The sequence below is a fragment of the Macrobrachium nipponense genome, chromosome 13 (genome assembly GCF_015104395.2).
Source record: "Macrobrachium nipponense isolate FS-2020 chromosome 13, ASM1510439v2, whole genome shotgun sequence".
Taxonomy (NCBI): Eukaryota; Metazoa; Arthropoda; class Malacostraca; order Decapoda; family Palaemonidae; genus Macrobrachium; species Macrobrachium nipponense.
In genome coordinates this window covers 78103765-78175853 of record NC_087206.1, presented here as the reverse complement: position 1 = coordinate 78175853, position 72089 = coordinate 78103765, and the positions used below count along the sequence as shown (strand labels likewise).

Genomic DNA, 72089 nt, shown 5'->3' with positions numbered 1-72089 from the left:
TGGCTTACACTTTGTTATTTATCACTTGGTTTCTTCCTTTTTGCTTACTCCTGCTAATCTAAAAGCTCTTTAAAATAACGATCCAAGGAAGACTGTTCTGCCTACTTTTCACAATGTTCTGAAACGACTCTGGCAAACGTCATTGAACTGCGCAAGCATACGACCTGTGTGAGCCTTTTCAGGGTGTTTTTTTTTTTTTTCTTTAAACGATTGCACTTTATGAAAAGCGGCAATCTCCCACAAGGCCAGCGCCTAGTGTTCATTAACGGCTGCCTGTCTTGATAATTATCTACTAATTGTTGCACCTCATGACTCTGTTGGCCCTGGTGTCCATCAAAACCCTGTTCAACCAAATGCTCTCTCTGCAACTGATTTGGGTACTGAATGTTCGGCTGCTGACCTTCAAACATAACTGAAGTGCCTGATTATACTGGTATGCATGTTGTAAATGATTGGTCAACACCCCTCTGTTCAGCAGGGAGTGGAGATTCTACCACCTTGCAAAGTTTCCAGTTATCCCATGAGAGAGACCTTGATCACATTTCCATGAGATCTTGGCATTATCCCAGAGAGATCTTGGTCACTTAATCCCAGGAGAGAGATGGTCAATCTATATATGTCGTCACTCAAGAGGTGCTCTTCTTTTTTCCATTTTCAGTGAATTTTTCCATTTTTCAGTTAAAAGAAATGAGAAATTTTTTTTAAAATACACGACACAAACACCATCACAGTCGAGGCACGCCACCACGTACATAGATGGATGCTGGCCAATAGGAGAGAAGGATCTCATGGCCACGACTAGCATCAGGAACCAATGGGAGAGAGCAGAAGGATGGTGGCGAGTCTTACTAAGTTGGTGGTGGGCGAGTTTCAAAATTGTTATCGGTGGTTCGGCGAATTGCGAACTTTACAGAAACCTTTCGTATCTTGAAAACTTTTCGTATGTAGAGCCGTTAAATTTTCATATTGGCTTTCGTATCTCAAGTTTTTCGTAAGTTGAGCCTTTCTATCTCAAGGTACCACTGTATACAGAACAGTCTTTCAAACAGGAGTATATTAGTGACAGTTGTAATTGGTAACTGAACTTTGTAACAGGCATTTAACTGGTGGTTAAGGAGGGTGAGTGAGGTAATACACCTTTTCTTACTAAGTACTGAATAACCCAATGGTTCCTGTGTCAGTTATTAGACCAAACATTAAATCAAAATCAATACCAACGAGTGTCTGACTCCGAGAAAACAGGTGAGACAAAAAGTAGATGGTGAGCGAGTTTCGAGATTCCACAGAACTCAAAGATCGTGAAGGGCTTTGTTGTTTGACAGACGCAAATCTCTGAGCCCAAAAGCCGTCAACAACATATTTGCGTATTCTTTAATAGTTGTGACTGCCAGCTTATCCCATTCTTCAGACGGAAATGGAAGAGGGTAATCTTATTCTGTCAACATCTCGATAGTCTGAACGTTGTCAGACTCAGAGCGGAGAGGTTATAGGTACCTTTCGAGTTAGAGTAGACCGACTCTCGGAAAAGGTCCTTGGAAAGTGAACTAGGAAGGATGTGACCTCTGTGAATCCAGGATCCTGAAGGCCAACATGGGGCGATCAGCGTCATTGTCGCTCCCTGTGACGTCATAAATCCTCATTACATTTCCTAAGCGATTGAAAAAAGTGGGAAAAGAGACTAAAACATCCATCCCCGTTTAATATCATAGGATGGCGTTTTAATGGTACCGATCCCGGATCGAGAAAAAGGGAGCAGAGAAGAAGAAGCCTCTTCGTCCTCAACATATCGAAGAGAAGAATGAAAGGGCGTCCCTAAAGTCTACACAACTCTCAACTTACTTCTAAAGAAAGATTCCACTCGGAATCAAAAGTTGCTGCCGTCGATCGAGACGATTCGTACGGACTTTTGCAATACTGTAACGAACCTCTAGAGGATCGTTACATTCTACGCCTGTTGTTATAATAGGCTCTTTCTCGTAAAACTCGAGCAGGGACCGAGAGAAGATACTTCTTAAGATATGAGAGAGCTGTGGAATATCAGAGTTGATGTGGACCACTGGTTTCCAAAAACTCGTTTCGAGGACTGGAGGACGACCGAATTGCATTTACTTCTTTCAGATTAAGATCCAGGACATCTGAAACACTATCCAGATGTCCAGCACCTTCTTTCTATCATGACGCACTGAGAGATGTTCAGAATAATTCCTAGATCTTGAATAATATTTCAGTTTCCGGTAGGAAAAAACTGTGGTCTGAATTGCAGTCTATTCGGGGAAACAAACTTCTTCAGGAAGGAAATGGTCCCCAGCAAGCTCATCCATTCCCTCCCCGAGTATGCTTACTTTCCTATAAGGCTGCGCTTTGCCTAAGCAGGAGAGAGCATATAAAAGTGCAATGTTGCGGTAGACTCGTAGTTCTATACCGTGCGGTAACGAGCACCGAAAGGATTAAGAGATAACTCTGTTGAACATAGTAAGGCAAAACGAATGCAACGTTTATTCATTCACGTAAGAAAATCCCCTCAATCTTAGGCTAAAGTCCGTGATTGTAGGACAGAGATACAGTTAGTCAGTCAATCCCGCAGGAGAGACGTAACCGCCAGCACAGAGATACGGTTAGTCAGTCAATCCCGCAGGAGAGAGAGACGTAACCTACAGCGCATGACAGCGCACGATCTGTTACTGGCTCATTTGGAACTTGGACAGTCAGACACAGCAGCAGCCAGCAGCTTACGAACGTCGTCTCTTAACTTTATGTCTGGGTTGCCAGCTACCCTATTCTACGAAGAAATAGGTCCGTTATTTTTGAGCAAAAAGAGACTCTCAAGCTGGTATATTTAAGCGAAACAGAAAACGCTAAATATATAGATGCGTTTGTGTCGTCAGAACACTACCATACAACGGTAAATAAAAGATAAATCGGAAACTCCTGAAAGGCTGCAGGAGTAACGATTAAATGTCCTTAAAATAATAGACAATAGACCCTCTCGGTTGCCATCCGAAGAGGTAACTACAGCAAGCGTGTATGACTTGAACCAACCAGTAGTAAAATAACGCAAGGCAAAATATTTTATTATGTCACAATAAAGTTTGTTCATACTCACCTGGCAGACATATATATAGCTGAATTCGGAAATACAGCTACATACATATCTGACAGGCAAGTTTCATGAACAAAACTTATAGAATCGAAGCAGACAGCTCAAGCTTCTTATGTTATTGGACATAAGCGTTCATTGACGTAGTCTACAAGTCTATTTCTTGTACGGGTCTGCGAATGACGAATGAGAGCTCTTCCGAATCTTGTCAATAAGAGCTTATTCGCTTACGCAATATCAAGTAAAGAGATGTTTGTCAATGAGAACTAACCCATTTACGGGACAAAGAGATATTTTGTCAATGAGGGGATACCCACTTACTTGACAAAACGATAGTATATTGTCAATGGGGGAAAGTCACTGAATTGACAAAACGTAATCCAGGAAGTCGAGCATTTTATTTTTCCGATTCCCGTCTCAAACGAGAAAGGGGCAAGAATCCTGTTAAGAGACAGGCTTACGGCAGGTAGAACGACGATGTTCAATTCGGCAGCGTAGTCCCGACTAGAAACTAACAAAATCTATCATCTGAAAAACCCTTTCAGATGGGCTAAAAAGCTTGCAAAATATACTGGGAAGAGGAAAGAAACTCTCCAACCAGCTTCCTCTCCCGTATCACAAACTAATGCCTGCTAAAGCTTAAAATTTATTGGCAGTGTGGCAAAGGAAGTCCTGTCTTGCGCTTTCCTGAAGAGCGTCCTTTGATGAATGCCTTTGCAAGAATCCTACTGAACGTCGCCGAGACGTCGAGCCTTTACATAACCCGTAACTGCCTTATCGCAAAAGTCTTGACTGCGGTAGAGAAAACGAGATCTTCCTTGAGCTTTCCTTAACTCCATCCACCTTGGCGAAAAGCAATATATTGACAGAGACCTCTTGAATTCACGAAACCCGAGGTCTCTTGCTGGGTTTCGAAGACGAAGTTGTCTGTTCACTTTAAGCTTCACCATTCTTGAGGCTCAAATCTTAAACAAGAGCTTGAAGTTGAAGAGTTCAACAGAAACGTTCAGCCAGGAGACAAACCTGGTGTGCGCTGGCGCGCGCTCGGCGTCCATTTGCGAGGACGCTCGGCGTCCACTGGCGAGGACGCTCGGCGTCCACTGGCCAGCGCCGCCTGGCGTCCATCCGAGCGTCCCGTTCAAGTCCGAGCGTCAAAAGAAGCGTGCAGAAAAGCGTCACACTCCTGACAGGCGTCAAAACAAGCGAGAGAAACTGCCTTCTTTTTCATATTTCTCGGTGGAAAAGACGTACACGTGATCAGGCGACGTTCGCCTTCTTACTTCTCACTGAAACGCATAACGAGAGTGAGGGGACGTGAAGCGTCCTCTTCTATAAAGCTTCTATTTAGAGGGCGCGAGTCCTTCGAGATTCGTGCACGTGCACGATCTTCCGCAGCCTGGGAAACGTCAACAGGTCCTACCAAAGGGGACGCCAGATTGATGTGGGTTCCCCGTAACCCTCCTTCGGCTTTTCGACATGCCCTCTCCCTGGTCCTGGGAGTCCGACAGAGGTCCAGGCTAGAGGCGTTATGGGGCGGATCTGACGTTCCCTCCTGACGAGAGAGAGGACCGTGTAGCGTCCTCTTCTCTAAAGCTTCTTAGAGGGCGCGAGTCCTTCCGAGAGCTCCAACCCTTGCGCGGGGAGGACGCCTCAGAGGACGAGAAGCAATCCTTCAGGATTCGTGCACGTGCACGAACTTTGGCAGTCTGGGGATTTTCATCAGAAACTGCCGAAGGCACGCCAGATCGGTGGGGGTTCCTCGTAACCCTCCTTCGGCTTTCGACATGCCCTCTCCCTGTGGTCCTGGGAGTCCGACAGAGGTCTAGACCTAGAGGCGTTATAAGGCCGATCTGACGCACCCTCCACTACACAAGGGGCACTGTCACTGCACTTAGCCACTTCACTATTGCTCTCTAAAGCAAGCACTTTCGATTCTAAGTTACGAATCGAAAGAGTATAAGAGAAAAGGGCAATAACCTCTACAGACACTGTTTTAGGGCCCGAAGGCAACATTACAGGGTTAGGAGTAACAATAACAGAAGTAGCACTCTTCACAACAATGAAGGAGAGCGATCACCTCTCGCAGACATATTCATAACCCGTAGGCCATACTATAGGTTAGGCAAAATAAAGTCTACAGGAAGGTTAGCAGGTCACTACCCTGACTTTGTTTACTGATTAATTGCGTACATACGAATCATACTTTTTCCTTACGGAATTAGACATGTTTACTGATTAATTGCGTACATACGAATCATACGTCTTTTACTTACGGAATTAGACAAAGTCTCACACTCCTTACATGACAAATCTCAACAAAGAAGCAAGACCCAAACCCCTCGTGCATACCAAGTGCGGATCTACCGAAGCTTTCGGTAGCCACACCCTATCTTTGCAGACAACCCCCTCTGAAACTAGCCTAACTAGATTCAGATATCTTATGCAAAAATGAATCAAATTCAAATCAATTTAAGATAGCGTATGCCTAGCCACAAATCCAAGTAAATAAATCAAAAGACAATTAGGATACTTAGCGGCAATGAAGTTTCCAAAATCCTAAGACGGAGGTACTGAAAACAGGTGTTTTCAGCACCGGCGACAGAAAAATTATGAATAGAAAATGGGAATGGTTCCTGATACCCGCCTCCCAGCGGCGGGAATGGGTACTAACCACTGGCCGACCACTGAGTGTGTCGGAAGTTTTTTTAAATTCTGTCGGACTTCAGAAAATACAGCTATATATATCTGACAGGTAAGTTTCATGAACAAAATATAAAATATAGGGTAACATATAAAAAATTTAAAAATTTACACAGGATAAGTTTCAGCTCCCTGCCCCAGCACCGAATCCGCCGATACGAAAGGACCCAAGGCGAAGCATTTATCATATGTATTTTTACATCACGTAGGTAGTGGTTTGCGAAAACCGATTGGCATCTCCTAAAAGTCGCCTCCTCAAGTTCCGCACAGACATTTTTTCTGAATGCAAGAGAAGTTGCGATGGCTCTCACTCGTGCTTTCACTTTCAGTAGTCTAAAATGTTCTTCCTTACAGGCAACACGTTGCCTCTGTAATAAGGCTTCTCAGAAAAAAGGAAAAGAGCATTCTTCGACATGGGCCGAGTGGGGTCCTTTACAGAGCACCAAAGCACATCTTGATTAGCCTTAAGTTGTTCCTTCCTCTTAAGGAAATACTTCATAATTCTCATAGGGCAAAGAGTTCTTTCAGGCTCTTCCCCTACTAGAAAAGATAAACTACGAACTTCAAAGCTCCTGGCCAAGGCCGTGATGGGTTTTCATTCTTTGCAAGGAAATTTGGAAGAAACGAACACACCATAGAATCTTCCTTAAACCTACATTGCCCTCGATAGCTTGGAGCTCACTCACTCTCTTAGCTGTAGCTAGGGCCAAAAGGAAGATAGCCTTCTTCGTCAGATCCTTGAAAGAGGCTAAGCCAGGAGGTTCGAATCTAGACGATCCAAGGAATTGTGTAGAACTACGTCTAGATTCCAGTTCGGTACTACATGGAGGACGCTTAATGGTTTCAAATGATCTAATAAGATCATGCAGGTCCTTATCATCGGATATATTTTAAGCCTCTATGCGAAAATACCGCCGCCAACAATACTGCGGTATCCCTTAATAGTTGACACAACCAGATGACATTCTTCTTTGAGGAAAATAAGGAAATCCGCAATTTGGGTCACAGAGGTACTGGAAGAGGAAATGTTCTTCCTCTTGCACCAACGTCTGAAGACATCCCACTTTGACTGGTATACACGCAAGGTGGAAGGTCTCCTCGCTCTTGCGATTGCTTTAGCAGCTGTTGCTGAGAAAAGCCTTTCGCTCTGACCAAACTTTGGACAGTCTGAAGCCAGTCAGACTGAGAGCGAGGAGATTTTTGTGTACCTGTCGAAGTGGGGTTGTTCTGAGTAGATCGCTCCTTAGCGGGAGCGATCTCGGAAGGTCCACCAACCATTCCAGTAACCTCTGTGAACCATTCTTGGGCCGGCCAAAAGGGAGCGATTAAGGTCATTCTCGTTGAATCGGACTCTACGAACTTCTTGATGGTTAGCCCCAGGATCTTGAAGGGGGGTAAACGCGTAGACGTCGAGTCGTTCCAGTCTAGAAGAAGAGCATCTATTGCTAATGCCTCTGGATCCGATATCGGAGAGCAGTAAGGATCCAGCCTATTGTTCTTGACGTGGCAAAGAGGTCTATGTGTGGCCTGCCCCATAACTTCCACAGGCTCTGGCATACATCCAGATGAAGGGTCCACTCTGTGGGAAGGACCTGATCTTTCCTGCTGAGGAGATCTGCTCTTACATTCCATTTCTCCCTGCACGAACCTGGTGAGAAGCTTGATTCCTCTTCTTCTGCCCACAGAAGAAGGTCTCTTGCTGTCTCGTACAGGGAGAAGGAATGCGTCCCCCCCTGTTTCCTGATATATGCCAGAGCTGTAGTGTTGTCCGCGTTGACCTGCACTACGATCTTCTGACTTTGGGCTCGAAAGCCTTCAGAGCCAACCACACAGCCATCAACTCCTTTCTGTTGATGTGCCAGGCTACCTGGTACCCCCACCAGGTACCTGACACTTCGCTGGTTCCCAGAGTTGCCCCACCCCCGTGTCCGACGCGTCGGAGAACAACACAGGTTGGGGGTCTGGGATTGAAGAGACAGTCCCTTCGCAAAGAGGTTGGGATCTGTCCACCATAAGAGATGTTTCTTGACGTCCTGGGATAACGACAGGGAGAACGTCAAATCCTGAGAACGACGACTCCAATTCCGATGAAGAAAGAATTGGAGCGGTCTCAGGTGCAACCTTCTAGGGAAACGAATTGCTCCAGCGAGGAGAGCGTCCCCAGCAGACTCATCCACTCCTTCACTGTGCATACTTCTTTCCCTAAGAAGGTTGTTACTCTCTCGAATCCTCGGGCTATCCTTTCCTGAGAGGGAAAAGCCCGAAAACTCAGAGAGTTCATCTGTATCCCGAGATACACACACTCTTGCTCGGGAATTAGTGACGACTTCTTGAAATTGACGAGAAGTCCCAACGCCTTCGTCAATTCTAAAGTTACTTGTAAGTCCTTCAAACAACGATCTTCTGAATTGGCCCTTATTAGCCAATCGTCGAGGTACATGGATATCCTCACCCCTTCAAATGAAGCCATTGAGCCACATTCCTCAAAATCCCCTAGTGAACACTTGAGGGGCCGTCGAGAGGCCGAAACACAGAGCCCTGAACTGAAAAATTTTCCCCCCCATCATGAATCTGAGAAACTTCCTCGAGGAAGGATGGATCGGTACGTGGAAGTAAGCGTCCTGTAAATCCAAGGAAACCATCCAGTCCCCTGGACGAAGTGCTGCCAGCACTGATGAAGGCGTTTCCATCACGTGAACTTCTTCTTTTCTACGAAGAAGTTCAGGGCATTACGTCCAACACCGGTCTCCATCCCCTGAGGACTTCGGAACTAGGAAAAGGCGGTTGTAGAAGCCCGATGAATGATGGTCTGTCACTAGTTCGATAGCCCCCTTCTCCAGCATCTGATCTACTGCTAGATGGAGAGCTTGATTCATGATGGGGTCTCTGTACCTGGCCGTCAGTTCCCTTGGGATGGTCGTCAAGGGAGGTCTTCGACGAAAGGGATGAGGGTAAACCTCTCTCAAAATAGAAAGGGTCCAAGGATCCGCCCCTTTTTGGCCCAGACTTCTGCAAACTCTAAGAGTCTGGCGCCCACCGTTGTTTTGAAGGACTTGCAAGTTATTTGGGGGCTTTAAACAGACTTGGTGAAAAGTCTTACCCCTCTTGAAGGTCTACAACCTCTAAAACGTAGAGGTTCTTGACGAAGACGCCCCTCGAAAGGGTTCTCGAAACACTTGCCTTTTCCTTCTTAGCCTTGGTAGGGAAGGAAGGGCGGAGGTTTTCTTGCCGACTGTGCCAAAAAGGTCCTGGGTGGCTTGGCCGAAAGTGATCTCGAAATGTCCTGCACTCGATGTTTAGGGAACAACTGAGCAGACAGAGGAGCAAACAGCAAAGAAGACCTCTGGGCATGGGAGACAGACTTCGTTAAGAAGGAACAATACACAGACCTCTTCTTCACGATCCCGGCCCATACAGGGAGGCGATTTCACTCTCCGTCTCTTACCGACTTGTCCATACAAGACAAAAACATACATGAGATCTTCTGGCGAAAATGACTCTGGCACTTCAATTTTCTGGCTAGGACCCCCAACGACCAATCAAGGAAGTTAAATACTTCTAGCACTCTAAACATGCCTTTTTAGCATGTGATCCAATTCATTCATTGCCCAAGTCGTCTTAGCAGAGTTAAGGCAGTTCTCCTTGTCGAATCTACCAGCGCCGAAAAATCCGAATCAGCCGAAGACGGTAGACCCATCCTAAGGACTCTCCTGTTTCGTACCAGAAAACCAGCGCGTCCTGATAACTTCGAAGGAGGAAAGCGAACATCGTTTTCCCCGCTTCTTCTTTGGAAGCCATCAGGAACCAAAACTCCTCAGTGCCTTCTTCATTGAAGAGTTGGCTTCATCCTCACACAAGAAGAACTCTTCGCTGTCTTCGCCGTTGAAAAAAGTGAGTGAGGAGAAGGAGGAGCCGTAGGAGTAAGGGAATCCCCAAAAACTTGCAAAAGTAGCTCTGTAGCTTCTTGTAAGAAGACACAGCAGCAGAAGTGTTCGGTTCCTCATCCGAACCTTCTAGGACGTCTTGTCGAGGCGAGCGCGGAAGATCCTTAGGTGACGAAGGGATCATAGTAGGAGTTGAGCGAGAGGTTGGAGAACGCCCTCTCTTAGAAGAGTTCACATCCACTGGAGAACGATGAGAAGATCTGGGTTGTCTACGATGAGACTCCCTCTTCGAGGTAGACTGAATCTCAGCCGAAGGAGAGTAGGGCTCCTACTCCGAGAATCCTCGGAAACATCCACAGGGCGCTTACGAGGAGGCAACGCCTACTAGACTCTTTGCGCCTATCCTGAGGCGAGCGGGCTGCCAGGAGAAGAGCGCCTATCGAGAGCAGAGCGCTTGCGCGGCTCTCCATGCCTGTCCAGTTGCGTACGATCAACAGAAGTTTCGACTGGAAGGCGAAATGCGCCTACTAGGAGAAGGCTGCTTGTGAGACTCTTGACGTCTAACAAGAGGGTAACATTCAGGAGAAGGGCGCTTCAAAGCTAACGAGCGCCTACCTGGAGAGGGGCGTCTCCGAGATTCCTGGTGGCCTACCAAGAGACAAACGGTCAGGAGTAGTGCGCCTAGAAGCGGGAGAGCGCCTACACGGAGAAGGGCGCTTGAAGACTCTTGTTGTCTGCCCGAGGAGAATAATCAGGAGTATGACGCCTTAAAAGAGACGACGCCTACTAGGAGATCGATGTGCAGTAGGCTCTTGGCGCCTACCTTGCGGGGAGCGGCTAACAGCAGGCCGTCTATCATGCACACGACTCCTACCAGACTCTTGATGCCTGTCAGGAGAGAAGTCACGATCCGACACTCGAGGAGAGTGATCTGAAGAAGAACGCCTACTTGTATAAGGGCGCCTTCTAGGATCTGAGGCTGCTGAGGAGAAGTCTCACGCGAGGGAGTTGAAGAAATAGCGTGATGAGCAGGTGCAGTGTGCTTACCGGAAGCGGGAATCCAATCTGGAGAAAAAACTTCTTTCTCCATAGAGCGTCCTACCGATGTTTGGCGCCTTGAGTCGAAAGAGAGCCAGGCGAGCGAGGGCGCTCACGCGAGCCCCTACCTTCATACGAAACCTCCCCATATGAAGGAGAACGCCTAAAAAGAGGAGAAACGATCCTCTGAAGAGCGGCGCCTAGATCTCTTGATCGGAAGAGAAACGTCCTTCTTCCTATGTGATCTAACTGCTAGAGAGTCTGCTAGCGCCGTGATCTGAGCTTGAAGTCCCGCGAGTACTCTCGTAGGAGAATCTTGTTGTTCTTCCTCGGAAGCAGGCGCCGAGCGCGGAGCGCGAGAAGAAGAACGATCACAGGATTTCTTGGGTTTCTTCGCCTCCACCGACGATTCTTCCGGGAAAACCTCCGGACTAGAAGCCAAAGGACTGCAGGGAGCCTTCCAAGCCCTCTTCAACGGGCGCGACGCATCCGGGAGTTCCAACCTCTTCTTCGGAGAGGGAAGAAGACGAAGAGGAGAAGCATTGGCGTAGGAGCTCCTTCTTGTAGCGATCCGAGGCAGCCTGGGAGCGTACTTCAGGATCTGCTGAGGGGACGCCTGACCGGTGGGGGTTCTCCCTAGCCCTCCTGCGACTTTCGACTTTCCTACTCCACTGGAACTGGGAGTCTGGAAGAGGTCTAGGCCTAGAGGCACTAAGGAGCCGGTCAGACGCACCCTCCACAACACTGGGGACACTGCACTGATCACTAACACTCTCCTTACCTTCCAACTGACGAATCTTCTGATCCATAGAAAGAAGCTCTCAGAGCTGCCGCCTCCGAAGGCGAATCTTCGGCTTCGGTGCGGGGAGCAGGGGCTGCAACTTGGTTAAGAAGGTTCTAATTCTACGTTAGTATTAGGACCATCCACTCCAACTCATCATTCTAGATCTACTAGAACTTCTAGAGAAGCCTTACGCACTCTATCACGTTTCAACTTCCTAACATAGAAGAGAGAGCCTTATATTCTTCTTCATTCAATCCCTTACATTCACTACAAGGGTTAGCAAAAGAACATTCATTCCCCCTGCATTTCATGCAAACCGTGTGGGGGTCTACCGAAGCTTTCGGCAACCTCACCTTACATCCTTCATTCACGCAAACCCTAAACAAAACCGAAGTTTTAACTACTGAATCTAGGTCAGACATCGTTAAAGAAAATCCAAATCCAAATCAAACCGTCACAATCAGCGTATGCCAAGCCAAACAAAGCGAATACGTCACCAAAAGAAGTCAAATTAACTCCAGGCAAGCGAGAATCGAAAAACTATTGAGAGGAACCGACAACAGTTGTTATCGTTCCGCGACAGAGAAAAAATCTGACAAGCAAACGGGAGTGGTTCGTACATCCGCCACCCAGCGGCGGGTAAGGTAGACCACCTGACCTAACTGTCGCGTGTGCCGCGAGATTTGAAATTCTGTCGGGAACGTCGGAGACTATAGCTAAGTATATATCTGTCAGGGAAGTTCATGTACAAAATCCATGCTTACTCTGACTAATAGTGTTCTTATCCAGTCATACCATAACTACCAGATTCAAATGTCATCTAAAACCTTGGTTGAATTATCTAGTTACAGTTCTCACATATATGTCGAGTTCTGAAATTATAATAATTTATCTTTGCAGTGATATGATGGCATTAGTACCAGCAAAAGGAAACACATGACATCTGTACAGAAAATGAAGAGACAGGCCGTCACTATAGTGCTAAAAAAACTAGGACCCGAAAATAAACTGTTTCAGTACATAGCACCTTACTATGGCATGAATTACCCTATAGCAGAGCAATGAAAACTTTTTAAAGATAAAAAAAAACCCTGAAAACTTAACATTGAGCAATTAAGAACAAATCATTTGGGAAGAAACTGAAGTATTAAGACAAACAACTGCAGAGCCAAAGCATAAACTGAGTAACATGAGCAAAGAAATGGAGTTATTCGATACATCAGAGAAGCTCCTAAACTGCTTCAAATGTGCACATTAATCCTTGCTGTCTAGATTCTTTGCCTGTCAACTCATATGAAACCAGGCTAAAAGTCTCATGAAAAATAATGGTTTGAACTTTTGTATGATCACACATTTATGGATGAATGAGGTATATGTACTTCATAATAAAATAACTAAACAGCATGCTTTGAGGAATTTAAATAAACAATAAACAAGAAACATCATCTCAGTATAAAACAAGTAATATGCTATTCGATACATCAGAGAAGCTCCTAAACTGCTTCAAATGTGCACATTAATCCTTGCTGTCTAGATTCTTTGCCTGTCAACTCATATGAAACCAGGCTAAAAGTCTCATGAAAAATAATGGTTTGAACTTTTGTATGATCACACATTTATGGATGAATGAGGTATATGTACTTCATAATTAAAATAACTAACAGCCATGCTTGAGGAATTTATAAACAATAAACAAGAACATCATCTCAGTATAAAACAAGTAATATGCTATATATAAAATTTTTATATAAATACATGGTATATGTAAAGCACTTATGAGATAGAGTACTTATAACAGCCAATGTATAAAAATACTGCAAAGTGTATGTGAAGAAGATCCACATGCAATGCTTGTTTGGCAGAAATGACAAATGTTAATCAATTTGTATTTTTTTTCATACATTTCCCATTCTGAATCTGCTGGTTTTCAGTAACTGTACTCAAGAAAGACACATAAATATGACAGGCATAGCTGTCCTTTTCGTCAGTTTTGCTTGTTCTACCTATCTAACAGTACAGTTCTAACTCTGCTCAATTATGTGACTGGTTACTATCTCTAACAAGGAACATACTGATACTGTATATGTTTTCAATAGTGAGCCACATTAATTGGGATCAAGATAAGTTAAAATAATAAGTAAACTGCTCTTTTCTAGAATCGAAGTTGGAATGTACTGCAGTAGTTTCACATAATTTATATAAAAATACCACTGGATAAACATACCTAAAAATAAATATATTTACCTTGCTAAAGCGTTCACTGACCGCTAAAAATACGCGAAGAGAAAAAACCAGACCATGAAAATACATAGATTGAAGCCTGCCATGTAACACATGACTTTGCGATTTTGTCGTCCGGATGTCAGAAGGTTCTTCACCCTGTTAATACTTCCCCCCATTAAACTATCACTGCTGGTAAAGTCGTTGCCCATTCCATCCAGTAATCGGTTGTGTTCGTAAGCTTCATTCTCGATGTCAAGGGCCAACTGAAAAACACATTTTTTCTATATAATATATTTTTTGTGCGAACATTACTTATAATTAGCCTAGCCATTTTGTATGAAACTTCATGTAGGTGGATTCCCTTGGTCTGCAACAATCATCGAGATAATTCTTTGTTGTCCAATCTGTAAGCTGCTTGAAACAGCAGGACTGAAGAAGTGAGGGAACTTGCACCATAAACTGGTTCTACAAATGGAAACACACTTCAATACACAGGTGAGTACAGTTTAACACTTACAATGCCAACATGAATCCATAATGAAATGTGTCTGTACGAACAAATCTGATTTCCAAAATTATGTTATTGTTATAATACAATTAAGTTTGTTCATACTTACCTGGCAGATATAGATATAGCTGTATTTTCTGAAGTCCGACAGAATTTAAAAATTCGCGGCACACGCAGTGGGCGGCCAGGTGGTAGTACCCATTCCCGCCCGCCGTGGGAGGCGGATATCAGGAACTATTCCCATTTCTATTCATATTTTATCAGTGCCACTGTCTGAGGGGAGGTGGGTGGGCACTTTAATTATATATATCTGCCAGGTAAGTATGAACAAACCTTAATTGTATTATAACAATAACATTTTGTTCATGAAACTTACCTGACAGTATATATATAGCTGAATCCCACCTTCGGATGGTGGGAAGAGACAGATAGGATTTTTTTGGGAAACTAAATTAAGTAGATGATATACATCTTGGTTTCCTCACCTGTTAGCATAGCCGACTTCGTGATTACTGTCACCAAAGTCTGCTTCTGCGTTACTAGAGTTGCCAGCGAGGTAGAGACCTGTAATGCTGGTGCGCTCTAGATGATCTGTCAACGGGGGCGTGACCACAATGTGACTAGACCATATGACCATACTTCTGAGGGCACCGAACGCTAAAAACCACCACCTGACCTAACCTATCAAAGTTAGTTCCATAACTTCTAGGCTAAAGGAAAGGAACGCGCCTCAAGCGACCAACCCTTCAAAGTTAAAAGCACACCTATCCCTTTTCTATAGGATAGGATTCGTGTTGCTTCCTGACCCCAATAATATATCTGCGGAAATGTATGGTCCTAGCGACTTACAGATCTCAAATGTCGTCTTCACATCCCGTCGGGAGTGTGAAGCGAACACAGAGTTGCTTCGCTAAAGCGTGGCACTCAGGATGTTACTGAGTGTCATGCTCTGTTGAAATGCTTCCGAGGCCGCGCCCTCACCCTTCTTTGAGCATTCATATTAAGAAAAAATCTCAAATCTTTATGCAAACATAATGAATGAGACCTCTTAAAAGAACTCCTTGGCTATAATGCCAGGGTTTTCTTGGACATGAACCAGTCTGGTCTTTACGGAACACCGCAGATTGTCGAGAGTGTGAAGCGAACACAGAGTTGCTTCGCTAAAGCGTGGCACTCAGGATGTTACTGAGTGTCATGTTCTGTTGAAAATGCTTCCGAGGCCGCGCCCTCACTTCTTGAGCATTCATATTAAGAAAAAATCTCAATCTTTATGCCAACATAATGAATGAGACCTCTTAAAAGAACTCCTTGGCTATAATGCCAGGGTGTTCTTGGACATGAACCAGTCTGGTCTTTTTACGGAGCACCGCAGATTGTCCCGTTGACCTTGACTTTCTATAGTTTTATCAAGATAAAACTTGAGAGACCCTACAGGGCACAGGACTCTAATGCCTTGCCCAATAATTTGTGCCATACCCTTGGTCTCCAAGCCTTCGGGTCAAGGGTTAGACAGGTTTTCGTTCTTATCAAGAACGGAAGGCTTAGAGGACAGACCGCATTATGTCCTTTAAAGCCAAAACCTCTGAAGATGGCTAAAAACCTCACTAACCCTCTTTGCCGTGGCTAGGTGCGGTTAGAATATTAGCCTTTCTGGTCACGTGTATTAAGTTCGCAGAAGGATAGGTTGCGAAATGCTTTTGGCATCAGAAACTCAGACTACGTCGAAGTTCCATGCCAGGAACCTTTGATCCAGAGAATTTCAAGATCTCCACAGACCTCAAAGATCGTGAAAGCTTTGTTGTTTGACAGAACCGAATCTCTGAGCCTAGAGGCCGTCAACAACATATTTGCATATTCTACAATAGTTAGGACTTCTAGCTTATCTCATACTTCAGACGGAAAGATAGAACCATAAGGAAATTCACAGAGGTCGAGTTGGAGGAATAGTCATTTCCCTTCACTTACTCCAGAAACGGCCTCCTCCGATTGAACACTGAAAATAGGCAGCCTGCTTTGCCTTGGCCAAGAGACTGCCATCTCTTGAAGATCTTATCGCTATGTACCGTTGAAGACGAAGGTAGATATTGAATGCAACCTACGTCTTACAGACGAATCGAGAGAAGGATTCTCAAGATTCTGAAACCTGTGCTTACAAATGACTGAAAACGCTAACCGCTATTTCATTGCTGTCCGGTGAGAAGTCGTAGTTGCAATGAAAGCGGGGCGTCGTTCTTCAGTAATGAAAACACAGGGGAAAGCCGCCTGAAGGACTGCTTCTCATGGGCTGAACATTTGGAAGTAGAGCTGTCAGGTCGGAGAGTAGGCGATGTCTTTATGACATATCTGTTAATTCGGGATGAACAATGAACAATTGTACACCTACGAATATGAGATATTTTAAAGACAAACTCAGATGTCTGCAAAAATCATTCGCATTATCAGTGCGATGCAGCGGAGACTTGTACAGACTTCTGTTACCGTGCGGTAAACAGTAAAATGAATAAGTCTAAGAGATATCTCTGTTGAAAATTCTCGCAATATCGAAGGCGATGGAATCTATCGTCACAGCAGTAGATGGTCCTTCATAATTGCGAGAATCCCCTTTAATCAGAGACCTAAGTCCAAGATTGTTGGGCAGAGATACGGTTCGGTAGTCAATCAAAGCAGGGGAGAGAGAGAGAGACATAAACAACCGTGCATCTCGGAGGCCCAGCTGATACTGAGCGGCTATCAGGCAGTGGCACAGGCAGTTCAATACGCAGTAGCAGAGCCTGAGCTCCCGCTGACTCGTCATCCTGAGTTGCCAGGTAAATCATTTTCCACAAAGGAATGCGTTCGGCTAGAACCAACCGAGCATAAAAGATATGCTCGAGCAATTATATTTAGGCGAAACGAATTTCGGTAAATATAAAAGTTGAAATGGTGTTGTCGTGACAAAACCATAAGTATATAAAATTGAAACAAAACTCCTGGGAGGTTGCAGGCAACCCCGAGTTGCAGTTCAATTAGAATACTTCTCGTCTAAGTCGCAATCCGTAGAAAAACTAGGATATGCGCCTACCCCTCTGGACAATTCAACTGCTTAGTGGAATCATGTCGCGAGGTTAATATAAGTAGTATATTTATAGGATTCTGAACAACGATCTCCATCCTAAATTCTTTCCTTCAAGAAAACAAAATAAGGATGGGAGATCGACCACCTTCGATCTCTATCAAAGAGAGTGAAGGAGAAGTCTTCCTCGAAGGAACGCGTCAATGGTGAAACAGAATACTAACTGCCTGAGTTGCCAGCTACTCCCTTTACGAAGGAATAGGTATGATATTATCGAGCAAAAGGAAACTCTCAAGCAGGCGTATTTAAACGAAACAGAATTCGCTAAATACAGAAGCTGAGTTGGTGTTGTCGTAACAATACCTGAAGAGTTGTTCTTACTCCGAAAACTCTTGGAAGGTTGAAGGGAGTGTCAAATAAATACATTAGAACAACAGTTTCTTCGGCTTCTATCCGCCGAGGTAAATACGATATGCGTAAATGACTTGACCCATGCGTTTAGCAAAATGACGCAAAGGTAAACTACATGTATTGTAGTAATTTGAACATCAAATTCTCTACTACATCTTTCCTCGACGAGGAAGAGAGAAAGAAAGAAACCGACTGTCCACGTTCTAATGAATGAGACTTTAAAAGAACTCCTTGACTCTTTGCCAAGACTCTTTGCCAAGAAAAGGGAGTAATATTCAATAGAGATCATCAAGAGAACCGAGGATCGAAAAGGACCGTTCAATGTTTCTTACGATATTGGACATAAGACTTCCTGGATCTAGTCTACAAGTCTTTTTCTTACTCCCCGGATGAGCCTCTGAAAATGAATGAGAGCTCTTCCGAAATTTGTTAATGAGTTTATCCGCTTAAACGATAAAAACTGGTAAAATCTATGACAATGAGAACTACCCCATTTATGAGGGGTCCCCACTTAAATGACAATGGGAAAACGTCCTGACTTGACAAAACTATTAGCACTTTGCTAATAGGGGAAAAACCCTTTAACATGACCGAAAGTCACCCAGGAATCCGAGTATATAATCTTCCCGATTCTCAAAGAAATCGATGAAGAGGAAAGAGGGATCGAGAAAAAATTCGGGTATGTCCTTCCGCTAACTCCGAATCCTTTTTAAAAATTTCTGTAAAGAAATGTCCTCAACAGCAAATAAGACGCCTTCAACAAGTCTTTTCTCTCGCAAAGCGTCCTGCCGAGCTTCCACCGAAGCGTCCTGGCGAATGTCCACAAAGCGTCCTGCTGAGCGTCCTCAAAAGCGTCCTGCTGAGCGTCCTCAAAAGCGTCCTGCCGAGCGTCCTCAAAAGCGTCCATGCTTAGCGTCCTGGAAAGCGTCCTGCTGAGCGTCCTCAAAAAACGTCTGCTTAGCTACGAGCGTGTCTGAGCAGAGAACCACCAAGTCTTCTGAACGACGTTCCAGAGAGGAACTCGTTGAGCGCCTTGATGCATGCAAGGCCCGCCAAGAGGCGTCCTGGCGAGCGACCTTGCCAACATCTCAATGTTATGACGAACCGCGTTTTGCGTATGACGTTGAATATTTTTAAGGGACGTCCTCATGCGAGTCTCCATGGAGAGCCGCACGCTGCTCCTGAAGAGTGTGAACACTAAAGGAAGACGTATGGCTTTCGTCTTCCGCAAGGTGCTTGCCGAGCGTCCTGGAGAATGTCTCTACTTACAGGACGTCGAGCACCTCCAAAAGCTTCCTCACGTCTAAATTGCCCTTCTTATGCAGACCAGAGACATAAGTTGTTTGACTGTGCAAAGCAGCTTGCCGGCCGTCAAACTTATCAGCTTGCTTTTTCGAAGTAAAGCGAACGTTACATAACGTATACGGAGCGCCATGAGGAGAGGAGACGAATACTGAGTTGCTCCTCCAAAAGGTGGAATCAAGAATGTCCTTGATTACCAAATTCTTTGGAATGCTAGCGAGGTTGAAACAGCTCTAACTTCATGAGCGTTCACTCGCAGGAGGCTCAAATCACTCTTTCTGGCAAGATGAATGAGCCTCCTTAATAATGTATAAATGATGTATACATGAGCGTCACTCACAGGAGGCTCAAATCACTCTTCTGGCAAGATGAATGAGCCTCCTTAATAATGTATAAATGATGTATACATGATCGTTCACTCGCAGGAGTCCTTTAAAAAAATGCTCTTTTTTTTTTTTTTTTTTTTTTAAATCACTCTTCTGGCAAGATGAATGAGCCTCCTTAAATGTCCCTTAGGAAAAGAGCCAGTGCATTCTTCTAAAAGGGAAAATGTGGTCTCTTTACTCTTTCATCCTCTCGTGACGAGAGAGAGGGACGTGAAGCGTCCTCTTCTCTAAAGCTTCTTTAGGGGGCGCGAGTCCTCCGAGAATTCTCCAACCCCTGTGTGGGGAGGACGCCTCGGAGGACGAGAAGCCAATCCTTCAAGATTCGTGCACGTGCTCGATCTTCGGCAGCCTGGGAAGCGACAACAGGACCTGCCGAAAGGAAGCCAGATCAGCATGAAAAACCCGTAACCCTCCTTCGGCTTTTGACATGCCCTCTCCCTGGTTTCCTGGGAGTCCGACAGAGGTCTAGGCCTAGAGGCGTTATGGGGCCGATCTGACGTTCCCTCCTAACGAGAGAGAGCGTGAAGCGTCCTCTTCTCTAAAGCTTCTTAGAGGGCGCGAGTCCTTCCGAGAGCTCCAACCCTTGCGCGGGGAGGACGCCTCGGAGGACGAGAAGCAATCCTTCAAGATTCGTGCACGTGCACGATCTTTAGCAGCCTGGGAAGCGTCAACAGGTTCTGCCGAAGGGACGCCAGATCGGTGGGGAGCCCCCGTAACCCTCTTGCGGCTTTCGACATGCCCTCTCCCTGAGTCCTGGGAGTCCGACAGAGGTCCAGGCCTAGAGGCATTATGGGGCCGATCTGACGCCCCCATCCACAACACAAGGGGCACTACACTTCACACACTGATTGAGAGCGAGCACTTTAGTCTAAGATTACTTGATGTAATCCTACTAGCAGACACTTCTTCTAGGCCCGTAAGCCATACCACAGGGTTAGGCAAAATAAAAACTACAGGAGGTTAGAAGGTTCATTATTTCTAACTTCTGTTTACTGTGGAGGAAAACTCCTGATTCTAACACGCTCTAAAATGCGTACATGAAACCTGCTTCTTCCGTAATCAGTCACACATTACACTAATTACATTGAACTTATGCAAAGAAAACATGTAAATGTCATATCTACTAAGTGAGTGTCTACGAAAGTTCCGGTAGCCTCACCTTACCATGCAGACAACAAAGTCTGAAACTAGGTTAACTAGCTTCAGACATCAAATGCAATGAAAAAATTTACGATAGCGTATGCCTAGCCACAAATCCAAGATAATCGAAAGAATAATTAGGATACTTAAGCGGCTAATGAAGTTTTCAAAATCCTAGGCGGAGGTCTGTAAACAGTTGTTTACCACGACCGGCGACAGAAAAAACTATGAATAGAAAATGGGATAGTTCCTGATATCCGCCTCCCACGGCGGGAATGGGTACTACCACCTGGCCGCCCACTGCGTGTGCCGCGAATTTTAAATTCTGTCGACTTCAGAAAATACAGCTATATATATATCTGTCAGGTAAGTTTCATGAACAAAACAGTATTTTATGGCTTATTCCAAACACATTCCCTTACAGTTAGCTCAGAACCCATTCAAGTGAGAACATTTGTATGATCACACATCCAAAAGCTGCCTGAGATTGAACTTGAGCATTAGAACCTGTTTTTTAAGGTTATACAAGGAACTGTGTTCATCTAATTGAAACCTAGCAATTCCACATCATTCCTGCCCTAAACTAACATGTACTTTGCACTTAACAATCCATTTAAGAGATACATGAAACAAATTTATCACATCCAAAATGGGGGTATATGAAGAAATTATCAAAATATGTTAGCTGATATGTACAGAAGGCCACTAAGTTGAGGTGTTACCATTGTATACGTATGTGCTATCCTTTAATCTGTTAACACATATTGCCTACACTGTGCCTTCCGTTAACATTTTTGCACTATATTGAGCACACTACACCTATAAATATGTGTACTGTTACATAAAAATATAATTCATAAGCTTTTATATAGATAAAGACGATCATTGTACACTTAACGTCTCTATACTGTTTACTTCATACTTTAAAAGGTTCTTGTTGAGTCTAGTGAAATCAAGATCATACCCTAAGCTAGGAAAGGGAAAATACTTACATATTAATAGACATTTCTTTATATAAAATACCCCAAAACATTCCAAGTCCATTAATGGGAAATTATACTATGGCACAACTTCAAATACATACTGAACGAAGTGTTGAAACTTTTCCTGCCAAGGCAAATGAACGCTGCTGATTTCTATTGTCGAGCTCATTCTCTTCTGCTCCTGAAAAAGAAGAGAATGATAAAATACCATATGACTCCATTAAAAATTAAGACTAAGATCTGTATTTACTGCTATAAAATAGGCTGAGACTATACAGACTCCATAGTTGAAAAAATGTTACAGGAATATGAACCAAAAAAAAGTACATGGGCATGAGGGAAGTCAAAAAACCAAGTGCAAGACTTTGATCCTTGACTCTAGAGTAAGGGCACTCTCTATAACTGAGATTAAAGGAATATAAAGCTATTTTAGAAATAAAGATGATCTTTAGATAAAGAACAGCAGTCTTGGATTATCTAAGAGACTACAAAAACTAATAAGAACTACTGATAATCTTATGTTTTTCTTTTAAACTTCCATAAATGTTATGCGGAATGTGTATCAGCTTGTTTACGCTATGTACTTTGTCACTTACAACAATTATATGAATCATCCATTAAATGTTTGCAAAGTTCCATAGGTGCTCTGTTTGCCCATACCATTCATGTCATAAGGTATGTACAGTTTTTGCTATCACATCAGGAGATACTGAATCCTCAGGTGACTAATGGTCATGTGACTTTTGAGGACTTGGTTGAACCCTCACTCTTTTAAACATAATTATGACCAATTATTGTTCTCATATTAAAGGCATTATGATGAGCTAGATAGTGCCAACTCTTCACATGTTCAAACTTCTGCTAAGATATGCTTAGGCATATCTTAGCAGAAGTTTGAACATGTGAAGGGTCCATGACAGCCTTCATGTTTTAGGAGTAAGTGGGTACACACTGGTTCACAAGGAAGATTGAGAATCCTGTGTCATTCCTACTTACAGCTAGATGTCCACCCTGTTGGTGAGTGAGTGGTGTTGCTAACCCCAGAAGAAGGAAGGTTCTCACTCAAAGCCTGACAGTAGCTTATTGTAAGGCTTCCGAGACCTCTTTGCATTAGTATTCTTTTTCCCAATGAAGTTAGATAAGGCAAGATGAAGAGGAAGAGTTCAAAATACGAAAAAAACAATACATACAATAAATATGTAAGATGAAATAAGTTTCAACTTTGTGGTCAGTCACAGTGCAAAAAGACATCTTAACTCAACTGAAGCCAAAGAAAAAAGAGCAAAGAGCTTGATGACCGAAAGCAAGTGGAGGGTTCACTTACTTACCCACCTACCACCAGTTAAAAACCTCGTTACCAAATTTCAATGACGAATTATGGTTTGCACTGCAGAATAGTTCTATATAACAACCAATGATTAGTAAAGTATTCCTGTTGGAACAACTACATTTCTTAGTTTCGTCACATTCTAAAACCATAAGTAGAAATTTTTTTTCTAGAGCAGTTGGACAACTATGTACTTGTCTTCACCTCTCCTTGAAAACAAAGCTGCAAGCCCAGGAGATGACATGACATACGTGACAACAGTTTACTACCAATACTTCTTGGGTATTATTTTACAAGTTACCCAAAATTGCTGTTTTGTTTGCTTCTTTCTTAGTAATCGCAAAATGATATTGTTATGATACAATAAAGTTTCATACATACTTACCTGGCAGATATATACATAGCTATCGACTCCGTCGTCCCCGACAGAAATTCAAATTTCGCGGCACTCGCTACAGGTAGGTCAGGTGATCTACCGCCCTCTCTGGTAGCAGGACTAGGAACTATTCCCGTTTTTCTAATCAGATTCTCTCTTCCACCTGTCTCCTGCGGGGAGGCTGGGTGGGTCTTCAATTGTATATATCTGCCAGGTAAGTATGTATGAAACTTTATTGTATCATAACAATATCATTTTCATACATTCAACTTACCTGTCAGATATATACATAGCTGATTGACACCCTTTGGTGGAGGGCAAGAGACAGCTAAACTAACTGACTAGACTGGTAAACAACATATGTTGTAGGATATAAATGAAACCTTAGTTCCTACCTTATTAGATGGAAGACTCGTGGCTACTGCCCAGGAGTCTGCTTCATCTCAAGAGCCTTAGCGAGATAGTGATCTGTGGCCAAGAGTTCTTGCTGGTCTGTCGATGGGGTCTTATCCACTTACTCGGCAGAGCCTAACTGGCGTTTGTCAAGGGGTGCTAATCCGCTTATATGACAACACGCCTTCTTTAAGGAGCACACAACCGATCCCGATCACCCGATCCTAACCCGTGTTAGTTCTAAGATTGCCAAGAGTCATCCCCAAACCTCTTAGCAAACAACCACAAACTCGAAACTCATACATACAAAAATAAAAATTTTGTACCCCTCTAATAGTCAGCGTCACTCGATTTCCTAATGAAGCGAAGTGAAGGCCGCCAGTGCGACATCTGCACTCCCATGCACAGAAAACATGAGAACATATCCGACAAGAGGGTTACGTACACATATTTAACGGATCGGTGCTCTCTCCTTTACCCAGAACCGTCTGTGCTGACACAAACGGACCTAAAGAAAAACATTTCTCATGCGTTACTCGCACATCTTTTAAATAATGAGATGCAAATACTGAGTTGCATCTCCAATAGTTGCGTCCAAAATATTTTTAAGTGACATATTTCTCTGGAACGCAATTGATGTCGCGATTGCCCTTACCTCATGAGCTCTTACTCTTAATAGATTAAAAGAGTCATCTGGGCAGTTCTTATGAGCCTCGGTAATTACACTTCTAACAAAGAAGGCCAAAGCATTTTTAGACATAGGTATCTTGGGGGTGTCTTTTACCGAGCACCAAAAGACCATGTTGTGAGCCTCCCAACCGCTTCTTTCTGTCCAGATAGAATTTCAGTGCTCTAACTGGACAAAGTGATCTTTCTATTTCTCTCCTGCCACTAGGCTAGTAAGTCCTTTTACCTCGAAACTCCTAGGCCAGGGATCGAAGGGTTCTCGTTTTTGGCAAGAAAAAGAGTCTGGAATGAACAAATCGCAGAATCTTCTTTGAAACCAACTCGTGACTCAAGGGCGTGCAACTCGCTGACCCTTTTAGCCGTAGCCAGAGATAGAAGAAATATACACTTTCTAGTGATATCACGGAATGAAGCCGTATGAGGTGGTTCGAACTTTTCCGAGGATAGAAATTTCAGAACCACATCTAAGTTCCAGCTCGGAATCCTAGGCTCTACTGACTTGGACGTTTCAAAAGAGCGGATGAGATCGTGCAAATCTTTATTATTCGTCAAGTCTAAGCCTCTGTTTCTAAAGACTGACGAAAGCATACTTCTGTATCCTTTAATTGTTGGTACCGAGAGATGTGACTTTTCCCTCAGGAAAAGAAGGAAATCCGCAATTTCGGTTACAGAGGTATTGGAAGAGGACAGCTTCTTCGACCTGCACCAGTTTCTGAAAACTTCCCACTTCGATTGGTACACTCGCCTAGTAGATGATCTGCGGGCTCTAGCAATTGCGCTTGCCGCCTTGCGAGAAAACCCTCTCGCTCTGACCAATCTTTCGATAGTCGAAAGGCAGTCAGAGCAAGAGCGGGTAGATTTTGATGGTACCTCTCGAAGTGGGGTTGTTTGAGCAGATCTATCCTGTTTGGAAGAGATCTGGGGAAGTCCACTGTCCACTCCATCACCTCCGTGAACCAAATTCGGGATGGCCAAATATGGGGCTATCAGAGTCATTCTGGTTCCCTTCGAGGCCACAAACTTTCTGACTACTTCCCCCAGAATCTTGAATGGGGGAAAAGCGTACACGTCTAGCCCTGACCAGTTCAGGAGAAAGGCGTCTATAGCATAAGCCCTGGGATCCTCTACCAGGGCGCAAAATGTGTCTATCCTTTTGGAGAGAAACGTGGCGAATAGATCTATCTGTGGTTTCCCCCAAAGATACCAAAGGGTCTGACAGACTTCCGAGTGGAGGGTCCATTCTGTAGGAAGGACCTGGAACCTCCTGCTCAGTCTGTCCGCTCTCACGTTCCTCTCCCCTTGAACAAATCTCGTTAGAAGGACCACATTCCTTTGATTTGCCCAAATCAGCAGATCTCTGGCCAGTTCGTATAGGGCGAAAGAGTGAGTTCCTCCTTGCTTCTTGACATAAGCCAGAGCGGTCGTATTGTCGGAGTTTATCTGAATTACTTTGTCTCTGACTATCTGCTCGAAGCTCCTTAACGCGAGGTGAATCGCAAAGAGCTCCTTGCAATTTATGTGCCATGACACCTGCTCTTCCGACCAGGTGCCTGACACTTCTTCGGACCCTAGAGTCGCACCCCAACCTGTCTCCGACGCGTCTGAGAACAATGTCAGGTTTGGGTTCCGAACTTCTAAGGATACTCCTCTGTTTTCTTCCAAGGGGGTCAACCACCACCTTAACTGTTGCTTTACTTCTAATGAGATCGGAAACGTGTCCGAGAGCTGTCCTGTCTTCCAACTCCAACTGCTTCTCAGGAAGTACTGAAGCGGACGGAGATGCAGTCTTCCTAGAGGAAAGAACTGTTCAAGCGAGGAAAGGGTCCCCAGAAGGCTCAACCATTCCCTCGCTGAAGTTTCTCTAAGAAGTTCAATACTGTGGCACAGCCTTTCCTTACTCTCTCTTGAGAAGGAAATACTCGAAAACCCCGAGAATCCATCTGAATCCCCAGATAGACTACGTTCTGGCTGGGGACCATCTGGGATTTCTCGAGGTTCACTATTAATCCTAATGTCTTTGTCAAATCCAGGATTGTTGACAGGTCCTCCAGACACTGCTTTTGAGACCCTGGCCCTGATGAGCCAGTCGTCCAGGTATAGGGAGACGTTTATCCCTTTCATGTGAAGGTGTTTTGACACATTTTTTCATCAAGTCTGTGAAGACTTGGGGAGCCGTAGAAAGGCCGAAACACAGGGCCCTGAACTGATAGATCCTTCCCTCGAACATGAAACGAAGGTACTTCCTCGACGAATGGTGAATCGGGTACGTGGAAATATGCGTCTTGAAGTCTAGAGACGCCATCCAATCTCCTTGACGGAGAGCTGCAAGTACTGAGGCAGCCGTTTCCATGCTGAACTTCTGTTGTTGTACGAATTTGTTCAGCGAACTTACATCCAGTACCGGTCTCCATCCCCCCGAGGCTTTCGCTACGAGAAACAAGCGATTGTAAAACCCGGGGAGTTTTGATCCAGTACCAGCTCTATTGCTCCTTTGTCCCACATCTGCTCCACCATTTGACGAAAGAGTATCCATCAGAACAGGGTCCTTGTATCTGGCTGACAGTTCCCTCGTGACGTTGTCAAGGGGAGTCTGTCCTTGAATGGGATATAATAACCCTCTTGATTACTGACATGACCAAGGATCGGATCCTATGTCTTCCCATGCCCCTCCCGCAAAGAATTGTAACCTGGCTCCTACAGTGTCTGGAGGAAAGATTTCTCATTTTCCCTTCTTAAAGGGACGGAAGGCAGATCCCCTTCCAGTTTTTCAGTGATTTCCTTCTGACGATGGATCTAGCCTGAGCGCTCCTCGAAAGGGCTGCTGTTGTTGAGTTGGCTTAGATGCTTTCTTTTCCTCACTAGCCACAGGTCTATTCTTCCTTGAGGATTGCCTTAAAAAGATCCTGAGTGGCTTTCTCAGTTAGCGAATGGGCAATGTCTCTCACCAACTGCGAAGGAAATAAATGCTCAGAGAGAGGCGCATACAGCAAAGCGGATCTCTGCGAAGGAGAGACGGCCTTAGTGAGAAAAGGCACTATGACCGCTCTCTTCTTTAGTATTCCCGCACCGAAGAGGGAGCACACTTCCGCCGATCCATCTTGAACCGCCTTATCTATGCATGTAAGGATGCTATGCAAGGTTTCAGGGCTTAGTTGTTTCTTTTTCATGGACTTCTTAGCAATGACCCCAAGGGACCAATCTAGGAAGTTAAATACTTCTAAGGTGTGAAAAAGTCCCTTGAGGAGATGGTCCATTTCCGAAAGACCCCATGTTGCTTTTGCTGAACTCAAGGCATGTCTCCTCGACGAGTCTACGAGACTGGAGAAGTCCGATTCAGCTGAAGTTTAGCGGGAGGCATGCAAAAGATCGTCCTTCCTAACTCCTTCTTAGTCTTGATCCAGGAGTCCAGAGATTGTAAGGCCCTTTTCATGGATATGGCCGGCTTCATTTTCAGGAAAGACGAAGACTTGTGTGCCTTCGTACTTGAAAATAGAGAGCGAGGAGAAGGAGGACGGCTGGAGTTAATGCATCTCCATATTCTTCTAAGAGAAGAGCAGAAAGAACTTTGTAAGTCGAGAGCCCTTCTCTGTTAGTAAACTTCGTCCTCCGAGACGTCATCTAAATTAATAGGATCGGAAGGAGAAGGCTCCCTTCCCTCCTCTGTCTCCTCTCTAGATTTCTTCCTTTCCGAAGAAGAAGCACTTCTATAAGGAGATGGGCTAGGAGTAACTCTCTCCTTACATTTATCATTAGGAGAGTCACGTATCACTGCTCTTACGCCTGTTAGACTCCTGACGGATGTCAAGCTCTTCACTAGGAGAATGCGCCTGGCGTTTAGCAGGAGTATCTCGCTGAGAATACTCTGAGGCTGGTAGGAGTAACCTGTTGGAATACTCTGGCGCCTGACAGTCGTTACACTCTTCGAATACTCTGCCGTCTGGAAGGCGCATCTCGCTCCAAATACTCTGGCGCCTGTTAGGAGTATTAAGCTCAGAATACTCCTGGCGCTTGGTAGGCGCATCGCGCTTCGAATACTCCTGGCGCCTGGTAGGAGTAAAAAGTCCAGAATACTCCTGGCGCCATGGGAGGAGTATCGAGGCCAGAGTAATCAAGGCGCTTGGCAGGAGTATCTCTTCCCGAATACTCCTGACCTACGGAAGGCGCATCTAGTTCCGAATACTCCTGAGGCTTGGTAGGAGTATCGCTCATGGAAGGAAAATGCGCCTTTCGAATAGCAAGTAATATTGCGCTTAGCGGGCGCTATACTCCCATATCAGGAGTTCTCTCTTCTCCAATTGGCTCTTGTTGCTTGGATGAAGATCTGGGCCTAGAAACGATCTACAGTAAAGTCAGGCTCTTTGCGCCTACTTGGCGCCTGGCTCCTAGTTGGCGCCTGACGCTTGGTAGGAGTTACTTCCTTTCCCACATCTCGCCTGCCTAACGCACTGCTCCCCCCAGAGATGGCCGCTTGTGCGACAACTCCCTGGAGGGTTCGTTGCGCCCGACAGGAGATCGGTATTTGGATCTCTTAATCGGAAGCCTGTCATCCTTTTACGAGTAGGCTCTTTAGAAAGTACTCCTACCAAAGACGCTATTTGCTCCTGTACATTCATCAAAATTCTCCTGGTCGAAGGCTCATTCGAATCAGGAGAAGGAGATCTGGAAGGCGCTCAAGAGTCTTTTTCCCTTCCAAAAATCTAAATCCTTTCTAGCTTTCTTGATTACCGAGGCGCTCTCTTCAGAGAAGCGCTCGGGGCTAGAATTAAGCTCAGGTTCTTTCAGTTCCTTTTTAGCGGACGTGAAACTTCGATTCCTTCCATCCTCTTCTCGGAGAAGGCGAACTAGAAGATGAAAAGCACTCACGAAGGACGCTTTTTCTATAGCTGTCCCTGGCAGACTGAGATGTATACAATTCTGCCGAAGGGATGCCTGATCGTTGGGGATTCCCAGACCCCCGTAAGGCTTTCGACTTTCCTTCTAACCTCTGGGCCAGGGAGCTGGAAGAGGTCTAGGCCTGGGAGCGTCGCAGGGACGACAGACGCCCCCTCCACTACACTGGGGACACTAACATCACTCGAGAAACCACATTCCTTCTCTTACCTTCTAATGCTTCCATTTTCTCTTGCATTTTTTGAAGGGAAGCTCTGAGTTCCGCTATTTCTGAGGCGGAATCAGAGGGATAAACTTGTGAACGGGCTGAAACAGAAGGGGCATAATTAAGAGAAGAAGAAGAAGCTACAGAACTACTAGACATTTCCGGCTTTTGTAAGCGCCTTCCTCTCTCTATCCTTCTCTAACTTCTTCAAGTAAGAAGTCAGATTCTTCCATTCTTGCGCACTCAATCTCTCACACTCGTTACACGTATTCTCAATTGAGCATTCAACAACTTTCTACAACCACTGCATGTAGTGTGAGGATCTACCGAAGCTTTCGGAATCCTCACCTTACAGCCTCATTCACACACACTCTGAAGCTAACACTAGAATCAGACATATTCACGAAAATCCAAAGCGAAGTCCAAAAACCAGTCCAAGATAGTGAATGCCAAACAACGATCCAAGTACGTCACCAAAAATCAGTCGAAAGATGATCAAAAGCGTTGTGAAAAAAGAATTCAGTCAGAGGAAGTAACAACAATGTTGATACTACCGGCGACAGAGAGAATCTGATTAGAAAACGGGAATAGTTCCTAGTCCTGCTACCCAGAGCAGGGCGGTAGATCACCTGACCTACCTGTAGCGAGTGCCGCGAAATTTGAATTTCTGTCGGGGACGACGGAGTCGATAGCTATGTATATATCTGACAGGTAAGTTGAATGTATGAAAAGTACATTTACTTGATACTGACAGGATGCAGATAGAAATATAGTTTGTTCTCTTATTTCGATATATCTATTACTGTACCTACTCATAAAGTTTCTGGAGGTATTCAGTCTAATGAGCTGCCATGTGCATATCTTCTTCATAATGAAGATACATATTACATTCACCATGACAAGTGGTTTTTTAAAGTTTTTGTCAATCAACCAGTAACATGATTCCTTTAAGTACGCACAGTTTGAAACATTCCACATTTTTCAGTCTCTGCATGTGGTGGAATTTATTTTTTTATTTTTTTTATATAAAGCTGTACATAGCTTCTTTCATAATAATAATGTCTGTACTTCGAAATGTAATTGGAAAAAGTTAACTTTTTATTTCTTAGTTACACGTTTCAAGACAAACTGCTTGCTTATTCTTTCTGGTTAGGCAACTACCCACACTCACCTAAGAGTTTCTTATCTTCAAGAACAGTTACCTGTCCACCTCTACCATAAAATGATTCAGATAGTGATGAGGGTGATGACCCTACTGGGTAAAGCGCCTTCAAGGTATGGTAACATTTAATGATTTAATGCTCCAATATGATGAGGGGAAGGGGGGGGGAGAGGTCCAAGGGAACAAAGAGATCCAATGCCCGAGAGTAGGTTAGGTTAGGTAGGGAAGGCTAGGATAAATTGTGTTTAGTAATTAACCTTGCACACTAAATTCACTTTTTCCCAACCATGAAACTTTGGTTTCCCACTCAGGCTCTCTCAAATTGCTAAAAGCTTTAGGAGAGGCAGGAGCAATAAAGTACTATAATAAGAAAGTACTTATGCAAAATCTGAAGGATATTGTACAAAGACTGATTCTTATTTCCCAAAAAAGTACGGGCCAGTCCAAGAGAATTGTCACAAAGTCAGTTCTAGATGATCACAACAATTTGGGCATTTATATGCAATAACAGATGCAAACACCAATAAAAAAATGCATTACAGTAATGGGAATAAATTTACTGTACATTTTTATGATACAAAGAAAATTACATATTTTTACTACCTCATTTTTGAAAAGTATTTATCTGAAAAAGTACAGAACTTTCCATTTTTACTTAATTTTGCTTTTATTTTTGAACAGTGGCCTACCAAAAAAAAGATAAAATGATTACGCCTCACACGTACACCTAAACACCTATTGTGGAAAAAAATGTAAGTAAAAGTGAAAACTACTACCATGGCCCGGTTCCCACCAGTTGCTGATTAGAATATTTACCAACATTTGTTAATGTTTGATATTTACTGTATTGTCTTTTTTTGTTTTAACATAAACCCCTAGGGGATGCTACTAACAAAGGTGCCTCATTTGTATGTACAGTCAGCGCCTGCTATTTGTGGACTCACCTACTCGCGGATTTCTCTATGGAACATAGAAATATTCACCAATTACAGGCAGTCCCCGGGTTACGATGGGGGTTCCGTTCTTGAGACGCTTCGTAAGCCGAAAATCGTCGTAAGCCGGAACATCGTCAAAAATCCTAAGAAAATCTTACTTTTAATGCTTTGGTTGCATTCAAAACTATGTAAACTGCATTCTTATTGCATTTTTCATAAAAAAAAACTTAAATATTGATTATTTTTCATTTTTGGTGTTATACAGTAAGTCCTCGGGTTACGCTGGTCTCGACTTACGATGTTTCGTGGTTACGAACGCGCCCCCATAAAAATATAAAAAATAATATTTTGCGTCGTTCCGTCTTACGCGGTTTAGCGTCGTAAGCAACGTAAACAAACGCGAACTAGTTCAGGCGCACGGCGGAAGAATACGCTTTGTGGGGGAGAGGACGGCGTCGCTTCGCTACGCTCATTCCTCGCCCATACGCCATTTTGGTTGTTACACTGCCTCTCTCTCCCATCGTGTTGTATCGTTTTTGTAACTTTTTGCTCTTTGTTATGGCTCCCAAGCGGCAAGGCGGACTCTTTGATGGTAGTGCATCGAAGAAAAGAAAGGCCATCACCATGGAAATTAAAGTGGACATTATAAAGCGATCTGAGAAGGGAGAAACGCCAACAAACATTGGCCGCTCGCTTGGCCTTAGCCGTTCGACCGTTGCTACATTATCAAAGATAAAGAGCGCATCGTTGAACATGTGAAAGGATCTGCTCCTATGAAAGCGACAGTGATAACTAAGCAGCGTAGTGGTCTAATAATTGAAATGGAAAGGTTATTGGTGCTTTGGTTGGAAGACCAAAAATCAAACGGCGTATCCCAGTCAGCCTTATGGTGATTCAGGAGAAGGCGAAAAGATTGTTTGAAGCGTTGAAAAAAGAAAAGGGGGAGGGAAGTGAAAGTGAAGAGTTTGTGGCTAGTAGGGGTTGGTTATGCGATTTAAGGCTCGGGCCAATTACCATAACCTTAAATTGCAAGGTGAAGCTGCTAGTGGGGATGAGAAAGCAGCGATGTGAATTTTCCTAAAGCGTTGTCTGAGATAATTAAGGAGGGGGGTTATTCTGCTCAGCAAGTGTTTAACGTAGACGAGACAGGTTTGTTTGGAAAACGTATGCCTAACCGCACTTACATCGCCAAGGAGGAGAAGTCAGCACCCGGTCATAAAGCCAGAAGGAGAGGCTAACTTTACTTCTTGGGGGTAATGCTGCTGGCGACTTCAAACTGAAGCCCTTTTGTGGTGTATCAGGCTGAAAATCCAAGGGCACTCAAGGGCATTTGGAAGGGTCAACTACCAGTAATTTGGAAGTCAACAAGAAGGCATGGGTGACACTTGCAGTGTTTGAGGACTGGTTCGTAAAACCATTTGTTCCAAGTGTGGAGCGGTATTGCGCCTCCAAGGGTGTATCCCTTTAAGGTGTTGCTAGTGCTGGACAATGCCCCTGGAAACCTGCCCAGCTGGGAGACTTCAACCCTAATGTCAAGGTGGTTTACCTTCCACCTAATACCACGGCCCTTTTACAGCCTATGGACCAAGGAGTGATTGCTTCGTTCAAGGCCTACTACTACGAAGGACAATTGCTATGGCTTTACAGGCAACTGAAACCAAGAAGGACTTGACTCTGAAGGACTTGGAAATCCTACAACATCCTTGATGCTGTAAAGAACATTGCTAATTCCTGGGAGGAGGTTAAGCAAACAAACATGAATGGTGTCTGGAAGAAAATTTGTCCTCAATTTGTGAATGATTTCCATGGGTTTGAGGACACAGTTCAGCTAGTTGTCAAGAACGTTGTTGCCCTGAGTAAGGAAATCAATTTGGAGATGGAGGTTGATGATGTTACAGAGCTGCTGGAGTCTCATGGCGAGGAGTTATCTGCTGAGGACCTGATACAACTGGAGAAGCAGATGATAGAGGAAGAAGAAGAAGCACCCACCCAGAGCCTAAGGCTTTCACAAGGCAGGACTTGATAAGAGGTTTTGCAGAGTTGCAGCAGCGTTGTAACTTTTCGAGGACTCAGGATCCCAACTTGGACAGGTTCACTAGGGTTTCCAGCGCGTCATGGATTTGATGCAGTGTTACAAGGAGATTTGGATGAAAATGACGTCGCTCTCTGTTCAGACTAACCTGGAGCAGTATTTTTAAGAAGGTAGAGAGGCCTGCAGGAGATCCTGTACCCTCTACCTCAGCTGCCTCTGCTAATCCAGACTCGCCTGCCCCACAATCTCCAGCACCTTCTGAATGTTCTGCTAACCCAGACTCACCTGCCCCAGTATCTCCAGCACCTTCTGTAGTTCTGCCTCACCTAAAAGACTCACCTGCCCCAACATCTCCAGTAGTATGTTCTGCCTCACCTCAAGAATCACCTGCCTCAGCATCTCCAGTACTAGTATGTTCTGCCTCACCTCAAGAATCATCTGCCTCAGCATCTCCAGCAACTTCTGGAGGTTCTTTTTCTCTTCACTAACCTCCCCCAGTCTCTCCAGCACCGCAGCTTCCTCTCCAGTGTGCAAGCCAATCAAACTAATAAGGTAAGGAATTGTTCTCTCGTTGTTATTGATAGGTATTTACATTAAATCATGTGGTATTTTTCAATGTTCCGACTTACGCTGAAAATCGTGTTACGACGCATCGTACGAACGGATCAACGTCGTAACTCGAGGACCCCCTGTCTTCTTCTGCCAGATCAGCGTTATAGGTGTTCGTAACCCTGGAAATAATTTTCTGATGAATATAATTGAAAAGCGCCTTACCATCGGAACGTCGTAAGCCGAACCTGGACCGTCGTAATCAGGTGACTGCCTGTTACTGTATTTTTCATATAGTTTTTTATGACTAAATGCACTTTTTGCGATAAAACTGAAAATATACTCATGTATAAGCATTTTTAGAGGGTTATTTTGTGTCTGAACTATCAAAATAGGCAGTTCTAAGCATTTTTAGAGGGGTTTCAAGTATTCGTGGATTTTTGCTATTCATGGGAAGTTGTGGTACACATCTCCCGTGAATACTGGGGGTTGATTGTAATCTGAATTCAAATATGGACAAACTGCAAAACTGTAATAGTGACTTGTGTGGCACCTACTTTGGGCTACAAAATAACTTAAAGGTAGCTCGCTAGCCTTACGGTCTATGACTCAAAAAGAATTGACTACGTATTGACCAAGTTAATGAAAATTTTGTACTTTACACCATTAGCCTATGAAATTTGGTCTGAAAATGATATTGTTATTGTACAATAAAGTTTCATACATACTTACCTGCAGATATATACTTAGCTATAGACTCCGTCGTCCCGACAGAAATTCGAATTTCGCGGCACACGCTACAGGTAGGTAGGTCAGGTGATCTACCGGCCTGCCGCTGGGTGGCAGGAATAGGAACTATTACCTTCTAAGGACAGATTTTTCTCTTCCACCTGTCTCCTGAGGGGAGGCTGGGTGGGCCATTCAATCGTATATATCTGCCAGGTAAGTATGTATGAAACTTTATTGTACAATAACAAATATCATTTTCATACATTCAACTTCCTGTCAGATATATACTTAGCTGATTGGCACTTTGGCGGAGGGTAAGGAGACAGCTAATTACTGATTAGACAGGTAAAACAACATACGTGTAGGTAATAAATAAATAAAACCTTGGTTCCTATGTGTTTAGACGAAGGGTCGACTTCCTAGCTATTGCTAGTAGTCTGCTTCGTCTCAAGAGCCTCAGCGAGGATGGTGACCTATGGCTAAGAGTTCTTGTAGATCTGTCAATGGGGGTCTTATCCACTTACTCGACAGAATCTAATGGTCATTTGTCAATGGGGTCTTATCCACTTACATGGACAATACACCTATGCCTAGGGGCATAATTAAGGAGCCACAACACCGATCCCGAATCACCTGATCCTAACACGAGGGTTTGTGCTTAGTTTGAAAAGAGCTATCCCCAAACTCCTTTCAAACAAATCAAAGAAAAAAAACACTATGTTAACATAAAAATTAACTCACTTAGTTAAGGAACAGTGTCGGCTCCCTATCCCAGCAACGTATCCGTAGACACGTAAAACCAAGAGAGAAGGATCTCTCGTAGGTCAACTTGACCTCCTTCGTGCAAAGGGAAGTCAACACAGAGTTGCATCTCCCGTAAGTTACAGCTAATGTCCTTCACGACATATTGTTATGTAACGAACCAGAATTCATAAAAGCTCGCACTTCAAGCGCTTTTAACTCTCAACTGTTTGAAGGAATCATCAAGTTATTCATGAAGTGCTTTAGCGATCACACTTATTTCAAAGAAGACCAGGGCTTCCTTTGAAATGGATCTTTTCTGGATGAAGCCTAGAGCCTGGCTTGCGCTGGGTGGCGCCTGCGCCTCGTGTCTGGCTGGCACGGAAGGCCTGGCTTGAGCTGGCTGGCGCCTCGCGCCTGCCTGACACTTGGTTGGCGCCAAACTCCTGGAAGGGCGCTTTTCGCCTGACTCATGGCTGGCGCCTCGCGGCCTGGAAGTAGCTTCGCGCCTGGTTCCAGACTGGCACTATTTGGCGTCTGGCGCCTGGCTGACTCCTCTCCACTTGCTGGAGCTTCGAGCTTGGTAGAGTCCCGAGGATGTCTGGCGATGCCCACATCGGACACTCTTATCTGTCCAATTTGTTCGCCTCTAGCGCATCTGCGCTAGGTTGGAGGCCCCCTCTTTCTCTTCATCAGACAATGACAGTGTTCCTTGAAACTGTCTGCCTCTGGCGTTTTTTACGCCTGTTTTGGCATATGGCACCTGGTTGGCGCCACATTGTCCAAAAGTCCTGAACATCCAGTTCTTCCCCTTTGAGCTTTGGCCTCTCCGGGAAGGGGAGGTGATTGTAATAAGCTACATCCAGTAGACGATAGGATATCTAACCGTACGAGAGATAAGAGTTTTCCTCCGAGGAGGGTCCTTCCTGAATACTTCCGTGCTCACGAGATCTCTTCTTACATGTTGAAGGGGTGTCTCGTTGCAGAATCTTCCCTATCCTTGCCTGAAGGAAGGGAAGAAGCCTGGAAGTCGAAGGAGACTCCGAGCTGAAATTGGGAGTACTCCTGATTTCTAGCTTTTTATTGTATCCCTCTGAACACCTTCTGGAAGCATTTCGAGCCGTCATCACATTCCAAAGACTCTGTAGGCAAACGTTTGAACCATTCTACTGTAGATGAAAACGTAAGTACCCTGCCTGGACAACGAAACCTCCATCTGAAAACATTGAATCAGGAATAGGGGGTTTTAGTTCTTTTGCCAGACATACTATGCTGGCAAGAACCCATTGCCTAATCTCCATAGAATCTGATGCGAGATTCCAATGCTCAAAAAAAAAATTCACTTGTCTTCTTGATTGTTTAGGACCAAGAGAAACAAAGAATTCCCTCATAAAAATTTCTCAAAGAAGTTTGATGAGGAGCAGTTCCATCTTGTCGGAACATAGAATCTGTGGCCACAAAAATGATCCCATTAGACGTACATGATATCCTACTCTTGTCATATTGAGGTATCGTATAAGATCCCGAAGATCTTAATCCTCTGCTATCTCCAATCCCTTTATAGAGACAGAGTATAGCCTTTTACTGCGTTCTTTGATAGCAGATATATACAAAGGTGATTCTTCCCTCTGAAAGGGAAGAAAAAACCGCTATGTGGTTCACAGAGGTATCGGAAGAGGACAGTTTCCTCATTCCCTCTAGCACGATCTGCAGCAATTCTATATCTTTTTGTCCATGACTATTGTCATTTACCTTGAAAAAATCTCTCATTCATGTCCACTTCTGGTCAGTCTGCACGCAGACAGACTCAGAGTGGAGAGGTTGTTAAGGGTCCATTTAGTAACAGATGCTGATAGACTATTCAGACTGTCTGGAAAAGACTTCCAAAACATGCTGTGAGAAGAACGTGACCTCTCTGAATCCAACCTCTCTAAGGCCAAAATGAGGCATAAAGTATTATCCTCTCTTTCTTTGACGCCCTTTATCTTAAATTCTGTAAAGAATATGATATTGTTATGATACAATAAAGTTTCATACATACTTACCTGGCAGATATATACATAGCTAAGACTCCGTCGTCCCCGACAGAAATTCAAATTCGCGCCACTCGCTACAGGTAGGTCAGGTGATCTACCGGCCTGCCTGGGCGGCAGGACTAGGAACCATCCCCGTTTTCTATCATATTTTCTCTCTTCCGCCTGTCTCCTGCGGGGAGGCTGGGTGGGGCCTTTAATTGTATATATCTGCCAGGTAAGTATGTATGAAACTTTATTGTATCATAACAATATCATTTTCATACAATCAACTTACCTGTCAGATATATACATAGCATGATTGGCACCCTTCGGTGGAGGGTAAGAGACAGCTACTATATGGAATAGACAGGTAAAAACACATATGTTGTGTAGGTATATAAAAAAAAAAAAACCAAAAAAAAAAATTGGTTCCTACCTGATAGGTGGTAGACTTCGTGGGTGTTTCGCCCAGTAGTCTGCATCACCTCAAGAAACTTTAGCGAGATATGTGATCTATGGCCAAGAGTTTTCTTGTGGGTCTGTCGATGGGGTCTTATCCACTTACTCGGCAGAGCCTAAAAGGGACTTTGTCAATGGGTGCTGATCCACTTATATGACAATACACCTTATGAAAGGAGCACACAACCAACCTCCTGACCACCTGATCCTAACCATATGTTAGAACTAAGGATTGTTACGAGTTATCCCGAACTCGTCACAACACCGTAACTCAAAAAACCACTACGCACACATACATAATTTTCAAAAAAAATTATACTCAAACTAATTGGATATGACAAGACTTCTCTTACTGAACAACATAGACGGCCGCCCGTGCGAGCCTAAGTCCTCCATTGTCGAAGAGACTCTCGACCATATCCAAAAAAAGAAGAACAGTATATACATTTAAGGATTGGTGTCGGCTCCCGTACCAGAATCGTACCTGCCGATACGATAGGACCCAGAGAAAAACACTTCTCATCGTCACACGCACGTCTTTCAAGTAATGAGACGCAAATACTGAGTTGCATCTCCAATATGTCGTGTCTATTATGTTTTTAAGCGACATATTCTTATAAAACGAGAGAGACGTCGCAAACCGCTCTTACTTCATGAGCTTTTACTCTCAGTAGTTGTAACTGTTTCGTCAGGACAGACCCTATGAGCGTCCGCCTAATGACGTTTCTTACAAAGAACGCCAGAGCATTCTTGGACATCAGTCTCGTGGGGTCTTTTACCGCGCACCAAAGACCTTGTCTAGAGCCTCCCAACTGACGCTTTCTCTGAAGGTAGAACTTCAGTGCTCTAACAGGGCATAGAGACCTCTCTGCTTCTCTGCCTACGAGACTCGACATTCCTTTGACTTCGAATGACTTAGGCCAGGGATTCGTGGGATTCTCGTTTTTCGCTAAAAACAGGGTCTTAAACGAGCAAATAGCCGAGTCTCCCTTGAATCCTACTTATCCTGCAGAGCTTGTAAATTCACTAATTCTCTTTGCCGTAGCTAAAGATACTAGGATAGACATTTTCTGTTTTATGTCTCTAAACGATGGCCAGATGAGGGAGGTTCGAATCTATCCGATGACAAATATTTGAGGACTACGTCCAGGTTCCAGTTCGGAGGTACTGTTTCCTTAGACTTTGAAAGTCTCAAAAGATCTTATGAGATCGTGGAGATCTTTGTTATTTGCCAGATCTAATCCTCTGTTCCTGAATACAGCCGAGAGCATACTTCTGTATCCCTTTATTGTGGATACGGCTAGGTGAGATTTTACTCTCAGGAATAGCAAGAAATCAGCAATTTCCGCTATAGAGGTAGAGGAGGAGGACAATTCTTGGCTCTACACCACCTTCTAAATACCTCCCACTTCGACTGGTATACTTTCGTAGTGGAGGTTCTGCGTGCTCTCGCGATCGCGCTTGCCACTCGCGAGAAAAGCCTCTCGCTCTGACAAGTCTTTCGATAGTCGAGGGGAGGCAGTCAGAGCGAGAGCGGGGAGGTTTTGATGGTACCATCTTGAAAGTGTGGTTGTCTGAGAAGATTCGTCCTTCTTGGTAGGGATCTTGGAAAGTCTACGATCCACTCTACCACCTCCGTGAACCAATCCTGGGCCGGCCAAAGGGGGCTATTAACGTCATCCTCGTCTCCTTTGACGCCACAAACTTTTTCATTACTAACCCAGGATTTTGAATGGGGGAAAAGCATAAACGTCTACTCGAGACCAATTAGCAGGAAGGCGTCTACCATAAGTGCTCTTGGATCTTCCACGACCGAGCAAAACACTGGGAGCCTTTTTGAAATGAATGTTGCGAAGAGATCCACATGAGGAGTCCCCCACAGAGACCAGAGATCGAGACACACTCCCTCGTGTAGTGTCCATTCTGTATGAAGGACCTGGTTCCTCCTGCTGAGCCTGTCCGCCCTCACATTCTTTACTCCCTGTACGAACCTTGTCAGTAGGGAGATGTTCCTGTGAGACGTCCAAAGTAATAGGTCTCTCGTCAGCTCGTAAAGGAACGAGGAGTGCGTCCCTCCCTGTTTCCGAATGTAGGCAAGTGCGGTGGTGTTGTCCACATTTACTTGCACTACCTTGTTTAATACCAGAGGTTCTAGGCTCTTCAAAGCCAGATGTACGGCGAAGAGCTCTTTGCAGTTTATGTGCCAAGTCACCTGTGCTGGTTCCCAGGTGCCTGACCACCTTCTGAGCCTAATGTCGCTCCCCAACCTCTCTCCGACGCGTCGGAGAACAACACTAGGTCTGGGTTCTGTGTTCTAGAGAGATCCCTTTGTTCTATTCCAGAGGGAGCACCCACCATTCTAGGTGTGGCTTTGTCTCCTGTGGCATGCGACAAACGTCCGACAGTTGTCCGGTTTTCCAGCTCCAAGACCTCTTGAGGAAGAATTGAAGCGGACGTACATGGTAGTCTTCCTAGAGGGAAGAATTGTTGTAGCGAGGAAAGCGTCCCCAGCGAAGGCTCAACCATTCCCTCGCTGACGTTTGTTCCTTCTCTAAGAAGAGAGAGACTATTCGCAAACCTTTCGCGATTCTCTCTTGCGAAGGAAAAAACTCGAAAAACCCCGAGAATCCATCCGAATCCCAGATAGACTAGGTCTTGTCTGGGGGTCAGCTGAGACTTCTCGAGGTTCACGAGCAATCCCAACGCTTTGATCAAAATCTAGAGTTAACATTAGGTCCTCCAAGCACTGTCTCTCTGATCTGGCCCTGATGAGCCAGTCGTCCAGATACAGAGAGATATTTACTCCTTTGAGGTGAAGAAACCTCGCCACATTCTTCATCAGGCTTGTGAAGACCTGAGGAGCTGTGGACAGGCCGAAACACAAGGCTCTGAACTGAAAGATCCTTCCCCCCGTCATGAAACGGAGGTACTTCTTCGATGAACGGGTGGATGGGAACATGAAAGTAGGCGTCTTGGAGATCTAGAGACACCATCCAATCTCCTTGTCGTAATGACGCTAGGACTGAAGCAGAAGTCTCCATGGGAGAACTTCTCCTTCTAACAAATTTGTTCAGAGAGCTGACGTCCAGTACTGGTCTCCAGCCTCCCGAGGCTTTCGCCACTAGAAAAAGGCGATTGTAAAACCCGGGGAGTTTTGATCCAGTACTAGTTTCTATCGCTCTCTTGTCCCACATTTGTTCCACATCGATCGAAGAGTATCCCTCAGCACAGGGTCCTTGTACTTGGCTGATAGTTCCCTTGGTAGTCGACGTTAGGGGGGGGGGGGGGGGGTTTCTTTCCTTTCTTTGGGGGGGAGTGTTCAGGAAAGGATACGATATCCCTTCCTTATGATAGCCAATGAAGACGCGTCTGCGTTTATCAGTGTCCAGGCCTCCACGAATCCCAGGAGCCTGGCACCTACTGGTGCTTGGAGGAGAGATGTTTCATTTTCCCTTTTTAAAGGGACGAAAGGCAGACCTACCTCTCTTCTCCGGAGCCTTCCTTCTTGCAGGGAGGTCTGGAGGTCGGACCACCTCGAAAGGGCTGCATTGATGTAACTAGGTCCTTTCTTGTCAGATGTCGAAACAGGTTTTCTTCTTCCTAGCTGACTGCGTCAGAAGATCCTGAGTCGCCTTCTCAGTTAAAGAGTGAGCAACGTCCTTCACCAACTGAGAAGGGAACAAAAAGTCAGAGAGGCGAATTACAGTAGAGCTGCCCTCTGAGCATGCGAGACTGCCTTTGTTAAGAAGGCGCCATACACTGTCCTTTTCTTTAAAAGACCTGCTCCAAATTAATGAAGAGATTTCAAAAGATCCATCCTGTACCGCTTTGTCAATGCAGACAAAATGCATAACAGGGCTTCAGGTTCGATTCCTTCCGAATCATGGGCTTTCTTGGCCATCACCCCAAGGACCAATCTAAGAAGTTGAAGACTTCCAATACATGAAAGAGTCCCTTGAGGAGATGATCCAGTTCGAAATACCCCACGTAATTCGTGCTGAATTGAGACTTTGTCGACGTGAAGCGTCAACTAAAGTCGAAAAATCTGCCTCTGTTGTAGAAGGGAGAGCGATACCATATTCTCTCCCGTCTTATACCATATGCCTCTTTTTCCCAGCTAATCTTGCTGGAGGCATGCAAAAGACTGTCCTGACTAAGTCTTTCTTAGACTTCATCCATGAGTCTAAGGCGTTTAATGCCCTCTTCATCGAGATGGTGGGTTTCATTTTTAGAAAAGACGAAGGCTTCTTCGTCTTAGCACTGGAGAAGAGCGAGCGCGGAGAAGGAGGAGCAGCAGGAGTTCAACTCGTCTCCATACTCTCCAGAAGCAGGGTAGTCAAAACCTTATAGTTGGACAGACCCTCTCTTCCATGATATTCATCATCCGAGTTTTCCTCCAACTCGGGATCTATCTGAGACTCCATTCTCCTTTCTGAACTTTCCTCTTCTGGAGGAGACAAACTCCTAATAGGAGAGGGGCTAAGGGAATGATACTCCTTCCTCTTTCCCGCTCTAAAAGACTTGGAAGGCGTCACAAGCTCCGGCTTCTCTTGAACTTTAGAAGACGCCTTGTATGACGCTTCCCGTTCTCTGAGCGTCCTGAGTCTCTTGCTGACGTCTTGATTGAGTACGCTTCGCGCCTGGAAGACGCTCCGCTCTCTAAAGGCGTCCTACTTGGCGTCACAATATTGGACGGAGCGTCACGTCTAAGATCCGCTTTCAATGACGCTTCACTTCTAAAAGACGTCTTACGTTTCTCTGGCTTTACGAAACTCTCGTAAGCCCCCGTTCTAGCTCTCGAACTCGAAGCTTCGGTAAGACGTTTAGCAGTTTCACGTCTGTCTGACGCTTCTCTTTGAGCAGGTGAGAGAGGACGAGAGTTCTTAATGGAAGCGTCACGTCTTCCGACGGGGCGCTAAAACTCCCACAAGAGATGACAGTTGTTCCTGGACTGCCATAATTATCTTTCTTGACGCTTCTCCCACGTCTAGTGCATGACGCCTTTCGTCATCACTCGGGGAAGAAGACTGAAGGGGTACTTCCGCGCAAGCGTCAGGTGACGCTGACGCCACCTTCGCTTTCTTAATAGCAGACGGAGCGTCATCTGAGAAGCGCTCTGGGCTCGAATCTATGTCAGGCTTCATATGACGCTTCAGCGGTCTCGACAAGTCGACTCCTTCCACCCTCTGTTTAGGTGAGGGAGAGGGAGAGGACGAGAAACACTCGCGAAAGACGCATTTTCTATAGCGCCTTGAGCCGCCTGCATGAAGCAGAGCTAGCTGAAGGGACGTTCGAACCGTTGGGGATTCCCCACGACCTCCTTAAGGCTTTCGACTTTCCTCTTCCTCTGGGCATGGGAGCTTGGAAGAGGTCTAGGCCTGGGAGCGTCGCAGGGACGATCAAACGCCCCTCCACACACTGGAGAACTCACTTCACTGAAATGTTCACTATCACTACCTTACCTTTTTGGTGGAGTCAGCCATCTTGGACTTATTCATGTTCTCTAATAGTAGCTTTCAGATTGGCGATTTCCGATGCCGAATCCGAAAATGGCACTCAGAGAATGAGATATATAGGGAGAATCTACATCAGTAGGAATAGAATTATCCGTGAAAGGCTCAATAGGCCTTGAACTCACACCTTTCAGTCGTCTAACTCTATCCCTCTCTAACTTCTTCAAATAAGAAGTCAAAGTCTTCCACTCTTCTGCATTCAATCCCTCGCATTCCTTACAAGTATTAATAGCAGAACACTGAACCCCCCTACATTTACGGCATACAGTGTGAGGATCAACCGAAGCCTTCGGTATCCTCACCCTGCAGCCTATTCATTCACACATTCATTTCAACACTCACATTAGAATCAGACATACTGAGAAAAATCCAAAAGAGTTATTCCAAAAACAGTCCACAGTAGCGAATGCCAAAACACGATCCAAAATACGTCACCAAAAAAGCCGAAAAAAAAACGTTGATCAAATGTTGAAAAATGAATCTAAGTCAGGAGGTAATAACAACAATGTTGATACACCGGCGACAGAGAAAATATGATAGAAAACGGGGTGGATGGTTCCTAGTCCTGCCGCCCAGGGCAGGCGGTAGATCACCTGACCTACCTGTAGCTGAGTGGCCGCGAAATTTGAATTTCTGTCGGGGACGACGGAGTCTTAGCTATGTATATATCTGACAGGTAAGTTGATTGTATGAAATTATATTTTAGGGAAAAAAAGACTAAAGTTTATTCCCCTTTCTATAAAATAAAGATGGCGTATATTGCTACCTCTCTTGGTTCGAGGAAAAGGAAGCAGTCTACAGGAAGACTGTTCGTCTTCTACCTTGCTAAGAGATCTATGAAGAAGACTTTTCGCAGGTTCTCATAACTCTTTGCAATAAATGTTAGCATACTTTTTCCACAGTTAATTATCGTCGATCGAGAAGGTTCTCACGGACATGCAAAATCTGCATCGAACCTCTTAAGGATCATTACATTCCCTGTCTGTTTTCCAAATAGGTTCTCTTTGTTAACGCGAACAGGAGCGAAAAAAGAGATTCTCGATGCTCTTTGCGATATGAGAGAGTCGTGGAATTGGCCTAAGTGATTAAATGGGTAACGAAATCAGGAACGAATCTTGCCGTTACCGAGCGTGCTGTCTGAGAGGCTAATGGACTCTTAGGTTAATAACTCGCTAAAACGAGAAAATATCTTGGCTCTTGGCTCATTGCGCCAGGCTGGAGCTTCTGGCGCAATTCTGCGCCAGGCTCGCTTTGCGCCAGGCTGGCGCTTTCTTCTAATTCTCTTTATGTTATGTCCAGAACATCTGTGCCTTTATGGTACCCGACATCCTTTCACATGTTAATTCCGTTCTTAGTAGGAAAAAACTCTTATATACGTAGTATAGTCCATTCAGGGAAACCATTTCTGCCACGAAGAGAATGTTTCCCATCCCACTCATTCATCTTCTCTTGAGCCATATCCGATTCTAAAAGGTGGTGTGCGTTTCTCGAAAGACTTGACCATACCGTAGTCTTAAAGTGAATTGTCTACTACATCCATCTTCTCACTAAGCATGTATTCTAATAAGCCATGCTTTCGTAAGCATGAGAGCATTATATAATATACGTAATGTTCTGCTGCGTTAGAATCCTTTAATAATGTTACCTACGGTAAACAGCATTGAAAGGTTATAAATATCTTTTTTCTTATTTGAAAGCTTCTTAGCAAAAGGCAGACAATATTTTATTTATGTTAGCTTAACTATCCCCTCCATTCGAGACTAAGTCCATGATTGTAGGGGGAATATACGGTTAACCATTCGATCCCGTTGGAGAGAGAGATGTAACCAACTGCTCATGACCGAGAACCGGATGGTACTGTATTGGCCTTAGAATGACAGCTCGGCAGTCTCGCAGCTCTCGCTCACTGCCTGACTGCATTCATCATGAGTTGCCAGTTACTTCATTCAATGAGGGAATATAATGCAATTATTCTCGCGCCTAAGGAAGCTCTTAATAATGCAAATTTAAGCCAAACAACCTTTGTTAAATACCGAAGCTGAGTAGGTATTGTCGTAACAAACCTTTTAAGCAAAGTCCTTATCAGGAAAATCCTGTAAGGATATAGATAATTCCGTAGCGCCACAAAGGCAACTATGGTATGCGTATATGACTTGTCATTCAGTAGTCGTATACAGCAAGTCTTGCTACTACATTCTTTCCTCTCCGATTCAGAGAGAGAATGGAAATCTTACCCTCTTCGTTCTTTTCGTCAATAAACACGAATTAGTATTAGTCGAAAGAGATCGCAATGAAAACTCTAGGATCGAAGAGAATCCCTCAAATTTTTATTCTCTTGGATATAAGGCCGTATTCTACGCCTCTATTATTTGGAAGAGTCTCTAATCAATGAATGAGAGCTTGTAGGAATCTTGTTTAATTTGCAAACGATTGCCATCTTTCTGTAAATGGTAGGGTGCATTATTTTAGAAGGGGGAAGATTTTAATATCGTCTTATTAGTAATAAAATGATATTGTTATTGTACAATAAAGTTTCATACATACTTACCTGGCAGATATATACTTAGCTATAGACTCCGTCGTCCCCGATAGAAATTCGAATTTCGCGGCACACGCTACAGGTAGGTAGGTCAGGTGATCTACCGGCCTGCCGCTGGGTGGCAGGAATAGGAACTATTACCCCCCCTTCTAAGGACAGATTTTTCTCTTCCACCTGTCTCCTGAGGGGAGGCTGGGTGGGGCCATTCAATCGTATATATCTGCCATGTAAGTATGTATGAAACTTTATTGTACAAAAAACAAAATATCCCATTTTTTCATACATTCAACTTCCTGTCAGATATATACTTAGCTGATTGGCCCACCTTTGCGGTGGGTAAGAGACAGCTAATTACTGATTAGACAGGTAAACAACATACGTTGTAGGTAATAGATAAATAACCAAACCTTGGTTCCTATGTGTTAGACGAAGGGTTGACTTCCTAGCTATTGCTAGGTGTCTGCTTCGTCTCAAGAGCCTCAGCGAGGATGTGACCTATGGCTAAGAGTTCTTGTAGATCTGTCAATGGGGTCTTATCCACTTACTCGACAGAATCTAATGGTCAATTTGTCAATGGGGTCTTATCCACTTACATGACAATACACCTATGCCTAGGGGCATAATTAAGGAGCACAACACCGATCCCGATCACCTGATCCTAACACGAGGGTTTGTGCTTAGTTTGAAAAGAGCTATCCCCAAACTCCTTTCAAACAAACCAAAAAAAAAAATAAACACTATGTTAACATAAAAATTAACTCAGTTAATGATCAGTGTCGGCTCCCTATCCCAGAACGTATCCGTAGACACGTAAAACCAAGAGAGAAGGATCTCTCGTAGGTCAACTTGACCTCCTTCGTGCAAGGGAAGTCAACACAGAGTTGCATCTCCCTTAAGTTACAGCTAATATGTCCTTCACGACATATTGTTATGTAACGAACAAGAATTTCATAAAAGCTCGCACTTCAAGCGCTTTTAATTCTCAGCTGTTTGAAGGAATCATCAAGTCATTCATGAAGTGCTTTAGCGATCACACTTATTTCAAAGAAGACCAGGCTTCCTTTGAAATGGATCTTTTCTGGATGAAGCCTAGAGCCTGGCTTGCGCCTGGGTGGCGCCTCGAGTCTGGTTGGAGCCTCGAGCCTGGCTGGAGCCTCGAGCCTGGCTGGCGCCTCGCGCCTGCCTGACACTTGGTTGGCCGCCTAGCTCCTGGAAGGCGCTTTTTGCCTGACTCATGGCTGGCGCCTCGCGCCTGGAAGTAGCTTCGCGCCTGGCTCCAGACTGGCACTATTTGGCGTCTGGCCCATGGCTGACTCCTCTCCACTTGCTGGAGCTTTGAGCTTGGTAGAGTCCCGAGGATGTCTGGCGATGCCACATCGACACTCTTATGTGTCTGACTTGTTCGCCTCCAGCGCATCTGCGCTAGGTTGGAGGCCCCCTCTTTCTCTTCATCAGACAATGACAGTGTTCCTTGAAACTGTCTGCCTCTGGCGTTTTTTTACGCCTGTTTTTGGCATTTGGCGCCTGGTTGGCGCTACATTGTCCGAAAGTCCTGAAAACTCCCAACAATGGTTTTATCAGGAGATTGGAGAAGGGTGGAAGAAATTCTTCCACTTTGAGCTTCTGTCCTCTCCGGCAAGGGAAGGTGATTGTAGTAAACTACATCCATTAGACGATAGGACATCTAACAGTACGAGAGATAAGAGTCTTCCTCCGAGGAGGATCCTTCTTGAATCCTTCCGTTGCTAACGAGATCTCTTCTTACTTGCTGATGAAGTTTCCTCGTTGCAGAATCTTCCCTATCCTTGTCCGAAGGAAGGGAAGGGGCTTGGAAGTCGAAGGAGACTCCGAGCTGAAATTGGGAGGATTCCTGATTTCTAGCTCTTTACTGTATCTCTCTGAATAGCTTCTGGGAAGCATTTCGAACCCTCATCGCATCCCACGACTTTGTAGCAAAAACGTTAACCATCTCTTCTTATGTAGGTGAAAACGTAAGTACCTGCCTGGGCAACGAAACTTCTATCTGAAATCGTTGAATCAGGAATAAGAGGGTTTTAGTTCTCTTGCCAGACATACTATGCTGGCAAGAACCCCTTGCCGAGTCTCCATTAAATCTGATGCGAGATTCCAATGCACAAAAAATTCACCTGTCTTCTTGGTAGTTAAGGGCCAAGAGAAAAACAAAGAATTCCCTCATAAAATTTCTCAAAGAAGTTTGATGAGGAGCAGTTCCATCTTGTCGGAAACACGGAATCTGAAGCCACAAAAGATCCCATTCGAAGTACATGATATCCTACTCTTGTCGTATTGAGGTATCGTATCAGATCCCGAGATCTTAATCCTCTGCTATCTCTAATTCTCCTTGTATAGACAGAGTATAGCCTTTTACTGTGCTCTTTGATAGCAGATATATATAAAGTTGATTCTTCCCATCTGAAAAGGAAGAAAAAACCTATATGTGGTTCACAGAGGTATCGGAAGAGGACAGTTTCCTCTTCCATCAAACACGATCTGCAGCAATTCTATGTCTGGCTATGACTATTGTCATTCACCTTTAAAAATCCTCTCATTCATGTCCACTCTGTCAGGTCTGCACGAAGACTGACTCAGAGTGGAGAGGTTGTAATAGATGCTTATAGAATATTCAGACTGTCTTGGAAAAGACTTCCAAAACATGCTGGGTGAGAAGAACGTGACCTCTGTGAATCCAACCTCTAAGGCCAAAATGAGGCATAAAGTATTATCCTCTCTTTCTTTGACGCCTTTATCTTAAATTCTGTAAAGCATTTATATTTGGAGGGAAAAAAAAAAAAAACTAAGTTTATTCCCCTTTCTATAAAATAAGATGGTGTATATTTGCTACTTCCTCTTGGTTCAAGGAAAAGGAAGCAGTCTACAGGAAGCCTGTTCGTCTTCTACCTTGCTAAGAGATCTATGAAGACGACTTTCCGTAGGTTCTCACAACTCTTTGCAATAAATGTTAGACATATGATAACAGTTATTATCGTTGATCGAGAAGGTTCTCACGGACATGCAAAAATCTTGCATCGAACCTCTTTTTCCAAATAGGTTATCTTTCGTTAACACACACGGAGCGTAAAAGAGATTCTCAATGCTCTTTGCGATATGAGAGAGTCGTGGAATTGGCCTAAGTGATTAAATGGGTAACGAAATCAGGAACGAATCTTGCCGTTACCGAGCGTGCTGTCTGAGAGGCTACTGGACTCTTATGTTAATAACTCGCTAAAACGGAAAAAATATCTTGGATGGTGCTCTTGGCTCATTGCGCCAGGCTGGCGCTTCTGGCGCATTGCGCCAGGTTGGCGCTTCAGACCGGCGCTTTCTTCTAATACTCTTTATGTTATGTGCCAGAACATCTGTGCCTTTATGGTACCCGACATCCTTACACATGTTAATTCCGTTTTCTTTAGTAGGAAAAAACTCTTTATATACGTAGTATATTCTATCAGGGAACCATTTCTGCCACGAAGAGAATGTTTCCCATTCCACTCATCCATCTTCTCTTGAGCAATATCTGATTCTAAAAAGGTTGTGTGCGTTTCTCGAAAGACTTGACCATACCGTAGTCTTAAAGTGAATTCTCTACTACATCCATCTTCTCACTAAGCATGTATTCTAAAAAAGCCATGCTTTCGTAAGCATGAGAGCATTATATAATATAATGTTCTGCTGTGTTAGAATCCTTTAATAATGTTCCCTACTGGTCAAACAGCATTGAAAGTTATAATATCTTTCTTATTGAAAGCTTCTTAGCAAAAGGCAGACATTTATTTATGTTAGCTTAACTATCCCCTCCATTCGAGACTAAGTCCATGATTGTAGGGGGAATATACGGTAACCATTCGATCCCGTTGGAGAGAGAGATGCTACCGACTGCTAATGACCGAGACCTGGATGGTACTGTATTGGCCTTACGCTTACAATGACAGCCCGGCCGTCTAGCTCGCTGCCTGGCTGCATTCATCGTGAGTTGCCAGTTACTTCATTTAATGAAGGAATATAATAAAATTATTCCCGAGCCTAAGGATGCTCTCAATAATGCCAATTTTAAGCCAAACAACCTTTGATAAATACCGAAGCTGAGTAGGTATTGTCGTAACAAACTTTTTAAGCGAAGTCCTTACCAGGAAAATCCTGTAAGGATATAGATAATTTCGTAGCGAACCACAAAGGCAAACTATGGTATGCGTATATGACTTGTCATTCAGCAGTCGTATGCAGCAAGTCTTCCTTCTACATTCCTTCCTCTCCGATGCGGAGAGGGAGAATGGAAATTTTTGCCCTCTCCGTTCTTTTCGTCAATAAACACGAATTAGCATTAGTCGAAAGAGATCGCAATGAAAAACACTCTCGGATCGAAGAGAATCCCTCAAATTTTTATTCTCTTTGGAGATAAGGCCGTATTCTACGCCTCTATTATTCTGGAAGAGCCTCTAATCAATGAATGAGAGCTCGTACGAACCTTGTTCAATTTGCAAACGATTGCCACTCTTTTCTGTAAATGGTTGGTTGCATTATTTTAGAAGGAGGAGATTTTAATATCGTCTTATTAGTAATGAACTTAATTTTTTTTTCAATAAAAAAGGTCGCTAAGGTCTTATAAACTGAGAGACCTGCTCCTTATTGGCTTCCAATTCCGATCTATCTTCCATTTCCTGTCCATCAAGTTGGGAGAAGAATGAGCAACCGGAAGAGAGCGCCTCCTTCCGTAAGGTGAAGGGCTTTTAGCCGTACCGATTCTAACCTGACAAGGGCTAAGGCCGCCTGTGCGAACATCTTGAGTCCCCGCCAGGAAAAAAAAAACCGATCTTGCTCTTGCCATTACTTGCATAAGACTACCTGAGAAGGGCGACGGCCGCCTGTGCAACAACTCCCGTCCTTATCAGGAGAAATCCTCGAATGTCTTTCACCTTACGCAGAATCAGGATCTAACTCCATATAACGATGAAGATCCTGGTTTATAGCTTTAGGCGCGATGAGCGCCTCATCTCAGGCGCTTTGCTCCTCATTTCATTGGCGCTTCAGGCGCTTTGCGCTCATCTGAGGCGCTTCAGAAGCCTTGTGCATCGTTTCAGGCGCTCCAGGCGCTTTGTACCTCATTTCAGGCGCCTCAGGCGCTTTTAGCCTTGTTTCAGGCGCTTCAAGCGCTCCAGGCGCTTTTCGCCTCGTTTCAGGCGCTTCAGGCACTCCGAGCCTGTTTTCAGGAGCTTCAGGCGATTTGCGACTCCTTTGAGGAGCCTCCGACGCTTTTTTCGCCTCTCTTCAGGCTCTTTCAGGCCGCTTTGCGCCTCGATTCAGGCTCTTTAGGCGCCTTGAGCCTCATTTCAGGCTCTTTAGGCTTTCTTTGAGCCTCATTTCAGGCTACTTTATGGTCTCTTTGCGCCTCATTTCAGCTCTTCAGGCGCTTTGCGCACTCTTCATTCAGGCTCTTTCAGCGCTTTTGCGCCTCGTTTCCAGGCTCTTCCAGGCGCCTCGAGCCTTGTTTCAGGCGTTTCATGTCCGAGGAGCTAGAAGCTTAAAAATTATATATGTATGTTTAATCATTAACCGAGATCCATAATTCATTCGATCAACATATATTCTTTAATATCTAATTCGTTCTTCTCAGAATAGATATATTTTCATATAATGTACCGATGAGGAATTTGTTGAAATAACTCTTTCAAACCCCATGGGATAGAGCCTCGTCTATTTGTACGGGGGACGAAAACAGGATAGGGCAATGCCTCCTACCGCTACTGTTATCGAAAGATATCTCTCTGAGGTTCCGATATCTACGACGAGATTATCTTGCATCTCATTGAATCTACGCCGTTGAAACTTTCTTCTCCTTATCCGTCAACACGATAATAATAAGGGGAAACACATTACATTAGGACGCCTTTCCAATGGCGAACTTGGCAGTCTGGGACGTTCTACAGAACCTGCCGAGGGGATGCCTGATCGGGTGGGGATTCTCTGAAACTCCCCTGCGGTTGTCGACATTCCTTCTCCTCTGGGCTTGTGAGCTTGGAAGAGGTCTAGACCTGGAGCGAGACAGAGCCGATCAGACGCACCTCCATGTGCAATGGGGGAACACTATATTCACTTCTTACCTTTTAAAAGCTTGCATTTGAGTTCTGAGGAGTAAGAAGGTGATGAGGATGCAACAACTACTAGTACTGCTAATACTCTAACTGCTCGTTAGCACAAACGCTATTAAAGCTTATAAAGTAAGCGTATCTAGTTATATGCTTTTCTGACTTCCTAAAGTAGGAAATTAGAGTTTAATATTTCCTCAATAAAGTTGTAATCTTTATTACATGTAATAATGAATAAATATTAATAATTCCCTTTATTGCAAACTATGTGAGTGTCTACCGATAATTTCGGTAGTTTCACTTAGTATTTTCTTCGAAATTTCGAAGCGAAATTCATTAAAAAGTTAATAAAAGTGTATGCTGACCAAAGACCCAGTACTTCCCTGCAAAAGACAGCCAGAGATCGATGGCGATGAAACACGAAAATCAAATCAGGAGGAACCGTAAACGTATGTTTACATTCCAAACGATAGAGAAAATCTGGTTCCAGAAGGTATGGTTCCTATTCCTGCCACCCAGCGGCGGGGCAATAGATCACCTGACCTACCTACCTGTAGCGTGTGCCGCGAAATTCGAATTTCTATCGGGGACGACGGAGTCTATAGCTAAGTATATATCTGACATGGAAGTTGAATGTATGAAAAATAACATTTTACTCTGTTTTAATGTGTGCTTCAAATATTTCTGACCTTTGAGTCATTTATTACAAATGACCTAACAAACAACAACAAACTACCCTAACTAGGGTACGAGGTACTCGCTCTAGTGCATGATATTAACTTGAAAACATTCCATAAACTCATGTACATTATTCTGACTGAGAAGTATCATTGAGATTACTGTCCTTGCATTTCAATCGTTCCATGTTTCCTCCACACAACAACCTGGCTCTTGAACCAAGGTACCCTTAACTGTTGGATATAAGGAGTAATTAAAGTTTTTAATTCCTGGCGGGGACTCAAGATGTCGCACAGGCGGCCGTAGCCCTTGTTAGGTTAGAATCGGTACTGCTTAAAGCTCTTCACCTTACGAAAGCAGGCGCTCTCCTCCGGTTGCTCATTCTTCTCCAACTTGATGGACAGTAAATGGAAGATAGATCGGAATTGTAAACCTTTTTTATTGAAAAAAATTAGTTTTATTGTAGTGTCTTACCGAACAATTATAGAGCCGTGATTTCCACGAGCGGCAGGATAACTAAATTCAAATATCGCCAGTCGGCGTCGCCACACTGGTGGTGATGACGTCAATCTCCCTCCACTCGCGGGAGAACCAGGTAACAACTGCCCGAGGTGAATCCAATTCTTTCTGCCCGTCCGTCCACCTAAGGGGAGGAGGGTGGGTATAATCATAATTTGTTTCGGTAAGTATACAATAAAACTTCATTTTAATAATGAAAATTTTCATTTTTATTGTAGTGTCTTACCGAACAATTATAGAGCTGATTACACATTTATGGGAAGGTGGGATTCAGTGGACCACTAGTATTTTTAAATGGTTACATTTATTGCAATACCAGTAAACACTCAAGGTGTCTGTTGTACCTTACCTTGTAAGAGAGCTACAGCAGACTGTTACTGCCTCTGGTCGGTGCTCTTCTTACTATTGTAGAGGAATTGGAATTTGCCCAAAGTTAGCCTCTACAGGAGTGGAATCCTTCCGTAGTTCAAGCGAGTCAAGGCTGACGGGGGGGGGGGGGGGGGCGGAGGTGACGGAGGATAGTAACAACAAAGATTGCCCTTGCCCTGGGCTAAGACCAGAAATTCAATCATACAAAACATTTGTCACCAACACCAGATTTAAAAACATATATACCCAACCATTGTAAATCTGACCTAACAGACTGGTGAGTATCCCAGGTACTCAGTACCCCCAGCTTCCCTTGAACTCGACAACCTATTCAAGGTGAAAAGTTAGCATAGAGGTGACGACCCCTGTGCCGTTTCTCCCAACACCATGCCAGAAACCGCCACCGGACCTAACGTTTTACAATTCTCGAAAACCGTTTCTATCTCTTTGAGATAATGACTCGCAAAAACCGAATTCGATCTCCAGAACGTGCTCTGAAGAATCGAAGCTAAAGATAAATTCTTTCTGAATGCTAAAGAAGTTGCCCACTGCTCTAACCTCGTGAGCTTTAACTCTCAGAACGGAAAGATTGTCGTTCTCGGACTGCGAGTGAGCTTCCCTGATAAGCTCTCTAATAAAGAACGATATAGCATTCTTAGAAAGAGGACGAGAGGGATTTTGAACCGAGGTCCAGAGCTTAGAAGATTGTCTCTGATAACCCTTAGTGGCAAACAGATAACTGCTTAATAGCCCTGACTGGACATAAGAGCCTTTCTTCCTCTCATGTCCAACCAAATCAGATAAGTTCCTTACCACAAAACTCCTCGGCCAAGATTAGAAGGATTCTCATTTTTTTGGCTAGAAAGGTCAAAGATACGAAAATACAGCATTGCCTTGAGAGAAACCGACTCTTTTGTCTATAGCGTGCAATTCGCTGACACGCTTAGCAGAAGCTAGTGCAATAAGAAAGAGTGCCTTCTTAGTCAGGTTCCTGAGTGAAGCCGACTTCAAAGGCTCAAACGGTGGCCCCATGAGGAACTTAAGCACCACATCTAAGTTCCAAGCCACTGTATCTTGCGGGAGCTTAGTGGTTTCGAAAGACCTAATGAGGTCCGACAGATCTGAATTGGAGGAAATATCCAAACCTCGATGTCGCAAAACCGAAGAGAGCATGGCTCTATATCCTCTGATCGTCGAAGGAGCCAGTTTCTTAGAGTTCCTAAGAAATAGAAGAAAATCTGCTATTTCTGTTAAAGAGGTCGCAGAAGTAGAGACTTTAGCACTCTACACCACTCTCTGAAGATTCTCCACTTCCCTTGATAGAGTTTGTTAGAAGACTCTCTCCTACAACGAGCGATAGCTTCTGCAGCTCTTCTTGAAAATCCTTTCGCTCTGACAAGATTCCGGACAGTCTGAACCCTGTCAGAGCTAGAGCGGACAAGTTTTGGTGGAACTCTTGAAGTGAGGTTGTTTGAGAAGCCACTTCTCTGGAGGAAGAAGTCGGGGGTGGAAGTCTACTAACAACCTGGAGAAGGTCCGGGAACCACTCTTTCCTGGGCCAAAAGGGAGCGATTAACGTTAGCGTTACATTGCTGTGCGACATGAACTTGTTCAGCACCTCTCTTATTAGACCGACGGAGGGAATGCATAAGCTTCCAGACCCAGACCAATCCAACAGCATTGCGTCCACCGACCAAGCTAGAGGATCTGGGACTGGAGAACAAAAGAGAGGAAGACGGTTGTTCCTCGATGTCGCGAACAGGTCTATTGACGGTCGTCCCCAAAGGCGCCAAAGTTTCTGACAAACTCTTGTTGTCCAAAGTCCACTCCAGAGGTAACACTTGTTGTTGACGACTTAACTCGTCCGCCAGGACGTTCATCTTTCCCGGAACAAATCTCGGACTAGCTGAACCTTCGCTTCGTTTGACCACAGGAGGAGATCCTTGGCTACTTCGTACAGAGAGAGCTGAGTCCCCCCCTGTTTCCGCACGTACGAGAGAGCCGTGGAGTTGTCGGAATGCACTGCCACTACTCGGCCTTCTACTAAGCTCCGAAACTGTCTGAGCCCTAAGAAAATTGCTAACAGTTCCTTTACATTTATGTGGAACTTCTTCTCCTTCTCCGACCAAGCTCCTGAAGTCCGTTGATTTCCCAGTAGGGCTCCCCAACCTGTGTCCGATGCGTCGGAAAAGAACTGTAGGTTTCGGGAGGATGGGTCGTAAATCTAACCCTTCTTCCAACCTTGCTCGAGAGAGCCACCACCTTAGGTCCCTCTTTTATTTGATTTGGTTGGACAGGAAAGGTAATCGAGTCTGGTTGTCTTCCTGCACCAAAGAGGCTCTCAGGAAAAAACTGCAGAGGTCTCATGTGCAGTTCTTCCCAACGTCACAAATTTCTCCACTGACGTCAATTTGCCCAGGAGCCTCATCCACTGATTGGCAGAACTTACCTTTTTGTCCAAGAACTCCTGAACTGTCTCCAACAGCCTTGAACCCTCTTCGGGTGGGGAACAGAAAAGCCCGAAAAATAAACTTGAGCATTCAGAATCATCCCCAAATAAGGATGCTCTGAGATGGAACCAACGGGGACTTCTGTTTTGTTGACCAGAATTCCTAACTTTCTGGCAAGATCCAGAGTTGTTCCAAGGTCCTTCATGCACCGACTCTCTGATTCCGACCGGAGAAGCCAATCGTCCAGATAGAGGGAGATTCTTACTCCTAATATGTGTAGCCAGCTTCCTATCGGGGATAGAACCCTGGTGAAAACTTGAGGAGCGGTCGCTAGTCCGAAGCAAAGCGCCCGAAATTGAAACACCTTGCCTTCGAACATGAACCTCAGGTACTTCCGAGATTCGCGATGTATCGGAATGTGAAAATAAGCGTCTTGCATGTCCAGAGAGACCATCCAATCCCCGTCTGATGGACTCCAGAACCGACCGAGTGGTCTCCATATGAAAATTTTGTTTTCTGGACATGCAAGTTCAGGGCGCTCACATCCAAACCGGCCTCCAGCCCCCTGATGACTTGGGAACTACAAAAAGGCGATTGTAAAAGCCTGGAGGAAAATCCCCTTCTATCTGTTCTATCGCTTCTTTGAGAACAAGCACTTCCACTTCTGCGGCTAGCGCCAGAAATTTGTCTGAGCCCGGAGAGTATGCCTGAATGGAATTGGCACAGGTGAGAGCGAGGGAGGTGAAACGAGAGGAATACGATAGCCGAACTTGAGTACTTGCACTACCCAGGCTTCTGCTCCTCTGTTTTCCCATTCCTCCCAAAACAGAGCCAGCCTGGCTCCCACTGGTGCATGAAGAACCGAGCTTTCATTTGGAAGGTTTGTTAACCTTGGCCGAGGCCTTAGACTGAGGTCGCAAATTCGATTTCGGCCGAAAGAAGCGCTTGGGTTTTCTCCCTCGAAAAGGTCGCTTGGGCCAGAGGAGAAACCGAAGGAACAGTCCTCCACAGGAGCTTTAGGTCTCTTAGTAGACTGTGCCAGTAAATCCGAAGTAGATTTCTTATCTAGCGCAGACGAAATTGACAAACACTACATCGTCTGGAAAGAGGTTATCTTTCACAAAGGAGCAAAACAAGAGAGCAGACTTCTGTTGGGACGTAACCCTTTTGAGAAGAAGGTCAAAGGAGCACCAAAGTTGCCCGCCTTTTCTTAAGGGTACCAAAGGCGATGAGCGAAGTCTAACTCATCACATCCATCTCTAATGGATTTGTCCGCACAGGACAGAACACCAATCCAATCCTCCGCTAACTCCTGGGAAAGAGAAGGACAGTCTTCGATCTTGGCCGCTAAAGCGCCAATAGTCCAATCAGGAAGCTAAAGACTTCCAAAAGTTTAAATTGATTCTTTACAACGTGGTCCAACTCAGGCGCTGTAAAGAAAACTTTCGCTGCGGCGAAAGCAGATCTTCTAGGAGTCGATTAAACTGGAGAAGTCTCCCTGGGAGGAGGCAGAAACTCCCAGAGAAGGAGCTTCCCCAGTTACATAAAACCTATACCTCTTACGAAGCAACTTAGAGGGAGGGTAAGCAAAAAGAGCCTTCCCTAAGCCTCTTTTCATAGACATCCATTTCTCCGTCTCTTTCAACGAATGTCTAACCGCTTTAGATAGAACAAGTTTTGGGAGGAGAGGGTCTGAAGTTTTCCTCCTCATCAAAAAGTCGAAGTTGGGGAGGCGCGGAGCCGCTTTCTCAAAATAATCTGGATAAGATACCAGAAGAAATCTAAGGAGACGTGAATAACACGAGAGGTGATGTGAATCCTCCTCCTCTACTTCTTCTTCATTCTCCGATACCGCCGAAGAAGTAGACGGAACTACAACCGGATCTGAAGGTTTCGAACCACCCTTGGACTCATTCATCCAGTTGGTTAACATTCTCTAACTGCTTGCGCAAAGGCGCCAGAGACGAATCAAAAACAGTTAACGAAGGCTTGGAAGAGCCTAAATGTTCAGCAGGGAGGCGGAAAAACAAAAAACTACTTGCGCCTCGCTCGGAGCCGCCGAAATTCGAGGCGAAAACAGGCGCATCAGGCGTAACAGACGAAAAAGCGCCTAAAGAAACACCCTTAGAACTGCTAGCTACAGCGCTAAAACCACAATCTCTACTAGTAGATGGAGCCGAAAAAGGCACAGATTGAGGCGACGAACGAGCCGCTAAACGGCCGCGGCGCAACCCTACTCTCAGGCTCCTTATACCGCTTGACTGGAGGAGGCGAAGAATCGGCGCCTGAACGCCTCTTTAAGGGATGCGAAAGGGGCGAATCTCGCCAAGAGCGCCGCGCGACCGGTAGACGAATCGCTTGAATCATTCGAAAGGCGTCTGACCGCAACACCTTTCCAACGCTTAACCGAGCCCTGTTGAGGCGCAACAGGCTCAACAAGAGAGGCGCCTGTCTGTGGGCAAATCCCGATCGACTCCTTGGACTTCCGGTATGTCTTCTCCCCGGTGCGGGGGAGCTGGACAGTGACCTTTGTCTAGGAGACGTGTCAGGACAGACAGACGCACCCTCAACTACACTCTTACCTGAGGCCGCTTTCCTGTCCCCTACACTTAACACATTTAGTGTGAGAATCATATTCTAACTTGGTATAATCTAGTTTTTACATCCTGAGATGCAAAACCTAACTCCCGACGGACTAGAATCCGACATGGCAACGCCTAAATAAAAAGCAAAATAACAACAACGCCAAAAAAGAGTACTTCACCAATTCCGAAGATCAATTCCACCAGAAAAAAAAAGCGAGCAAAGTCATCCAACCGCACCGACCACCGATGTTCACCGGACGCCGGCAGGAAAAGAATTGGATTCACCTGGGCAGTTGTACCTGGTTCTCCCGCGAGTGGAGGGAGATGACGTCATCACCACCAGTGTTGGCGACGCCGACGCGCTAAATTTGAATTTAGTATTTCCTGCCCGCTCGTGGAAATCACGGCTCTATAATTGTTCGGTAAGACACTACAATAAAACTAATTTTTTCAATAAAAAAGGTTTACAATTCCGATCTATCTTCCATTTACTGTCCATCAAGTTGGAGAAGAATGAGCAACCCGGAGGAGAGCGCTGCTTTCGTAAGTGAAGAAGCTTTAAGTAAACAGTACCGATTCTAACCTAACAAGGGCTACGGCCGCCTGTGCGACATCTTGAGTCCCCGCCAGGAAAAAAGCCGATCTTGCTCTTGCCTTTACTTGCATTAAGACTATTCTGAGAAGGGCGACGGCCGCCTGTGCGACAACTCCCGTCCTTATCAGAAGAAGGCTCTAACTCCATCTCCGATGAAGATCCTGGTTTATAGTTTCAGGCGCTTTGCGCCTCATCTCAGGCACTTCAGTTGCGCCTCATTTCAGGCACTTTAGAGGTTTCAGGCGCTTTGCGCCTCATTTCAGGCGTTTCATGCGCTTTTCGCCTTGTTTCAGGCGCTTTGTGCCTCATTTCAGGCGCTTCAGGAGCTTTGTGCCTCGTTTCAGGCGCCTCAGGCTCTTTGCGTCTCATTTCAGGCGCTTTGTGCCTCATTTCAGCCGCTTCAGGCGCCTCTTTAGAATCCTCTCGCCTTGTCGGCGATTTGCGCCTGGCCGCCTCGTCCGAGCTGTCAAAGACTTCTATCGGACGGGATTTCTTAACGGGAAGGAAGAGATCCTTTCTCCTGGGAGGATCCTTCTTCAAAATTTCTATTAACGAAGATATCTACTGTTGCCTTTCTCCTAGGATCTTCGTAGGGTCGTCTTCTTTCTCCGTATCCGATCTAGGGGAAGGAGGATTTAATGAATAAATGTTTTTCTTCTTCTCTGGTGAATAGCCTTCCGGAAAACTTTCCGGGATAGAATCCCAAGCTGGCGATTTCCACGATCTTTTAGAAGGTCTCGACAGCTTGTGAGAACTCCACCCTATTTTCCTTTCGATGAAGACTCGGATGACGAAAAAAACACTGTTTTAGGATGCCTTTCCAATGGCTATCCTTGGCAGTCTGGGACGCTACTACAGATCCTGCCGAGGGGACGCCCGACCGTTGGGGATTCTCTGAAACCTCCTTAAGGCTTTTGACATTCCTTCTCCTCTGGGCTTGTGAGCTTGGAAGAGGTCTAGGCCTGAGAGCGAGACAGAGCCGATCGGAACGCACCCTCCACTATTTTAGGACGCCTTTCCAATGGCGAACTTGGCAGTCTGGGACGTTCTACAGAGTCTGCCGAGGGGACGCCTGATCGGTGGGGATTCTCTGAAACCTCCGTGCGGCTTTCGACATTCCTTCTCCTCTAGGCTTGTGAGTTTGGAAGAGGTCTAGACCTGGGAGCGAGACAGAGCCGATCAGACGCACCCTCCACTTCAATGGGGAACACTATAGTTCACGTTTCTTACCTTTTAAGGAGCTCGCTTTTGAGCTACATCCATTATCCTCAAATTTGCATATATAAATTTGTAGTTTCTGTGGAGTAAGAAGGTGATGAGGATGCAACAACTACTAGTACTGCTAATACTCTAACTGCTCGTTAGCACAAACGCTATTAAAGCTTATAAAGTAAGCGTATCTAGTTATATGCTTTTCTGACTTCCTAAATAAGTAGGAAATTAGAGTTTAATATTTCCTCAATAAAGTTGTAATCTTTATTACATGTAATAATGAATAAATATTAATAATTCCCTTTATTGCAAACTATGTGAGTGTCTACCGATAATTTCGGTAGTTTCACTTAGTATTTTCTTCGAAATTTCGAAGCGAAATTCATTAAAAAGTTAATAAAAGTGTATGCTGAACCAAAGACCCAGTACTTCCCTGCAAAAGACAGCCCAGAAGATCGATGGCGATGAAACACGAAAATCAAATCAGGAGGAACCGTAAACGTATGTTTACATTCCAAACGATAGAGGAAATCTGGTTTCCAGAGGTATGGTTCCTTATTGTCCTGCCACCCAGCGGCCGGGGCTATAGATCACCTGACCTACCTACCTGTAGCGTGTGCCGCGAAATTCGAATTTCTATCGGGGACGACGGAGTCTATAGCTAAGTATATATCTGACATGGAAGTTGAATGTATGAAAATAACATTTTACTCTGTTTTAATGTGTGCTTCAAATATTTCTGACCTTTGAGTCATTTATTACAAATGACCTAACAAACAACAACTACCCTAACCTAGGGTACGAGGTACTCGCTCTAGTGCATGATATTAACTTGAAAACATTCCATAAACTCATGTACATTATTCTGACTGAGAAGTATCATTGAGATTACTGTCCTTGCATTTCAATCGTTCCATGTTTCCTCCCACACAACAACCTGGCTCTTGAACCAAGGTACCCTTAACTGTTGGATATAAGGAGTAATTAAAGTTTTTACCCGGTCTGCAACCCAACTACGACACCCCCAAAACTGAGTAATATGCACTGAGTAGAGTTCATAACACCCCCATCTCTCCATTCACTAATTAATAGGCAACTTATACAATTTTACAAATTAATAGTTCCCAAGATAAGATTTTTTTAAAAATTACCTAATTCTGTCATCTGATGGATCGGTGGGCTGTGTTTTTGTCAACAAACCCAGCTGATGTGGATGAATCAGATGCCACAAACTTCCACACACCTCAAATAATTCTCATGCTTGATTTAGCCATACTAATGTTTAGTCGATATTTATTAATTAGCCTATTAGTTAGCTAACCAATAATATGAATTAGGTAACAAAATATCGGTTAGGGTAAATGACCAAGCAGCAACATAGCGGCCACTGATCCTGGAATGCGGCCACCTTCCCTAAAAAGTACTTGAATTTGCTACCATGAGTGTCAGTAAAGAGTTATGGCCCATCCAGACAGCACAACGTGACCTCTATACTTCTCTCGAAGTGAGTGTTTTCTCCTAAACTATGAAATAACTAAGTGCTTTATTCAAGTGCTTTTTCAGGAAGTGGCCACATTCCGGTAGAGGTGGCTGCTATGTTGTCACTCGATCATCTACCCCTACTATTGAAAAGAGAGAGTAAAACATTAAAACAAGGGAAAATTAGCTATATTTTCAATTTAAAAATCCAATAACTGTTGAAGTTAAAAATATAACCATCAATTTTGTTCTAGGTAGACTTAGCCTAACCTGTAGCCTAAACCACCAAAGGTTTCGGTTACCAGTGATGGCTAGTGTCTAGGGTATTGGGTAAATGACCGAACGGCAACATAGCTGCCACCACTCCCCGAGAAAGCGCTTGAATTAGGTATGCCATTAGGGGAAACAACCGAGTGGACTAGCTGATCCAGTCTTAACCGCTTGTTGATCCACCCTCCGAAAGAGTACTTTTGCTTACTTCAAAAGGAGAGTAGAGGTCTTGAGGTGTTGCTCCCACCACCATGACTCATGACTGGTGCCCATCTCCGGTGTCAGGACGTGTTAAAGTACTTTTTCAGAGGGTGGATCAACAAGCAGGCAAGACTGGATCAGCTAATCGACTCTTGTTTCCCCTATTTCGAAATTTTGGAGAAAACACTTACTTTAAGAGGAATGTAGACATCTCAGAGTGCAGCCAGGATGGGCCACAACTCTAAATACACGCTCAAGGCAACGAATTCAAGTAGTTTTTTGGGAAGGTGGCCGCATTCCGCTTGGTCATTTACCCTAGGTGCCTTTGGCTATAATTTCAAAGTACGAGGCTACCCAGGAGAGGTTCGGAGTGGCACTGCTATCACGGAGAGTTCTCAAGATCCAGATGAGGAAATGGGAGGCAAGGGGGTTCAAACCCCGAAAAAATATGGAGGGTTTCTGACGTTAGTCGGGTTGGGTTACCCTATAGCTAGTACTACCTACTAGGGCTAGGTAGCACTGGCCAGTCTAAACTTCGTCCTTATATAGATACTAGATGTATCGTATAATGGATGTCCTCTCGTTATACAGTATTACTCCACTACTCATAATGAGCATTTATGACTGGATAAAACTTACCTCCCCAACTAGCCATGCTGGCACTTCTTGATGTGGAAGTAAATAGAAGCAGTGATTGGCGAAGGAGACCGGTGACGTCATTCTTTGTTTTGGTATGAGGTGTTATTGTGAGATTCTACGGCATCACTAAACAACGACGGTCAACTTTTTACCCTGAGGGACAGGAAAATTTCAGCATTAATTTAGTTGTGTTTGTAATTGATATAGTACATGAAAAATTCTTCACATATTTAATTATAAATCAATGAAAATAAGGATATATATAATATGCCAATCGAGAGCTGTCACTGAAAGCTGAAATGCTCTCTCGAAAATTACTTTTTGTTTTACAAGTGCACAGCGGGATGTAAACGATACATTCTCAAATGGTGTTTTTGACGATGATTGTTCGGGAGCTAGCTCGTCAAATATGGGCTGCTTTATAAAGAAATTCTTGACTAGTCAATAAGCTGTGGCCTTACGTGAATTCGCCGTGTTCAACAGCATTTTGACTGTTCTCCAGTGGCCAGTGAAAAGTACCGACTGGCCCCACCAGCATGAAAACTCACCAAAACCGCACCACTTAGCACAGCTTCTCCCTACACACCTTGTTATCTCCCATTCCTCTTATCTATACAGGTCGAATCCAAACTCTTAGCCCCACAACCCTGTCCCCATAACTCCAAGCACTTTCTTTTCTTGCCTTTGCTCTTGCTTAATTCTAACTAACCTTCCCAAACACCAGTACCTATACTCTGTATCTTTATCTTTTAATTTTTCCATAACCTAATCAAATATGCCATTTTTATTCTTCCTCCTCACTCCTGTTATTAACACCTTACACTATTCTAATCTCATCGGATCCCCTTTATCTAATCTATATCTTAAGTAACGTTTATCACTGACATTTTCTGGATTTTACTCTGTCCTCATCTAACCGAAACTTATTTTTCCCCCCACTGTCCATTCTTCTAAACATTCTTTCTTTTTGCATTTACAATTTTTGTTTTCCAACATCTAACCTCACTTATATAACTCTTCCTACCATCTTGTCTTCGCCATACCCTTCATACTTGTGATACTTGAATTTGTTAATAATCCAACATTCAACTCCTTCCCCATAGCCCTCTCATTACACTTTTGTTTTCTGTTCTCATGCTTAACCTAGACTACTTGATCCATCGTCATAGACTTCTTGTTAACACATTTTTAAGGCTCCTTACACACACACTTCTTGAATTATTGTTTACTCACCTTTGTTAGTTATGTATTTGACTCGCTTCTCTTGCAAAAGGTTGATCTTAATATTCTTTACCGGGTATTTTAGAATGTTGACATGGTCATCATTAAACCTGAAATGGACAAGCGTACAGTTATCCTCTTTAAGCAGAACTATATGGAATAAAAATGCATATACGTAATCTTGTCTGACAGGTCAAAATTTGAATATATTGGGTCCTCCATCTCTAGTTAATTTTGAACTATATGACAGAATTAACAGGTTCTCAAAATCGCCTAAAGACAGAAACATCAATAATGAACATACACACTCATATTTTTAATCATCTGGCTTGTCTCGTGAAGTATTTATATGGCTTGTCGAAAGTGTTTAGGAGAGGCATTCACAGGCATTCCCGTAAAGACTATGTGCTCTCATATAATATACCCAGTTGCAAATACCAAAATATTAAGTCCCTTTGTTACAAAACAATATACCCTCTCCAACTCCTCCATGTTTTCCAGAGATATTGTCATCAGGACTTCGATATAATACACACACACACACACACACACACACACACACATATATATATATATATATTGATATATATATATATAGATATATATATATATTATATATATCATATATATATATATATTATATATATATATATTATATCGAAGTCCTGATGACAATATCTCTGGAAAACATGGAGGAGTTGGAAAGGGTATATTGTTTTGTAACAAAGGGACTTAATATTTGGGTATTTGCAACTGGGTATATATTGAGAGCACATAGTCTCTACGGAATGCCTGTGAATGTCCTTTCCTAAACACTTTCGACAAGCCATATAAATACTTCACGAGACAAGCCAGATGATTAAAAATACGAGTGTGTATGTTCATTATATTAACATACATATACATATATATATATATATATATATATAAGTGTATATATTATATATATCATATATATAATATATATATTATATATATATTTAATATAAATATATATATGTGTTTGTATATATATATATATAATATGATATATAATATATAATAATATCTATATGTATATGTGTGTGTGTGTGTGTGTGTGTGTGTGCTTAAAAATCACCGTAGATGCTCGTGACTTCAATAAATAAGTGAATACCATAGGAAGATGATAGTCAGAAATCCAAGCGCTTTCGCCTTTACTAAGACATTGTCAAGGAACGAATGAAATACAATTGGAGAGAAAGTTATCAGGTAAACAAGATCAAAAATACCAGATGGTTAATTGTCTAAAGGGTAAAAATTAAAGAGATAATCCAGGATTATAGGATATCACACGGTCACAAACCTAAACATAGATTTAATCCTAACAGAAACTACAAAGTATCCGTACAGTCCAAAACATGTAAAAACTGAATATATTAATTTTGTTGCTTATATTTATCTACAACTTTTTTCATTATGAAGGCATCAAGTTTAAATAAACCAAGACAGGCTTAAATTTAGAACATTTCCATTATGTGACTTGATGAAACATGATTCAATGATATTCCTTTTAACTGTGTCATTACATGAGATTAAGGCTCTTGCTTCACTCCAGTTAATAGGATGATCTAAATCTCTCATATGTACGAATAATGCATTCGATATTTGCCCAGTTCTCACTGAATATTGGTGCTGTTTGAGACGTTGTGAAAGAGATTTACCGGTCTGTCCGTAATAGACTTTATCACACTCTTTGCAAGGAATTTCATATATGCAGCCTGGGAGATCTTTAGGAGAATTTTTGATTACTAAACTCTTGACATTAATATCACTGAAAACAACATTTATGTTAAAAAGATTTAAAATTCTGGGAATATCAAAAACCTTTCATCATAGGGTAATTTTAAAATGTTATGCTTACTAAATTAATTTTTGTCATTAGTTAAATAAAATGTTTTTCTAGCTCTTTTCCATGCCACATCTACAAAAGTCCTTGGGTATTTAAGTTTCAATGCAATATCATAAATAGTTTTAATCTCAGCGTCAATAAACTGCAGGCTACAGGCACGTAAAGCCCTTAGGAACATCCCAGAAAAAACAGAGAATTTAACATTTTGATGGTGATTGGAGTAGTAATGAACAAAAGAGGCAATGTTAGTTGATTTCCGAAAGACTGAAAAGGTGAAATTTCTATCATTTCTATGGACAGTTACATCAAGAAAATTCAAATTACAATTTCTTTCTTCCTCTACAGAAAATTCAAATTACAATTTCTTTTTTCCTCTAATGAGGTTTGCTACAGTTAAGGGAATATCATGACGTTCTAATTCATCTTCCAAATATTCAAGTAAATCATCTACAGGCACTTTTGTAAATAAAGAGACAACATCAAAACTAACCATATTAAAATCAAAACTCAAATTTAAACTATTCAATTTGTTTATAGAATCAACACTGTTTTTAATATTCGTGTTACAAATGTTTCCTACCAAAGGTGTAAGAATTTTTACAAGCCATTTAGATAAATTATACGTAACTGAGCCCACTGAACTAATGATTGGTCTGATAGGGTTATTAATTTTGTGTGTCTTGACTAAACCATACATGTAAGGTAGGGAGGCGCATTGCGGTGTAAACTGTTTAATTAAATGGTCCAAGCCCTTCAGAATGGATTTAATTTGTTTATTAAAATGGGAGTTCAATGTCTGTGTAGGATCAGACCTCAGTTTCGTTAAGTATCAGTATCATTTAGCAATGCCATTATTTTACTTACATAGTAATTTTTATTCATTATTACCACAGCATTAGATTTATCTGCTTTTGTCATTTTCACTGTTTCGTCTTCTTTAATTTTCTTATAAGCCTGGAGAAATCTTACGGGTACATTAGGGGGAGAAGGCTTGCTCATAGCACCACACACAATACCTTTACAAATATTGATATCCTCAGGGCATAGATTTTGATCAAATTTTTCCAAATAACAAAAGGATTTTGAAATGTCGACACAGTCCAGGTTACCGTTAGACACAACAAAGCTTAATCCATATCCCAAAGCCGCTGTCGTAGCACTATCCACTGGTTTGTCTGATAAATTAATCATGAAGTCCACGTTGGCATGCTTAGTCCAATCGCTTTCAGCAATAAGATACTTCAGCTTGACTTGAAGCTTCCTTTCAAGACGGTTGCAGCACTTCCTCAATTTTCCGTAGCAATAATTCAGCATCCGATTCTTCTAATCCACAGGAACCGTCTGATTAAAGCCATACCGTCTGCTTATAAGGGTACGAAACGCATAATCTACTTCAACTTTTGTGATATCGATGTGTTTCTGAAGTATGATGCGTTGAAACTCGTCGAAAGGTCGCTGTGCTAGACGAAGAATTCTCACTGGTAAAATCGACTTAGGCATCACTTGCTCGTTCATACACTTCCGTAGAAAGTTTCAGTTTGTGAGCGATGATAAGAGCATTACAGAAGGATGTCACGAATAGAACAATGCTCGGAAAATTCACAGAAAAGGCGTAGAAGTTGCGTGTGGTTTCCACTATGCTTAAAAAATCACAGTAGATGCACGTGACTTCATTAAATAAGCGAATACCACAGGAAAATGATAGTCAGAAATCCAAGCGTTTTCGTCTTTACTAAGACATCGTCAAGGAACGAATGAAATACAATTGGAGAGAAAGTTATCAGATAGTATTCGCTTATGTATGTATGTATATATATATATATATATATATATATATATATATATATATATATATATATATATATATATATATATATATAGCGAATACCACCTGATAACTTTCTTTCCAATTGTATATACATATATATACAATATATATATATATATATATATATATATTATATATATTATATATATATATATATATATATATATATAACCTTCATACATAACGCGAAGATGTGATATGTCAGTATAGTCCACAGGAGAAAAGAGAGAATAAAAGACTCCAGTCGATAATTTCTCCTCCCACCAGGCCTCTTCAAGAGCTTTATTTTAACGGAACAGAATTAGTATATACTCATTCTATTTAGTTAAAATAAAGCCCTTGAAGACGCCTGGTGGAAGGCGAAATTATCGAGCTACTGGAGTCTTTTATTCTCTCTTTTTTCCTGTGGACTACATTGACATATATAATATATATATATATATATATATATATATATATATATAGATATATATATATATATATCTAATATATCTATATATATATATATATATATATCGACCCTCGATTTATACCTTCCCACAAACGTCTCAGGGCAATATTCCTTCTGAATGTTCCCTCACAAAACTCATCCCTCATCTCTGTTCGCCTTCCATCAACGGTGTATTATATCTGGAGTGCAATGCATTTGGGAAGGCGACAGATGCTTCTAAGTTTTCATTACAGTGCGTCTTGATGGCAGCTGCTGGATGATTAATAATAATAGACATTCCACTGGAACAACGTGCCTTCCCATACGTGGTTTGGTGAAGGTAACTTTTAGTGGAGGTAACTTTCTTCGAACTGGATCCTCGAAGATGTCCATCGGAACTGAATAAGAGTGAGTTGAGTTGTATACAGAATTTAGGCCAAAGACCAAGGACTAGGACCTATGAGGTCATTCAGCGCTGAAATGGAAACTAACAGTAAAAGGTTTGAAAGGTGTAACAGTAGGAAAACCTCAAAGCAATTGCACTATGAATCTAGTATTAGGAGAGGGTGGAAAGTAAGGTGAAGAAAGAGAATATGAAAGGAGGTACAGTAAAAGGAACGAAAGTAGTTGCAGCTAGGGGCCGAAGGCATGCTGCAAGGAACCTTAAGTAATGCCTATAGTACACCGCATGAGGTCCACTGATGGCACTAACTCCCTATGGGGCTGAGTAAGAGTGAGTTATAACAGAATTCTGGGTAGATTATTTGCACTCATGAGTCTTCCAGGAAATCAATGAAGTCATAAAGTAAGGCTCAAGGCAATGGTAAGAGAACTAAAGTTTGTAGTTGTTGATTGTTTTTTGAGAATTCTCTGCAGTTCTGTTTGAAAGACAACAGCACCTTGGCTGTCACTAGAATGCAGAAATTTTAGTAATAAGTCCAAAAATTCCGTGAAGTACTCAGAATTTATGGTATATAGTATATGACTCAGTAGGGGACGAATTTGTAACCATAGAAGTTTTCTTACATATGTGTGAATGGGACAATGTGGAGGAATGAAAGAAATGTGTTACCACTGGAAATGTACACGAGGGGAGCTAGTAAAAACACGAGATTCATTTAGAATTTCTAACAACTGGAATTAAAATCCCATAATAACTGGCCTGACAGCATCGCCTGCCGGAAATCTACCTCTCGATATACTGGGGGAATAAATGACAGCAGAAGGTCGAAGTATTTAAGCGCTGATGCGTTCCTGGCAAATGTGGTGAATTGCAACATTACATTGCGAGAGCTTTTTACTGTGTTTCAGAGTTGAAGCTAACACAGTGCAGTTACAATGAATAAGCTTATGAAGGTATCCGTAACCTCGGCCATTAAGCTTTTCAATTCCATGCAAGAGTTTGGAACAATTCTCTCTCTGTGTAGGTACCATCTCCTAAAATAGTAACAATTTCTCTTTCTAGTATTTTTCCAGTAAATCTAGAGAGGAACTAATCACATTAAAAATAAAAAAATAAATTATTAAATTAAAATTTTTACATACTACATGAATTTCATTACCATATCTGTTTATATGCAATTGAGTAATGAAGTGGCGATAATCGGTCCTATATATATATATATATATATATATATATATATATATATATATATATATATATATATATATATATATATAGGACAGAAAACATGTAACAAACCTTCATATTCTCTTTCTTCCATCTTACTTACCTCAACACTCTCCTAACAGTTGTTTCATAGTGAAAATAAGACCTTTTCCTCCTGTTACCTTTCAGATCTCCCTCACTCTCAATTTTCCCCTTAGCGACGAAGGACCTCATAGGTCCCAGCGCTTGGCAATCAGGCCCGAATCTCATACTCGTTGGCGGATAGGAAAGGATTAGCAAAGATTCGACAGAACTCTGGTTAATTAGATCACCTTTGAGTGGTATACGGGTGACTGAAGACGTAGAAGAGATCATCTTAATATTGTAGACTGCATTAAACGTTATAGAGAAAAAGTTAGCCTCATAGAGGATAAAAGAAGCCGAGGTTAGAAATCTACAGCTACTTTGCTCCTAACTTCAAGAAATGAAGAGTTGTAGCAAAGGGTAAAAAAGGTTCTGTGAGGATTTGGCTCGGTTTCCAACAACTTTTTTTTTCTTTTTTTTTTCGAGGGTGTAAGATTCGCTTATTTTATATTTTCCAGAAGTCATTATGACCAAAAATAATCTGTTCATAAATATCAATTTTTTTTATCTTCATTACTTTATGAGCTGTTTTACGTGACAGGGAGATTAGCTTTTTCTCGAGATTTTAATATATGAGTTCCGTACTCATCTGATAGATGGCGCTAGTAGTATGCGTGGATTTTCGTCGACGAAGAACTTTTTCGTGTAATTATTACCCTAATGCTATTTTCATTGCATTTTAATACATTTTATCTATTTATTTGCTAATTTAGTTTTTTCCTTTTTTTTATTAAGAGAGATCTCTTCTTTCTGTATTTCCCTTTACCTTCTCTTACTTCGTAATGAACATCATAATATTCTCTGGAAGCTTAAATTTCAAGTCAGTGGCTCATTTGGTAGGCTTGTTCTATATGAAAATGGTTCATCTTCTGAATAATAATAATAATAATAACAACAACAACAACAATAATAATAATAATAATAATAATAATAATAATAATAATAATAATAATAATAATAATAATGATAATAACAATAATAATAATGTAAAAGCTTTTCTTCAAACTGTATTTTTCGGAAATGTGAAGTGAATGACTGGATTTTTTCAGGTTTTCGTACTTTATCTATAAAATAAATAGATAAATAGAACGTTCAGTGGAAACATCTGATTAACCCATGTTGCTATTGAGTTCACTGGCTTCAAATTATACCAAACAGTGGCTGTGAAGCATGATTCATAAAGTATAACACTTGACCAGTAAAAAGGCATTGTGTGAAAAATGTATCATTATTATTATTTTTTTTTTTACAATGGCCAAATAGATTTATTGGGAATAAAGAGAAAGTGTTTAAGTGATGCAACTGGAAGGAAGAATTGGGGCATCCACGAAACGAAAAAAAATAGGCTCCATCTTTCTTTCTTAAAGAAAAGCGAAGGTGCAACTTCGGCGCGTTTTTTCTTGTTGCTTATTAATCCCAGTCACGGTATAGTGAAGCACCATAGATAATGCAGTACATCCTATACTTACTAAGGCATCTATGGGCTAAAGGAGGTCCTCTCATCTCATAGCTACAAACATTTCTAAAAAGCCGACATGATTCTCAACAAACATGAAAGTATATGTTTTCAGTCCAAGAATGTTATCAGACGCGGTTTGCTGAATACGGAAGCTCTCGGACTCTGTTGTATCGGCAAGTTTGAAGAGGTACTTGGCTAAACGACTGGAAAGCGATTTGTCTTGGTGTGAATGACTCATTCTGAATCATTATCTAGATTCGCCCAAGAGTCTTGATCAGAATACTACAGAATTTATGCCCAAGGCCAAGCGCTGCATGGGACTATGACGGAGTCATTCAGTACTGAAACGGAAATTGACAGTAAGGAGGTT

At 43.3% G+C, this 72089-nt stretch overlaps 1 protein-coding gene across 2 annotated transcripts; it reads right to left on the bottom strand.

The window, feature by feature from the left end:
• Positions 1-13571: 13571 nt before the first annotated feature.
• On the bottom strand, positions 13572-63311 carry LOC135225874 (BET1-like protein). Of its 2 annotated transcripts, none has more exons than XM_064265431.1 (3): positions 61721-61875; positions 21610-21689; positions 13572-13989 (listed from the first exon to the last, which is right to left on the bottom strand). In XM_064265431.1, the coding sequence occupies exons 1-3, from the start codon at positions 61731-61733 to the stop codon at positions 13771-13773; spliced, it is 312 nt and encodes a 103-aa protein (XP_064121501.1). In that variant the 5' UTR covers positions 61734-61875; the 3' UTR covers positions 13572-13770. The 2 variants fall into 2 exon arrangements, with proteins under 2 accessions (XP_064121501.1, XP_064121500.1); XM_064265430.1 differs by lacking the exon at positions 61721-61875 and adding an exon at positions 63159-63311 and having other exon boundaries at positions 13574-13989.
• Between the last annotated feature and the right edge of the window lie 8778 nt (positions 63312-72089).

Coding starts and splice junctions, on each gene's coding strand:
- LOC135225874 (XM_064265430.1), bottom strand. Junction 13,990..21,609: donor AAGTTTCAACACTTCGTTCA/GTATGTATTTGA, acceptor TGTGTTTTTCAG/TTGGCCCTTGACATCGAGAA.